Below are 72089 nucleotides of genomic sequence, written 5' to 3' on the forward strand. Positions count from 1 at the left end.
CCCCCAAGTCACTTACTAACATCCCCTAAGGCGTCAAGGTCTGCTTGAGCCTCTCAGTTTCATAATTTCCATGACATTCGCCTTGGTCAGGATCTTCTTCACTCAAGGACTGCTCACTCATCATCTGTGAGCCTTCTTTTCCCCAACAAAGCCTAAGGTCTCATACCTTAGCACCCTCTTTTCATCTCCATATTAACTATTAACTTTATTATATAACTCCCTAACAATTTTCCCCTTCCCCTATAAAAATCATCTATATAAAACTCCCCTATGTAAATACCCCTCCCAGGCAATATAGCCATATTCCCTATAAGTCTGGGAAATCACAGTCCATCTGGGGCTGTTTTTAGCCCATCCGAGTCATTAAGGAGCTAGTCTGACATCGGGTCAGCTAGTAACCGCTTCCCTAGCACTAAAACCCCTCTAAAACCCTCCAAACTCCCTATTTCATCCCCAAACCAAAGTTTTGTGCATAAAATCCTAAACCCGCGCACTTTTAACCCATATTTTACCCCTTACCCTAAGTCCCAACTGTAAATATTGATCGCGCCCATTTTAAAAAAAACCCCAAACCCGCTTTCCCTAAGTCATAACCCACCACGCGCATTATTAAAAAAGGAATATGCTTGGAATATTCCCCCGCCATATCTCCCCGCCGTATTTCTTTTACCACTAGCCGTCTGATCCACAGCCCCGCAGATCTACGACTGGCGGGCCGTCCCATCTCCAAAGCACCAGAGCTTTAGCATCCGGGAGATGGGCGGTATTCCCGCCGTACTCCCGCCACGCGTCAAGCGTTGGGCTATGGCGGAGCCCCCTCCCCCGAGACCGCCCTTGCCCATAAGCGGTGCGCCACAATACCGCTTACCACCCGTGACGTCACATCCCATGTCACCCCCCTCCACAGTCCCTGCTTACGTCACCCCTTTGTCCAGTCACCCGATGAGTCACCTGCCTGCGTGGCCTTCCTGCCACATCACTGCCACGTGTCCCTACCACCGTACCTGCCACGTCATCATCCGTACGTGATGACGTCATGCTGACGTCATCCCACCACGTCGCCCTGCTGACATCATGCTGACGTCACCCTCCGTACAGTGTCACATCATGCTAACGTCATCAGCACTTTTTGGGCGCAAAGGCGCGAAAGTCGCACTTCGGAGCCCCGAAATCCAATTCTGAGGCAGTTTTTGATGAGTCATTTGAACCTAAATGGAGAATCTTCAGGGAATCTTTAGGGAATATTCTCATCATGCGGCCCTAGGAAGCCCGAAAAGGCGCAAATATGATCCGTTTTCTTCACAGAGCATACCAAAAGGAGCAGAAGACAATTCCAGATTATACAGAGGCCAAACAATGACCATTTACTGGTGATTAGACCCGAAGCACATCATATCAGTAGTCCAGATTTTGTCAAAGAGTATCAGTGGAAGAAAAGACGCTAAAGAGTATCAGCAAAGATTTGTTTAGGGGCTCGAGGTACCTGAACATTGATGAAGCCCCCAGAAAGTCAAATCAATAAGCACCAACCCATCCTTGTCTTCAAATCACCATTAAGGAATTCAAAGCTCCAGGACAGCAAGGAAGAAGAAACCCATGCATATTTATTTCAGAAGACATTGCACCAAGGCACCCAGGACTACATCATTTATTCATTTTTTTTACGGACGCCCCCAGCGGAGCCTGAGAATTTTCATGCATTTATTTCAGATAGGAGTAGGTCAATAAATTATTTTTTATGACCTGATTAGGTCAGGATGTAATAAAAGCAGTGGATAGAAAGTTTTTCCCTATATATACCACCCTCTGTATAATTTTAAGGGTTGGTAAATTGAGAATTCTTCACTAGAGACTCGTTGTGTATACCTGAATTTTTCTGTAATCAAAGATTGCCGAAAGCTTGGAGAGCGAACTATCTATTGTTGATAAATTCTTTGGAGACTGAAGATGGAATTCTTGTGTTTCGGCCTAAAGCAATAAGTGCCTCTTATCTCTGTTTATGTGTTTGCCATTATCTAAATAGCAGGAAAAAAGAATAGCCTAGAATTAGTTTAAATACTCCCTATGCTCAATTTATGTTGTTCTTGATGTTTTCCTCTAAATGAATTGGTTATGAATATTGAATTCCTTCTGGCTCATGTTTACCCCAATTCACCTGTGTTGGCCAATTATCTAGGGATTCTTAACTGCCCCTAGGTAGCGCCCTGTTACTTTCTCTGCTAATCTGTTGAATAGATTCTTAAATGCCTCTCTTTCTTTAGCATTCATTCCATCCTTTAAACCTGAAAATTGCTTGAAGCTCAGCTATCTTGCTCCATGTTCCCTCACTGTTATTAAAGAAATGCACCAGCAGTTCCCCTCCTCGACTCCACGCCCAGTGGTTTGAAACATTCAGACTATACTCTGCCTCTCTACCTGAAGGTGTCAATTTTCCCACCAAAACAAAACAAAAAACCCTCTAGACCCAAGACCTAACCTAAAATCCTTTCAAACAAAGCTAAATCTAAAAGAGAGAGCCGTCTCTGATTGCAGGTTGGCTAGAACCTGCAGTCCAAAGTTGGCATGTGGTTACCTCGGCCGCATCCCTTTCTTAACCTCCAGGGACAACCTGAGTGATGACATAATGGCGACTCCACTAGGTGTTGTAGGGAAAAGTATCCGACTCGGATGACCCTATCCCACTCTAAGGGTGACAGTTCCTTAGCAACAACTGTAAAACAAACTACTTAAGGTTTACTTCTTTATGAAAGCAAAAGAGAATGGAGAAATGCACTAACCGTTGCCTTGCGCTTAATGTCGAATCCAAACTCTTCTCTTTGGCCGCTTGCTCCTAGCTCTTTGTTCTTCTGCTCACCCAGCTACAATGAGATCCTGCAAAATAACAAAGAAGGAAACTACAAGAGGCATGCAATCATAACTGGTTCATGGATTAGTGTAAACCAAACATGCAATCATCACAATATATAATTGAAACAAGAGCACATAGAAGAACCTCAATAGCTTTTATTAATGAAGAAATAAAGGTTCTGAGAGTATTACAACCATTGAAGGCTCCAACCCAGCAACACCTCCCAGCAGAAAGAATTGCTCTTCTTCACCTCTCTCAAACAATCACCCAATAACTCAATAGTGAAACCAACAGCATATCATTACTTTGCACAAAATTCCAGCCTTCTGAGCTCATAGGAGAGAGCTCAATATATAGATGAATTGAGAAAGGATGAGTCAGCTTGCAACTGATGTGTAGCTGCCTTGTGTCCTCTCTCTCTTTAGTTAATCCTTAGTTGATCTTCAGTTCTTGAGTCCACTTGGAGAACTTTGCTTCCACTTGGAGAAACAGAGCCTCTGACTCATCACAAGGCGAAATACCTGATCCAAGTGTCATTTTGGGAAGATTCCAAAGCAATGACTCACTGTGCCACTTGTCCCTTCTCGCTCAGCGCAGGTGGCCTTTGTCCCACTTGCTTTGCAACGCAGGTACACCATGGAGCAACTGAGTTTCAGCGCAGAAACCTAGTGGAGCACCTGCTTTGATTTCAGGATTGCTTGTTTTTGAGTGTTTTCAGGTGCAGAACTGATCTGAGAGCTGTTGGTTTGCTGACCTTGTTCCTCTAGGGGTAGGAACATCATGTTTAGGGAACTTTGGATCCCTTGGATTATTGACAATTCATGCTTGTTGCTGTAAGGCACAAAATTGTCTATAGCAGATGCCCCCTAAAGTATGAGGTTGTTTATCGGGTGAAATGCTTTATTGAGAGGATCCGAAGTTCATTCAATCTGCTGAGAAGTGTCCTGTAATAAGATACAATACAATACATTATTTTTCATACATTTTTCATGATCTAGCTGAGGCGGGCATTCCCATGCTCAGCTTTATAAATACATTTTGGTACATAGAACAGACGATCGTCTGATTGTAGACTGATAATTCTCTGCTGAAATTATCATCCTTTGAGAAGGATGATCATCTGCTGTAATGGTGTACATATCAAATGTCTTTATGTCCTAAATATATATCGCAGCCCGGATGGATGAAACTAGATCCGGGGTCTTCAATCTCTTCCGATCTTCACTCGATGTACAAGTCGATCCATGTGAGAATTTCTTGAAGTCGAACATGGAAAGACATCGCTTGATTACCGGTCAATGATGTAAACCGTTAACAAGCGCGAGAGGAGTCACCGATAAGGATGATGACCCTCAAGGTACGGCAGTACAATCCACATGGTGGGAATAAAGGACTTGGCGTCGACCACCATGCAAAATCTTCTGGTCGAAGGTCATTGATGTATACCTGTCGTCGGAAGTGAGAAACTTGCCATTGAGGCATGCAAGCTTCAAAGTACTGAGGGGGGTGTTCCTAGATCAACTCCTTGGACAATGAGCTGATGTCGACAAGGAGCGATCCGCCAAAGGAGGGCCTTAATGAATCCCACATCAGTGACACGGAACGGAGCTAGTGATTGTGATGATGTGAAAACAAACTGTGATGTATGATTCAGGGTGGCGGTCATGAAGTGGATGAAGGATAATGTATGGCAGTGGGTGGAACACGGTTGACTCTTTACAGAACCACATCTCTTGAACATATAACGACACTGATGTGATGGATTGGTAGCATTACCCCAATTTTGGATGGTGTGGCGAAGACCATGGTTATGAGACCGATGAATGAAACAACCCAACCCGATGTGATACGGAGGACAAAGTGTCATGTTCAAGAGCGACTTGCTACCATTAATGCTGTGAGGTTCTCCCAATTTTTCCCCAGTCATTGCTGACCAGTACCTCTTTATTTTTGTCAAGCTTGAGGAGGATAACATATGCTTGTTCTATAACCTGCCCTTCGGGCAAGCCCATCGCTATGATTTAACGAGCCTAGCGATAGGGAAACTCGTTCTCGTCTAAAGACAAGTTTGTCGCTATTTAATCATTTTAACGAGTCTAACGACAAAGAAAACTCGGTCCTTTTCATTTTTAGAGAGTCTGAAAAGGTACGAAAAGTTAACTCCAAAATTCCTTTTTCGTCTTCTAATCCCTTAAGTCCGAAAAAGTATAAAACAATACAGAAGGGATGAGTTTTCGATTTCTTTAACGAGCCGAACAAAACAAGCGCTCGATCTTTTTGTGTAATAATCCCTCAGGTCCAAAAAGATTAAAATCTAGAGGAGGGATAGCTCTTCTTGTCCTTTAACGAGCTGGAAGGCCAAAACTCGGCAAACTTTTCATATTTTACGAGTCAGTGAAAAGAGCTCAAAGAAGACTCGTCTTTTGAGGAACGAGTGATGAACAGGGATAGCAGCAGATTCCAGGTACAGGTTGGAATTCTCTAATCATGGCAGTGTCACAAGGATGGCTAAGTGAAATCACTCTTCGCAGCTGTTCCTCAAAATGGGTAAACAAACATATGGAGGTGAACGATTGGCCAAATGAACGGATGGAGGTGATGGCATATAAACACGACCAAGGGCTTTTAATATGGCTTTCAAAGGTTACATTTCTTGAGGTTGTTTACCGGTTCATTTTTTCTGGATGAGCTTGAACTGTAGGGAAAGATTGCTCACAACTTGTGTTTATTTTTTAACGAGCATGAACTCTGTACAAAACTGCTCGATTCTTGCGTTTATTTTTTAACGAGCATGAACATTGCTAAAACTACTCGATTATACCAGTCTTAATACAAGGAATGCTTTAGGTGAGGTAATCTTATTTAAGGAGCGATACCTCACTAATTACTCCAATTTGGCAGGTTTTAACTTTTGCCCTTCATCCTTTCTTTATGCAAGCTGGAAACGGCTAATCCTACGAGTTTAACGGGTTAGACCTACAGGTTTAAAGGGAGGACCTAAAAATTTACAAAAAATAAATAGTCGTCCCGTGCTTGCACTCCAAAAGGTTTGCATGCCCCCAAGTATAAAGTATAATTTCAAGGCTCTTCTTCTCCTCTGTCCCACCTTTGTTTTTCTACTTGTCGTCTTGCTATATTTTTAACGATACTTGTCTTCTCGTTATTTTTCGGTGCCGATGGTACTTGTCTTCCCATCAGTTCACTTTTTTATTTTTGCAAGATCGCAACAGATAAAACATTGGTGTTACGGGGGAGAGGTCCTCTTACTTATTATCCGAAAAATGGTTTTGTTTGCTGCCGCAAACTAAACTCTCTTTTCGGCGATGTCTATCATTAGGTTGCTAAGGATGGTGACTACTTGTTGCAGCAATTTCCTCTCTTTCTTTGAAGACTGCCCCTACTTCTCTTTTAAAACATATTGTTTTAATGGGTGAGGCTTGACATTCAAAGATGGTGCCTTCTTGCTGCCACAAATAGATCCCCTCCTTAGGAGAGCCCACTTCTTTAGACAAAGGGAGCGATTCTTCCGCTTCAACATAAATTTGACAAAAGAATTTTATCCTAGAACAACCCTCTCTTCCTTTTTTGGACGGGGTACGGACTAGCCCATTCTTCTGCGGAAATTAACTTTATACCTAAGGTTTTCTCTGCCCGAGGCAGGCCAGGGTGCATGCCCCCTGGGTCCCCATTCTTTTCTTCTCGAATTACTCACATTCATCGGGAAGTAGAACCGGAGGCGGTGGCATTCCTTGAGTGAATAAACCGTTAAGGGATGGTATTTGACTATTTGCAATGCGTGATCCTGGAAATGAAAGTTGGTCTACGAGCTTGACCATTCTTCCTTCGTGCGGAAAACACATGACTCTAAAGAGCGAGGACACTATTGCCTCCATGCAATATATATAGTCTCGTCCAAGGAGTAAGTTATATGCCAAGGGTCCCTGGACGACCATGATGTTCATATGAACTGTCTTCCCTTTCAATGTAACTGGAACATTGGGGAGAATCCCTAACGGGTGACTGGTTCCTTTATCAAAACCTGATAGATTTCTCATCTCAGGTAAAAGCGCCGAACAACCCAGTGCTTTCCAAGCAACAGAGGAAAGGATACTCACAGATGCCCCTTCATCAATGATAGTTCCAGCCATCACCATTCTATAGATTTGGACTATGATTCTGAATGGGATACTGGCTGGTAACTGGGGTCTGCCTAGTTGATTCCAATCAAAGGATACAACTAGGTTGCTTGGTGGTGGGACCGAATATACGGCCGGATACGACCCTGACGATGTTCCTTCCTGCGATAAAGGAATGGGCGCATTGCCCTGATGCTCATCAGAGTCTGTGTTGATGAAAAGAATATGGACGGTGTCATCCTTATCCTCTTCAGTGAGAGTGTCATTTGAAGATGGGTCTTCAATGACGGGGTCATTGGAGGATGAAACCTCTGAAGGAAGAACGGGGTCGACTGCCGTTTCGACCTTTAGACTTTCATCTGTTCTGGATTCAGTAGGTTCATTTTCAATGACCGACACTTCAGCTGACCACTTGAGCGGGTCAGCTGGATTTTCAACTACCGAGGGATTAGGCGCGAGTTTTTGGTATCCAGGAGGAAGTCGTAACGGTGAAACCGGACGATCTTCCAAAACTCTCTTTGCCTCATCTAAGAATGGACATTTGTGGATGGCGTGATCGCCTTCACACAATATACAGGGTGATCTTGGTCTCCCTCTTCGTCCTTCACCCTCGCTAGTTGACGGACTGCAATCAACATGACTACCAGAGGTTGATGCTACCGGATTGTGCAACCTTGGGGACCAGTCCCTTAGTATCCAGGGAATACAGGGACAATCACGATGGAAGTGGGCCCCTTTGCAAATGACACATGGCGATTTAGGCCCGGTTGGTGCAGTGTGTGGGTTTTTGTCAGCTGTCTTTTGCTTGCCCCCAGTCGCCTTCGCCATAGGCCCCTTCTGCTTCTTTTCTCTCTTCTTCTTTTCCTTCTTCTCCATGGGAGGCTGACTTTTGCCGGCTCTTCCTTGTGAAGATGAAGGATCAAAGGAAGAATTGTAAGAAGTGGAAGGCTGGTGGGTAGCTCTAGACTGTTCTGACTGTTGATTCGACTGCTCAGGATTAGTGGCGATCTGGACTACATTAGTTGAAAAGAGCCATACAGGTAGGCCAATTGTCGATCCTGGAAGTGACAATGTTGCCATATGAGGCGCACCAACATCTCCCCAAGAGGAGAAGGGATTTGGACTTCCACCAAGGTTGTTTCCTTGGTTGGTGGGCTCCATACTTTTCAACTGAAAGATCAACGTGGGAATAATAGGTGATTATGTTCCGCTTAAAATAAATTTTATTAACGACGCTTTTAGACACAAACTTGCTTTTTCATGTTTTAAGAGTCGAGAAAAAGCTAAAGATGACTCTAGTCACCTTCGATGTTTTAACGAGCCCGAAGTGACAAATGCTCGGATGGAATTTTTCAGTTATAGAGTTTGAAAAAAGCCAAAAGAAACTTCTCTGGAGATCTAGGCAGAGGGTGTGCCAAACTTTTCGCGAAACCACAGAATACGTTTTACGGTACGGGTGGTCGATCTTTGTGAATGCTGTGTTCACTGCATCGCGATCAGTAGGGCGGTCGACACGGCTTCCTATGGATAAAGGATAATTGCCTATAGGGGTCTCCCAATATATACGCGACGGTACGTGGGAGCACAAGTCCGTATTAGTGCCACCGACTCTCAGGAGGAATCACCTACCTTCGTAGAGATCGACAGTCACTATGTTTAACGACGCCGGAACATGTCTCTACCTAGACCTCTATGTGTTTGCGTTATGTTACAAAGCGTTGTTATGTAAATTGGATTTATTTTAATGTTGATCTTGCTTATCAGTTTGCTTTTAAGGATCACCACGAGATGTATATAACAAATTCCTGAATGCAGTCTAAGATGAGAAGCAAACTTTTCAATCTTTCAACTTTGAAAACCTTAACTACTGAGGGAAAAGAAAGGAAAATCTTTTCACACAGATCATAGAGCACGCACTAAAATGCAAATCTTTCCTAAATCGTCAAGCACACAGTCAAATGCAAAATGCACAATGCATGTATTTTCTTTTCCCTTTCTTAATGTGGATGGATTACAAAAAGAAAGTGGTTATATAATTTTGATTTCGATTTAAAGCGAAAGTAAACAAGTTTGTCCAAAATCAAAAGACACCTTAAGATTCACTTGCTTAATCACTGGAAATACATGAAATCAAACCATACTAATGAAAGTAAAATGACTAATCAGCTATGGACAGCAAACAAGCTAACTCTTTAGACCAGCAAAATGCCTAACACAGGTTCAGATCTAAAAGGCCAAAAGCATGACTAGTTTACTTTTCGTTATGGGAAATTGTAAATGAGTAAGAAATACAAAGAACAAGTACAATTTCGTTATATAACAGAGGCAGAATGATGGCAAGTAATATTGGTTTCAAAACAGGCACAAGACTGACACCTAGCAGCAAAACTAAGTGAAAACAGGCAAGAGAAAGGAGGAAACCCCAAATGCACTAGGCAAATTTGGGCCAACGCAGGCTCTGCACAGCCAAACTGGCTCTCAGCGCAGGTAGCCCCTTCGGGACCTGCGTTGCAAAGCAGGTAGCCTGTGTACTACCTGCTTTGGAAAACGAGAATTGCGTTTTCACAGTTTCCGGGTCATAATTTTCTCAAAAATGCACGGTTTTTGCTCAAATCAGAAGCAATCAGTCAAGCACACTCAAAGGGATGATTAGGAAGGTGGAAAGCTATCACTAAGAGCTTACAAGGATCCTTGTAGATCAGCTCTTCAAATCATGAATTTGCTCAGAAAATGAGCAAGAGTAGCTGCCCTCTACTTCGCTTTTGATATAGTCAAAAGCTTTTCGATTTGGTACTCTTTTGTTCAGGAAATGAATAGCAAAATACTACAAACACAATCAAACGGATACGATCCCCAGTGGAGTCGCCAGTTTGTTGTAGGGAAAAGTATCCGACACGGATGACCCTATCCCACTCTAAGGGTGACAGTTCCTTAGCAACAACTGTAAAACAAACTACTTAAGGTTTACTTCTTTATGAAAGCAAAAGAGAATGGAGAAATGCACTAACCGTTGCCTTGCGCTTAATGTCGAATCCAAACTCTTCTCTTTGGCCGCTTTCTCCTACCTCTTTGTTCTTCTGCTCGCCCAGCTACAATGAGATCCTGCAAAATAACAAAGAAGGAAACTACAAGAGGCATGCAATCATAACTGGTTCATGGATTAGTGTAAACCAAACATGCAATCATCACAATATATAATTGAAACAAGAGCACATAGAAGAACCTCAATAGCTTTTATTAATGAAGAAATAAAGGTTCTGAGAGTATTACAACCATTGAAGGCTCCAACCCAGCAACACCTCCCAGCAGAAAGAATTGCTCTTCTTCACCTCTCTCAAACAATCACCCAATAACTCAATAGTGAAACCAACAGCATATCATTACTTTGCACAAAATTCCAGCCTTCTGAGCTCATAGGAGAGAGCTCAATATATAGATGAATTGAGAAAGGATGAGTCAGCTTGCAACTGATGTGTAGCTGCCTTGTGTCCTCTCTCTCTTCAGTTGATCTTTAGTTGATCTTCAGTTCTTGAGTCCACTTGGAGAACTTTGCTTCCACTTGGAGAAACAGAGCCTCTGACTCATCACAAGGTGAAATACCTGATCCAGGTGTCATTTTTGGAAGATTCCAAAGCAATGACTCACTGTGCCACTTGTCCCTTCTCACTCAGTGCAGGTGGCCTTTGTCCCACTTGCTTTGCAACGCAGGTACACCATGGAGCAACTGAGTTTCAGTGCAGAAACCTAGTGGAGCACCTGCTTTGATTTCAGGATTGCTTGTTTTTGAGTGTTTTCAGGTGGAGAACTGATCTGAGAGCTGTTGGTTTGCTGACCTTGTTCCTCTAGGGGTAGGAACATCATGTTTAGGGAACTTTGGATCCCTTGGATTATTGACAATTCATGCTTGTTGCTGTAAGGCACAAAATTGTCTATAACACTAGGGACTTTCCTCAGTTAGTTTTACAAAATTTCATGAAGAAGGTTAAAAATCCCCTGTAGAAATCGATTTTCTAATTGCTGTATATTTCCTAAAACTACATATGAAGCCTGAATGTCAGCCAGGAAGCCTTTGAAACTGTTTTTTTTTGCATTAACAGGTTTAGATAAAAGCTGCTTCAGTCAATCTTCATGCTAGTTTTAAGATATACACAGCCATTCCAAAATCTTATCTGGCCCTTGTGAATACCACAAATATTCAAAAAAAAAAAACAAGTGCAGAAGCTGGCTCCCGAGAAAAGTTGACGATATACAAGGTCAAACCCAAACCCAGATCCTCCAGCTGTTTTTGAAAACCCTAACATAATCCCTAAAATCCTTAGGAAGCAACAAAGACAGGAAAATTTTGCTGATAAAACCCCTGAAACAGCTTACCCTAGCTTTGTTCCAACCCTTGTCAAGGTTTTATTTCGGTCTACCCCTGCTTCCCCTTGTTCGTCATCCACGTCTCATAGCACTCCTTCCACACCTTCATTCACTGCACATATTCCCATTACCACTACTGTTATCCCTATTATCCCCGTTGTTCCACTTATACCGGCCAATATGGCTAATAGATATGCACCCCTGCAATTACCTGCTAATGCTGCGGCTTTACCCCAAGATTACCAATCGAAAATTTCATATTTTGATTCCACTGGTTCTTTCACAGCCATTCAACATGCCAAAAAGATGCAAGACTATTTTGAGAACTATGAAATAGATGATGACAGCGTGAGAATGAGAATTTTTGTTCAGAGACTAACAGGTGATGTGAGAACTTGGTTCGGATCACTCGCTGCAAATTCCATAACCACTCCCGATGAGCTTTACCTATCCTTTACCAATAGATGGGAGAAAAAGAAAGATCCCTTGCACATACTAGCTGAATATGATACCATTAAACGAGGTCCTCAAGAGACCGTTTTAGAATACTGTGCAAGATTCAACAATGTATATAATGCGATACCACAGAATTTAAGGCCTCCACCCGACCTTGCCTTGTACAAATTTCCTGATGGTTTTGACCCTGATATGGCATATCAGTTGAAAGAAAGAGCTCCTAAAACCCTTGAAGACGCGCAAAAGGTTTCTGTCACGGTAGAAGGAAACTTAATTGCCAAAAGAAATAGAGCCCGAATGGAAAAGAGAACCACCTTTAAGGAAGAACCCTTAGCCTTCGACCAAAAGCTTGATGCTATCATCAATGGCCTGCAAAGACTAGGAGAGAGGGTAGAAAATGTGGAGAGAAAGGCATCATGGGAAGGATAGCAGTCTAATCCCATAAAAAATCCCAATTTTAGGAGAACGCAGAACATAAATGCTAGTAGGTCTAACCAAGACCATGATATAAGACCCCCTTTTCAAGATAACTATGTAGAAGGATCTACTTCTAGTCAACCCATAGAAAACGATCATATGAATTTAATGGATCTAAAGGGTGAACATGAAACTTTCCTGACATAAGAAGACCAAAATCAGCATGACTACAATCAATTTTAGACTAAATCTGGTGAGTCTTTTGATTTTAAACAAGGGTATGATACTGCTGTGTATGAAGTACACAAACAGTATAAGCTTAGAACTAGGAACATTAACATCTCTGAGCCTAGCAAGACAAAGGAAAGTAAACAGCCCAACAAGATTGAAAACAAAGCTGTTGTAACAGAACCAGCTGATATGACTGTCCCAAACCCACATCAAGTGACTGTAGAAGATATAACAGAAATACATCCTTCCAAAGATCAGCCTTTGCCTCCTCGTTTCTCAAAAGAAAATTCAAACATCATCCCAAAAAGTACTCCTGAAGTTGCCAAACCGCAAGCAAATACTTCCCATAGCACTGATAAACAAGAGCAAGTCGCTGAAAATTCAAATGAAAAGGAAGAACTGCCAATGCCAATACTAAGAATCCATTGGAGAAGCCTTTTAGTTTAGAAACAAAGATTGGAAAACTCAAGATAGCCATTCCTCTTTCAGAATTGGCTAAATACGATGTATATAGGAAACAAATTCAAAGGTCACTTCAACTCCCAGAAAACAAAGATGATGTAAATGTTTTGGATGATTCCCCTAAACTATTGTTTGGACCAGAAGTTAATGGAAAGTCAACACAAGGACCTATCCCACCCTTTTATGTCAATCTACATATACATGACAAAGTTTTACACAACGCTATGTTTGACTCAGGGGCATCGCACAATCTTATGCCCAAAGCAGTTATGAAAAAACTAAATCTCAACATCACAAGACCTTACAAAGATTTATACTCATTTGACTCAAGTCAAGTGAAATGTTTAGGTCTCATTAAAGATCTATGTGTCTCCTTAGTCGAATATCCCAACAAGACCATCCTCATGGATGTAGAAGTGGCTGACATCCCACCAAAGTATGGTATGCTCCTCTCGAGATCATGGGGAGCAAAGCTCCAAGGATCCCTTCAATTAGACCTTTCCTACGCTACCATTTCAGTCTTTGGGCAACCAAAGAGACTGTACAGAGAAATGCTGATGAAATATGTAGTAAGTAGTGAAAGCAAGCCTGAAAATTTTCCCATTTATTCAATTCATTCCGATATGGATTCTTTCATTTTATTCAATGATGATTCAAATATGCTCACTAATAAGGAGCCTTTGGCCCTAGATCAACAAGTTCACATCAATGAAGGAACGGTTGCCCACAATAGAGAAATTTTCAAAACAGTAAATGCAACCAGCATGTTACAAGAACCTCCCCAAATAGAAATTTCAAATGTGCCCAACCCTGACGGATGACACTCCTAGCATTGTCAACAAGCAAGAAATCACATGGTTCTTAGAGTTTGATGGTTCTGTCAACAAGTTAGGAGCAGGGGCAGGTGTCTGGATTCACGATACACATGATAATCATGCAGAAGGACATGCCTATAGACTGAATTTCAAATGCACAAATAACATGGCAGAGTATGAGGCTCTGCTATTAGGCCTGAAACTGATGAAAACTCTAGGTGCTGTAAAAGTGTCTATCTTAGGTGACTCTGATCTAGTTATAGAACAGATGAAAGGTAATTTTGTTACCAATGACAATAGAATGAGAGCCTACAGAGCTGCTGCTACTAACATACTACAGGCATTCATCGAATTCAAGCTTGAAAAGATTTCCAGAAATCACAACATTCATGCACACAACCTAACCACCTTCGCGAGTACATGCAAGCTCCCTTTTGACCCGAATCATCACTTCACAACCGAAATAAAACATAGGCCCACCGTCCCAAATAATGTCACAAATTGGCAAGTATTCGAGAATCATGCCTAGATTAATAATTTCCTTACCCTCGAGCATGAATTTTCAAATATTCACATTGACATGGATGCCATGACAGATTCTGAACAGGAGAGAAATGAAAGTCAGCAAGTTCTAACCGCGGCAACAGCCAAACAGATTCTGAAGCCAACCATTTTTGACAATGAAAACATTGAACAGCTGAAACAAACACAGGCAAAAGAAGTAGATAGAACAGAGGCAGAGGTCATTGAATTGAAAGATAATTTTTTGCCTGCTGGACTAACTCCACTAGAAGACATGTTTGACTCTAATGACGTTCCTAGAAAACCAAAATTGCAACCAATAAACACCGAAATTGAAGAACACAACATTGGGACACCAGAGAACCCAAAAATGATCAAATTGTCCAAAAATTTGCCACCTGATCAAAAGCCCAAGTACATTGACTTATTCAAAGAATTTCAAGATGTATTTGCTCGGAGCTATGAGGATTTGAAATCCTATGATACATCAGTGATTCAGCACACGATCCCATTGAAGCCCAATCAGAAGCCCTTCAAATAGAAATTGAGAAGAATCAACCCTGTGCTGCTTCCCCCGATTGAAAAAGAAGTAAAAAGGATGTGGGAAGCAGGCATTATAGCCCCTATCAGATTCTCTGAGTGGGTGTCCAACCTAGTGCCTACAAGAAAAAAGACAGGTGAAATCAGACTTTGTGTAGATCTCAGAAATTTAAATCAAGTCTCCTTAAAAGACCACTATCCCCTGCCCAAAATGGACCACATATTGCAGAGAGTAGTGGGAGCATCTAGAATTTCCCTGCTAGATGGTTTTTCAGGTTTTAACGAGATACTTGTTCACCCAGACGACGAATACAAAACTGCCTTTACCACACCCTGGGGAACATTTAAATATGTAGAGATGCCATTTGGACTTAAAAACGCTGGTGCTACCTTTCAATGAGAAATGGACATTGCATTCGCCAAAGAATTACACGACTTCCTAGTTGTGTACCTTGATGATTTAACACCATTTTCCAAATCCGATGAAGAACATCTCAAGCATCTCAGACAAATTTTCATGACATGTAGGAAATATGGCATTTCCTTGAATCCAAAGAAGTCCTTATTTGGCCTGGAAGAAGGAAAATTACTTGTCCACATTATATCAAAGGATGGGATCAGAATTGATCTTGAAAGAATTCAGGCCATCCTCCAAATTCCACATCTGAGAAACATAAAAGAGCTACAAGCATTCCTTGGTAAAATTAACTTTTTGAGAAGATTTATTCCAAATTTAGCTGAAGTAATAAGACTGTTAAGCAACATGTTAAAGAAGGATGCCAAGGTAAGATGGTCCCTTGAGGCCAAGCAGGCATTCGAGAGTATCAAGACTGCATTAACCCAAACTCCTGTTCTAACCAGTCCACAGTTTGACAAGGATTTTATCATATTTTCGTTCACATCAGACCACACAATCGCTGCTGTCCTGTTGCAAAAGGATGAGCAGGGAGCTGAAAAGCCAATTGCTTTTTTCAGGCGAGCCTTAAGAGACTCCCCTCTGAAGTACCCAATAATGGAAAAGCAGGCCTACGCACTTGTTAAGGCCATCAAGGATTTCAGAGTGTACATTTTATATTCACACGTGACTGCCTATGTCCCACACACTGCTGTTAAAGATATATTGAATCAAGAAGGATTAGAAGGCAAAAGAGGTAAGTGGATTGCAAGTATCCTCCAATATGACATTGAAATAAAACCAACCAAGCTGATAAAGGGACAAGGTTTATCCAAGCTGATGTCCGAAACAAACTTTCAGGCCTTAGACATTAACCAGCTGGACAATGAACCAGAGCTGGCGGCTCCATAGATCAGTGAAATATTTCTGCAATGCCCCTGGTACACTGATATTTGCTTTGTATTGTTAAACCTATGTGCTCCCCCAGGATTGTGCAGAACAAAGAAAAGATTTTTAAAAATGAAGGCTTTGAGATTTTGTCTTATAGATGGTGCATTATTTTGTAGAAATCATGAAGATATATTGTTAAATTGTTTAACCATGAATGAAACTAACAATGTCATGAAAGAATTCCATGCAGGTGATTGTGGAGGACATCTCTACTGGAAGTCCACAGCAGACAAAATCCTGAGGGCTGGTTTCTACTGGCCCACTCTTTTTGCAGATGTAAAAAAGTTTTCCACGACATGTCACAAGTGCCAAATTTTTGAAGGCAAGAGAAAATTGTTGCCCCTGCCCCTTAAACCCATCTCCACCGAAAAACCTTTTCAATAATGGGGTCTTGACTTCATTGGAGAAATTCATCCCTCTTCCTCAGGCCAGCACAAATGGATCCTAATAGCCACCGATTATTTCACCAAGTGGGTTGAATCCATTCCCTGTAGACAAGCCAATGATACCATCATTATCCAATTCCTTGAATGCAACATCCTTTCCAGATTTGGCTGCCCTGCGAAAATCATCACTGACAATGTCGATGCCTTTAAGTCAAAAAGGATGATCAGTTTCTGCCATAAGTTTCATATCACCCTGGGCCAGTCTACAACATATTACCCTCAAGGTAATGGATTGGCCGAATCATCTAACAAGAGCCTCGTCAACATCGTAAAGAAAATGTTAGAAGAAAACAAGAAAAACTGGCACAAAAAGCTGGTGAACGCCCTATGGCAGACAGACTTTCAAGCAAAAGATCAATTGGAATGAGCCCTTATGAGGTGGTATATGGCATGGAGGCTAGATTTCCTTCATCCCTCGACATTCCTACTATCAAGCCGTTACAGGAAATTCAGGTTGAACTAAATGACATTCAAAGAAGAATTAATCAGACAATTCACCTTCAGCAAACCAGAGAACAAGTCTATGACAGAGCACAAATATTACAAGAAAAGCTCAAAAAGATGTTTGATAGGAGAGATAAAGCTGAAGATTTCAGTATTGGTGAAAAAGTTTTCAAGTGGGACTCAAGAAGGGAAGACAAGGGCAAACATGCCAAGTTTGACATTCTATGGAAAGGTCCATTTGTAATTTCTGTTGTTCAAGGAAACAACACCTATTTTCTGAGATCTATGGAGGACAGCATTGTTGAACAATTCCCTATGAATTGCAGGATGTTGAAACATTATCACGATCCCTGTTGATGAAACAATGCAAGTTCTGTAAATATCTTTGCACAATATTATTTGTATATATCAGCACTCAGTTTAAATTTTTGTAAACAGGCCGATTGTTAGGGAATAACAGTAAATTTGGAAAGGACGCAGCCGATGCAAACTCTTCAATCTCAAAGGCATCAAAACAGAGCAAGAAATTTTAGTTTATATCAGCATAGTTTCTCAAGCATTGTACATAAATATCAAGCGCGCAAAAGAAAGCAGGCGTTGCTGTACATCTCACAGAAAGCTCTGTTGGCGAGGAGTGGTTCATAGTTCAAAGTTTCATACCTAAAACAATCAGAACAAAGAAGAAATTCATAGTTAACAGCAACAAACAAAAGATCAAGGCAGTCTGACCTGCTGTTCTTGACTTTTCACAAGGAAAAGCCATCCCCAAGTGGAGCCATTGTTAGTCTCCTGTTGCAACAGGGTATCATCTTCATGATTGACATTTTTACATGCCAAATATGTCATACTTTGCAAGCTGTAGTGTTCCATATTTCCAGAAGAGACCAAAGAAGAAGCCATGAAGTGTGCTGATCCAAATGCCACTGCTGCATTCCATTTTGATTAGTTGTTCCAATTTTGAAGAACTTCCTAAATGGAGGTCCAAACAGTCTAATCCTGGTCTCCCTAGGTTTCAATTTCCTGTTGTAGAATATAGAGAATGATGTATGTCCAAACAATCTAAGCTTGGCAGATTTGTAGATAGGTAGAGAAACTAAGGGACCCAACTGTTTAATCTGGGCCCTGGCAGAAATTAATGTAGATTTAGATAGAAAAAAGAAAAAAAAATTGCAAACATGGGTCTGAAAGTCTAAGTGCACCCAAAACAAAAAGAAGAAAAAATGTTAGGACAGTAGGCTGGGTAGGTAGCTGTTTGGTGGCAGAATGATAATTGATGATCAGTTTTGCATCTCACAATTCCTTGTCCTTTCAGATCATAGTTATCAGGCAATTTTGCATTCAAAGGAGGTAGTCAAGATAGAACTCACTAACCTCCCCTTCTTCTCATTTCCCCCAAGTCAATTACTAACATCCCCCAAGGGGTCAAGGTCTGCTTGAGCCTCTCAGTTTCATCATTTTCATGACATTCGCCTTGGTGAGGATCTACTTCACTCAAGGACTGCTCACTCATCATCTATGAGCCTTCTTTTCCCCAACAAAGCCTAAGGTCTCATACCTTAGTGCCCTCTTTTCATCTCCATATTAACTATTAACTTTATTATATAACTCCCTAACAATTTTCCCCTTCCCCTATAAAAATCATGTATATAAAACTCCCCTATGTAAATCCCCTCCCTGGAAATATAGCCATATTTCCTATAAGTCCGGGAAATCACAGTCCATCTGGGGCTATCTTTAGCCCATCTGAGTCATTAAGGAGCTAGTTTGACATCCAGTCAGCTAGTAACCGCTTCCCTAGCCCTAAAACCCCTCTAAGACCGTCAAAACTCCCTATTTCGTTCCCAAACCAAAGTTTTGTACATAAAATCCTAAACCCACACACTTTTAAACCATATTTTACCCCTTACCCTAAGTCCCAACTGTAAATATTGATCGCGCCTATTTAAAAAAAAAACCTAAACCCGCTTTCCCTAAGTCATAACCCACCGCGCGCATTATTAAAAAACGAATATGCTTGGAATATTCTGCCACCATATTTCCCCGCCGTATTTCCTTTACCGCCAGCCGTCCGATCCATAGCCCCATAGATCTACGACTGGCGGGTCATCACATCTCCAAAGCGGCCGAGCTTTAGCATCTGGGAGATGGGCGGTATTCCCGTCATACTCCCACCACGCATCAAGCGTTGAGCTGTGGCAGAACCCCCTCCCCCGAGACCGCCTTTGCCCATAAGAGGTGCGCCATAATACCGCTTACCACCCGTGACGTCACATCCCACGTCACCCCCCTGCACAGTCCCTGCTTACATCACCCCTTTGTCCAATCACCCGATGAGTCACCTGCCTGCGTGGCCTTCCTGCCATGTCACTGCCACGTGTCCCTACCACCGTACCTGCCACATCATCGTACGTACGTGATGATGTCATCTCGCCACATCGCCTTGCTGACGTCACCCTCTGTACAATGTCACATCATGCTGACGTCATCAGCACATTTTGGGCGCAAAGGCATGAAAGTCGCACTTTGGAGCCCCGAAATCCAATTCTGAGGCAGTTTTTGATGAGCAATTTGCGCCTAAATGTTGAATCTTCAGGGAATCTTTACGGAATCTTCTCATCATGCGGCCCCAGGAAGCCCGAAAAGGCGCAAAAATGATCCATTTTCTTCACAGAGCATACCGAAAGGAGCAGAAGACAATTCGAGATGATACAAAGGCCGAACAGCGACCATTTACTAGTGATTAGACCCGCAGCACATCAGATCAGCAGTCCAGATTTTGTCAAAGAGTATCAGTGGAAGAAAAGATGCCAAAGAGTACCAGAAAAGATTTGTTTAGGGGTTCGAGGCACCTGAACATTGATGAAGCCCCCAGAAAGTCAAATCAATAAGCATCAGCCCATTCTTGCCTTCAAATCACCATTAAGGCATTGAAAGCACCAGGACAGCAAGGAAGCAGAAACCCATGCATATTTATTTCAGAAGACATTGCACCAAGGCACCCAGGACTACATCATTTATTCATTTTTTCTTACGGCCGCCCCAACGCAGCCTGAGAATTTTCATGCATTTATTTTAGATAGGAGTAGGTCAATAAATTATTTTTTATGATGTGATTAGGTCAGGATGTAATAAAAGTAGTAGATAGAAAGTTTTTCCCTATATATACCACCCTCTGTATAGTTTTAAGGGTTGGTAAATTGAGAATTCTTCACTAGAGACTCCTTGTGTATACCTGAATTTTTTATGTAATCAAAGATAGACGAAAGCTTGGAGAGTGAATTGTCTGTTGTTGGTAAATGCTTTGGAGACTGAAGATGGAATTCTTGTGCTGCGGCCTAAAGCAATAAGTGCCTCTTATCTCTGTTTATGTGTTTTCCATTATCTAAATAGCAGGAAAAAAGAATAGCCTAGAATTAGTTTAAATACTCTCTATGCTCAATTTCTGTTGTTCTTGATGTTTTCCTCTGAATGAATTGGTTATGAATATTGAATTCCTTCTGGCTCATGTTTACCCCAATTCACCTGTGTTGGCCAATTATCTAGGGATTCTTAACTGCCCCTAGGTAGCGCCCTGTTACTTTCTCTACTAATCTGTTGGAGAGATTCTTAACTGCCTCTCTTTCTTTAGCATTCATTCCATCCTTTAAACCTGAAAATTGCTTCAAGCTCAGCTATCTTGCTCCATGTTCCCTCACTGTTATTAAAGAAATGCACCAGCAGTTCCCCTCCTCGACTCCACGCCCAATGGTTTGAAACATTCAGACTATACTCTGCCTCTCTACTTGAAGGTGTCAATTTTCCCACCAAAACAAAACAAAAAACCCTCTGGACCCAAGACTCAGCCTAAAATCCTTTCAAACAAAGATAAATCTAAAAGAGAGAGCCCTCTCTGATTGCAGGTTGGCTAGAACCTGCAGTCCAAAGTTGGTTTGTGGTTACCTCGGCCGTATCCCTTTCTTAACGTTCAGGGACAACCTGAGTGATAACACCATCCAAGCCTTCGAGCCCAATTCTCTTCATATTCATCCTGAGATGCAACAGATCTTAAACAACCATCTACCAGTCTTTGACAAGCCTCATGGGCTTCAACCCTCGAGAGTCGAACATGATCATAACATTAATTTGGTCCTAGGGGCTCAACCACCAAATGTGCACCCATATAGATATCTTTTTGCCCAAAGAATGAAATAGAAAAAATAATCAAGGAACTCTTGGAAGAAGGCGTCATTCATCCCAACGTTAGTTTTTATTCATTGTTCATGGTCATGGTGCTCAAAAAAGATGGGGAATGGTGTATGTGTCTAGACTTTAGGACCTTCAATAAGTTGACAACCAAAGATAAATTTCCCATCTCGGTTGTCGATGATTTGCTGGATGAACTAAATGGGGCTCAATTCTTTACGAAGCCCAACCTTCACTCAGGGTACCACCAAATTCGCATGAAAGAAGTAGACATTCAAAAGACTTCTATCCAAACTCATGGAGGCCATTATGAGTTCTTGGTCATGCCATTTAGTCTTTTTAATTCCCCATCCACTTTTGAGAGCCTTATGAACAACCTATTCAAACCATATCTCAGAAAATTTGTCCTGGTTTTCTTTGATGACATCCTCATCTACAGTTGCACCTGGGTTGCACATCTTCACTGTGTAGATCTGCTCTTGCAACTGCTCCGCAAGCATAAATTATTTGTCAAGATGTCCAAGTTTTCCTTTGGCATGGAATAAGTTGAGTATTTGGGCCACATTGTGGGGTGTGAAGGTGTCAGGGTGGAGCCCAAAAAGATCAAGGCAATGCAGGAGTGGCCTCAACCTAAGACCTTCAAGAACCTGAGAGGAGTTTTGGGTCTCACAGGCTACTATCACAAATTTTTCCGCAATTATGGTCGCATTGCCAGGCCCCTCACTCAACTCAAGAAAAAATCATTCCTCTAGAATGATGAAGCACAATAGGCTTTTATAGCTCTTAAACGTTCCATGTGTTCCACTCCAGTCTTAGCACTACCCAACTTCACCAAATATTTTGTGATAGAATGTGATGCTTTGGGTACAGGTATTGGGGTGGTCATAATGCAGGAAAGTCAAACCTTGGCCTTCACGAGCCAACAACTAAGTGGGAAGAATCTGGGACAATCTACCTATGAGAAGGGGATGATGGCCATCTTACATGCAATAGATACCTAGTGACCATACTTATTGGGGCATCATTTCCAAATCCGCACAGACCATCAAAACCTTAAATATTTTTTAGAGCAACGCCTATCCTCACCACAACAAAATAAATGGCTTGCCAAAATGTTGGGATATGATTATGAGATAATTTACAAGAAAGGGCACCAAAATATGTAGCAGATGCGTTATCCCACCAATTTGAGGAGGAAAGTACCTTGCTCACAATTTCCCTTCCCATTCCATAATGGATTGAAGAGGCTTGCAGGGAATGGTTTTCACATCCCTAGCTCTCTCAACTCATTAATCGATTGTAGGCATATCCAAATTCCACAGCAGACCACTTATGGTAGGATGAGATCCTTCGCTACAAGGACAAAGTCGTAGTATCACCAACATCCACCCTCAAAAGCCACATTTTTGTGGAGTTTCACTCATCGCCCACTGCAAGACATTTAGGCTTTCAGAAGACGTATTCTTGCACTCAAAGATAATTTTTTTAGACATGCATGAAAAATGATATTCTTACTTTTGTAGCTGAATGTGACGTCTGTCAGCACCGCAAAGGAGAAACAGTCAAATCCCCAGACAGATTAGAGCCATTGCCCATCCTAGCCTCAATCTGAACAAAGGTTTCTATGGATTTCATTACGGGTCTTCCAAAGTCAGGAAACAAGTCAGTCATCATGGCGGTTGTGGACAGACTTTCTAAGTATGCTCATTTTTGTGCCCTACCCCACCTTTTTACACTGACTATGGTCGCTCAATCTTTCATGGATCAGATCTTCAAATTGCATGGCATGCCCACTTCCATTGTGTCTGATCATGACTCGGTCTTCACCAATAACTTTTGGCAGGATCTATTCCTGCTACAAGCTGCCGAACTACAACTCAGCAATTCCTATCATCCACAAACTGGTGGTCAAACTAAAGTAGTCAACAAATGTCTGGAAAGCTACCTTAGTTGTTTCACTTTAGAAAGATAACATCTCTGGGTACAGTGGCTACCTCTAGCTGAATGGTGGTATAACACCAACTATCATGCCACCACCAAAATGACTCCATATGGAGCAGTTTATGGTCAACTCCCTCCTTCCCCTACTTCTTATATCAAGGAATGCTCGGAGGTACAAGCAGTGGATCGGCTCCTATAGAACTGCACAACCATGCTAGCCCACCTTAGAGAGAATCTTCATCAAGCACAAAACCGCATGAAGCTACAGGTAGATCAATATCACCCAGAATTCCAATTTCAAGAAGGAGATCAGGTATTTTTGAGGTTGTAAACATATAAGAAAACATCACTCAAAGACAAGGGTTTTCAAAAACTCCAAAAATCCACTGTAAAAATCCATCCAATTTTCCATGTCTCATGCCTCAAGAAAGTGATCAAGAACAATTGCAGAATTCAAACCAGTCTACTTGAACTAGATGGAGAAGGGTCAATCTGGCTCGAACCTGAACAAGTCCTTGATACATGTGAAAGGCAGCTGCGTGGCCGCATGATCAAGGAAGTCCTAGTCAAGTGGAAAGAAACCTCTCCGGAAGATGCAACCTGGGAACCAGCCACTATTCTTCAGCAGTTTCAATAGCTTCAGCCTTGAGGACAAGGCTATTCTTATGGGCGAGGACATGTTAGGGTCCCTCCCTAACCCCCTTATTTATGTAATAGGATCGAGTCATAGTTATAGTTAGGTAAAGATTCAATAAAACCCATATTAATAATTGTAAGTGGTTAACCTACATTTAATGAAGTGACCACAGTTACTTTCAAATGGGCCATGGTATTAAATAGATGGTATTAATAAGAACCATGGTATTGCCCCATGGTATTGCATGTATGAATCCTATATGAAGGATAGAGACTCCCCTCGAGGATCATCGTGTCTTATTTTGTAATCGAGCTCTACTCGAGGCTACCCCCTCGAAGAGGTAAGTGAACATTGCTTTTTGAATAATAAAATACTTGTTGTTATTTCTCATTATTCTATGTTCTGGGTATATTTCTTCGCATATTTGGTATTCTAGTATCGTCTTGCAAGTTAAGATCATAACACTCCAAACCCTAAGTTCAACAAACCCTAAAACTCAAAGTTTGACCAAAAGACAAACAAATACACATATCTAGCCTAAAATTATCCTTTAAAGACATATCACGAATAAAATACTTAGAGAGATCCCTCTCATGCTCAATAGAGCTAGCTATTGAGCTGAAGTGGTTTGAGGTTACCCTTCTCGATTTGCTTTTCAACCTAGGAGATTGTAAGGACTAACATTCTTGGCACCGCTGCTGGGGGACGACTCTTAATCCATTTCCAGGAAAATATGTAAGAGCTTTCAAAGAACTCGTTTTATAGTTCAAAATTCCCAATATTCAAAGATACGATGGATTCATAAATTTCATCAGCTTAGGGTGTATACATTCTGGCTTCCAAAAGGCATACCAAGTTAAACCCTGTTAGGACCTTATACTACTAGTGTAACCCCTTATTTTTATTAGTACAACCCCCTTATTATATTTTTGTACCCATGTAGTCCCCATATTGTTACTATTGTGCCACATAGAAGCCCACTATTGTTATTATTGTTCCCTTACATTATTATTGTTATGTCGGCTCTGATTCCATTATGACCCCTTAGACTTCTATATATAGAAAGGAGGTATTTTCATTTGTATCATCCAAGAATTGTTCATTTATGTAATGTAGAGGAGGTTTCCCCCTCGAAGAGGCTAAATTCTAAGGCGCTGATCTTTCTTTTCTATCTTTTTGTGTGCTAGTTTCATAACATTTGGTATCACAGCTTTGGATTCTAGGGTTTCTCTGCTCCAAATAGGTCATCATGGCAATTTTTCTATATCCATTTTTCTGCGACGTTTCAGAAGTGAAAAGAGAAAACCCATTTGAGATGAACTTGTGTTGAACCACAGGTCCGAATTTAGAGCTTTTTGTGCTATATTTGCGGAGATATGATCTGAGGAAGTTGGTCTTTTTTGGAGACTCCTGAATTACATTCCACACAGGTGACCTTGGGAAAATCATCATAACTTTTGTTTTGAGCATCAGATTGCAATTTGGTAAGAATTTACAGAAAGAACACAGACTGTAGCTTCCTGTTTATGTTTTTTAGACCCGAAGATCAAAACAGTGACATGTGGCACCTCATACAAGTTCACTCTTTTGAAAATGTATATAATCAGGTCACCTTGGGAGATTGTGAATAGCATTTTCTTGGAGAATCTAAATTTGATCAGACTGGTGGCATTGGAAAGATGATGCAGAGGGCTACTGCAGGTCGCAATTTCAGAACTTAAAGATCCCAAAGTATAGAGTTATAGTCGTTTCAAGATCAAGCTCCTAAAATCAAGAGAAAGCGAGATGAGGAAGTTTGATGGCAAGGATCTGGTAAATTGGATACTTCAGATGGAGCAATATTTTGATCTACATGGTGTACCAATGTTACAAAAGGTATGTATTTCATCTTCATATTTAGAACCAGATCAATTTTTATGGTATAAAGGGCTTGTTTCTCATAAACAACTTGTTACGTGGTCACGTTTCATGGAGAAAATGATAGCACATTATGAGGATACAAAGAGAAACACCTTCTTTAGAGAAACACCATAACAATTGGAAAGAATAAAAGGGACTTGTTACATAGTGTAAAGTAAAATTATGGCAACAAGAAAGTCTACCCGTCACAACTATAATAATGGAAGTGTTTCTTCTCCTAGCCTTCCACAACCTACAAGGGTTACACCACAACAATTGGAAGAGAAAAGAAAAGAAGGACTTTGTTACAATTGTGATAGCAAATGCACTAAATCTCATAAGTCTGCTGAGAAGAGATTATTTTACATAGAGTATGAAGAGGAGGAAGAAAAGAATCAAGAAACATCAAACGAAGATGATATGTTCTAGGACCAAACCCTAGAGAAGGAAGAAATGAATCCAACCATATCTTGTAAAGCATTGGCAAGAATTACCACTCCTCAAACTCTCAAGATAGAAGGACATATCAAGAAGAAAAAGGTCCAAGAAGTGATATATCACATCAATAAAGAAGAAATGAATCCAACCATATCTTGTAATGCATTGGCCAGAATTACCACTCCTCAAACTATCAATATAGAAGGACATATCAAGAATAAAAATGTTGGAGAAGTGAAAGATCACATCAACCATCAAGAATTGAATCTGACAATAGCTTGCAAAGCATTGGAAGAAATTACCACTCCCCAAACTCTCAAGATAGAAGGACATATCAAGAAGAAGAAGGTGCAAACAATGAAATATCATGAAGAAAAGTATCAAGAAACATCAAAAGAAAAGGATACTCCCCTGGAACCAACCCCAGAGAAAGAAGAAATGAATCAAACCATATCTTGTAATGCATTCTTCAGAATTACCACTCCTCAAACGGTAAAGATAAAAGGACATATCAAGAAGAAAATGGTAATAGTGTTGATTCATTCAGGTAGTACCCATAATTTTATTAATTCTAAGATAGCCAAGGACCTGAATTGCTTCCTAGATCGAAAACCAGAGTGTCAGGTGATGGTTTTATGTGGAGGAACCATAAATTTCTCTGGAAAGTGCCATAATATCCAACTATCCATGGGAGAATATCTACTGAATAGCACAATGTTTTCCATTCCAATGGGTGGTGTTGATGTTGTACTAGGAGTCCAATGGCTATAGTCCTTGCGTACAATAGCTTTTAATTTTCAAGAACTTTTTATGAAATTTTCTTCAAAAGGAAAGGAAGTTGAATTAAAGGGTATCACAGGGAAACCGGGAAACATAATCAACTATGACGGAATGACAAAGCTTATAAAGAAAGAACAATGAGGTGTATTGCACAATTATATTCACTAACTGTTCACACATCGAAATCATGTATTTCTCAAGATCTCAAAGAAGTCTTGGATAATAATCCCAAGGTATTTGAGACTCCCAATGGTCTCCCACGTATTTTTGATCATAAGCATGCTATTCATTTTATTCCAAGATTTGTTCCTCCAAACATCAAGCCTTATAGATATCCATATGCCCAAAGGAGTGAAATTGAACATATGATTGCATAAATGGTAGAGGTTGGTAAAATTGTGCAACCAAATTTGATAAACAAAGGAAGGTATAAATGGAAGAATGGCAAAGCAGGGAGGGAACTCATTCAAAAGTTGCCGAATATCCCAGTTCCAACAATATTTCCAGAACTTGACAAGGAAGGAAAAATAATATTGGAACCTGGAGCAGTCACAGAAACAAGAACCTGATAGCTACGAAATCGATTAATGTCAGAGTATCTCATCAAGTGGAAGAACTTACCAGCTGAAGATTCCACATGTGAGGAGAAGAATTTTATACAGAAGCATCAAGAACTACTCAAGCATTGAAGACAACACTTTTTGAGGGAGAGGGGCATGTTAGGCCGCTATACTACTAGTGTAACCCCTTATTGTTATTAGTACAACCCCCTTATTATATTGTTGTACCGATGTAGTCCCCATATTGTTTCTATTGTGCCCCATAGAAGCCCACTATTGTTATTATTGTTCCCTTACATTATTATTGTTATGTTGGCTCTGATTACATTATGACCCCTTCGACTCCTATATATAGAAAGGAGGTATTTTCATTTGTATCATCGAAGAATTGTTCATTTATTTAATGTAAAGGAGGTTGCCACCTCGAAGAGGCTGAATTCTAAGGCGTTGATCTATCTTCTCTATCGTTTTGTGAGTTGGTTTCATAACAAATCGTAACCCAAATCCACCCTTCATTGTTGAAGATCCAGAAAGACTCCTCAGAAAAGTTAGACTTCCCATCACCTAAAAGCGCAGTTCAAAAAATTAAAAGAACAACCTCTCTTCCTAGAAATCTATCTTCCTTTCAGCAAATTCCTTTTGATGAGAAAATAGAATTATCTCTTTCTAGGTTGAAGTATGTGTCCAGTATTTTTGAAGTTACATTAGGGCCTTTAAGGTTTGAAACTAAATCTATTTCTTCAAAATCTTTCTTTGCTAAAACTCATCATGAAATATGGCTGGATTTTGATAAGCTTCAAAGCCTTGCTGACCAACTCCAGATCACTACTAAAAAATCTTTTGTCCAATATCAACTTGAATACCTAGCCACTGCTTCATATTATGTTTCACTTGCAAGCACATCTACTACATCTCCCAAAGCTTTAGATTCATCATCTTTCATACCACCTCCATTTTTTCCATCTTTTCCTTTATAACCAATTGTACTAGTTCCACCACCCCCATCAGTATCATCATCCTTTCTTACACAGTCCATTGTAGCACCTCCACTATCTCCAATAGTCATGGTGAGATTCTCACCTCTCTTACTGCTTGCTCAACTTACTAGTTTGCCTCAGAATTATGGTAAAAGACACCCTTTGTTTGATGGAAGTGCAGATATTACAACTCAGCAGCATGTTGACAAGTTAATAGATTTCATTGATTTAGAAGAAATTGATGAAGAGAATGCCAAGATGAGGATTATATAGATCAAAGTTTCTCAGGAGATGTTAAGAAATTGTTTCAAAGTATCGCCTCCAATTCTATTACTAGTTCTCAAATATTGATTGAATTATTCTTAGCTCGTTGGCAAGAGAAGAAAAATTTGTTACAAATATTGGCTAAGTATAATTCAATGAAAAGGAACCCAAATGAAACAACTCAAGAATTTACTATGAGATTCAACACAGTATACAATTTCATACCTTATGATATGAAGCCTCCTCTAGGTCTCTCTCTTCTTCATTATCCTAATGATTTCGATCTGGACATGGCATACTAGCTGAGAGAGAGAGATCCTACTACTCTTGAAGAGATGCAGAGGAATTCGGTCAATGTCAAGGCCAATTTGCTCATCAAGAAGTCAAAATCAAAGCTGGAGAGTGTTAGAGCCTAGATTTACCTCAGGCTGAAAGGGTAGGATCCAGGGCCAGCATCAAACCACGCTCAGCCTGGTAGCTAGCCCTACCAGGTCAGGAGAGGGCTCTCTCTGGGTCAATCTCAGCAAATGATGATCTATGGGGCTTTAGGTGACTGAAATAACTTTTGATTTTAGGCTAGATATATGTGCAAGAGATTTTGATTGAATGAAATAGTGTTTTGTTGGCTCAGTGGGAAAGGGACATTTTGGGGTGCAGGGATTGAGGCTCAGTTCTGCAGAGATCTTGATGGGGCAAGGTAGGCAATCGTTTTGGCACTTAAATTTTAATGAGATGGAGGGAAAATACCAGTGATGTGTTGAAGAAGGCAAGGGCAATCATGAATCCTCCCCAAACAGCTAAAAACATCAAACAACTAAAGCAAACCTCAAGTAGAGCATTGCACTTTCAATTAATTCTACTTACACTCTTGCTTGTTTAGTTCAGAAGAAATAAGATAGATGATGCAATCACATAAAAAAATTCATAATCAAAAAGAGAAGCACTGTACCAAGACAAATTTCCACATGAATCCCAAAGAGTGCTGCAAATCCTGGTCTCAATTCCTTAGCCAAAATAACAAAAATGAATGTACAATGAAGCTCAAGGCTTTCTCAAGAGTCCAACCATGATAATGACTAAAAAATAACATAATATAGAAAAACATATCTCATCCTTACCTCTAGTGATCGAGCTCACACGTTTAGGAGCTGATCAAACTGATTCTAAATTGAGAACTAGAAAATAGGCAACATCACAACATGCCTCTAGAAACAAGGGAACTGATTCATTCAGTTTCAAACAGCCATTAAATTGATGAATCTACCTCTACAAGTGAAAATTTAACATATTTACATCATGATCCATCAATATACATCAAATTACATCACAAATTTGTCATTGGGAAAGTAAAAAAGTCAAACTAGGCAAAGCTGGGCGAAAAACAGAGAAAAACTTGGTCAAACTGGCAATTTTTCCTCTATGCGCCATGCGTGATTCTCTATGCGTAGTGCCTGTTTGGAACCACTTTTGGAGGCCTTCCCGATGTCAAAATGAGCTCTAGGTGTACTTGCTAGAAAGGTATACCTATCTAATTTCCAACTCAAGTGGAATTTTTGAATTTGGCCTCCATTTTACCCTACAAAAGTTCATTCTCCCAACACTGCTTCCTGTGTGTCAAAATAGGGGTAGTGAGGTCATTGTTTGAGTGTTTTTTAACATTTTAAGGGCTCAAAACCTGCCCAAATTTCTTGGCCATAGGTAGAAATGTGTAATTTTTCATGAAGAATGCAAAAATGCTGAGTTTTTGATATTTGGAGCCCTCTAGCAAAAGCGAGCGCCATGTGGTGTGGCGCATAGGGCAGAAAAACCTGTTTTTTGTGCCAAAAAATTGCAAAAATGCAAAAATTGCTCCAAATTTCTTCAAATTTGGGTTGAGTCTTCTCTACCAAGTGCTGTGATGGGCCAAGGAAGCCTCAGCCAATATCTGAAGTCCTTCATCCTATTTTTTCCTCCTTGATGTTCTCTTCAACTTTTCTTTCAAATGCCTGAATCTTGCTCAGCACACCATGTTCCGTGACAACTAATGATATGAAAAATTTCTAAGCATATTCTTCTCATTTATTGCCTTCTCTAGCTTCCTCTCCAAGTGGATATTGACTCTTTTGAGCCATGACTCCCTATCGGCATTGATCTCTTGCTCGAAGGAAGTGAACTCCACCCACGTCCTTCAGGCAGCATGGCAGTTTTGCCGAATGTTTTTTAACTCCATAACCACCTATTGATCCTCAAGCTGCTTGTTCCTCTGCTCCAAATACTATATAGTCCATTGGGATCTATCCAAGTTGGTGGAAAAGGCATTAATGTCCACCTGTTGCTCCTTGATGATCTCTCTAAGGTTTGCACTCTGTGGGCCCATGTCAGTATCATCACCCTCAATGAGGATGAAATCAATCTCTCGTTCACTTGATGGTCCTTCCTCCTATAGTGGCCTATTGCCTCGGTCCCGAGCCTACTGTGCTGATGGAGGAAGCGAGACCCCTTCCACCCCGGGTGGAGATAACACTCGCTTCACTGCTGCAAACAATCGTTCTAGTGCCTCTCTGATAAGAGATGAACACCGGCACACTAGCGGTTTCAGGGCCCTCATGCTGATAAGAAGGTCCACCTATCTCATGCCCAGCCTCTGAAGGTCCCTGTGAAGCTCTGAAAAACTCACGAGAGATGAAGTGATCCCAAGTGATGCCCTGTAACCAAGCTGATGAACGACCACAATTTTGATGAGAGAAAAATGATAAATACTATTGAACTACTGCTGAGGGGTCTTGTGCTACACAAGAGTGGTCATCTTCTCCATGTTTCAGCATATGAAATAAGGAATGTTCATCATCCGCACCAGAGTAAAATGCATCAGCAGCATGATGTGATAAGCATACAAGCAAGAGAACCGGCCCTCACAGGTGAAATACTTCATGATGAGTTTCGTTAAAGGAGCATACTCATCCTTGAGGAATCGAAAAGGAAACACTCTCTTGAGTTGTCTCAAAAAACCAGGTTTGGTGTATGGTTGATAGTGCTGCCGGTCAATTTTGTGCCTCTTGTTCCATGGTCCTCCAATGTTTGGTATGCCAGTTGCCAATGAAATGGTTTCTGGTGTTAATGTGAAAGTGACACCAGAAAGAGTGGCTTGATGACCATGCAAATGCAACACAAATAAGTGGGCCAACTCATGATGAAATTGAATGCTAGCAACCTTCTCTCAAAATTCATAACATGACTGACATTGGAAACAAGAGATGACAAGAGGGCAGGCCTACAACTCGGAAAGAGTAGTTGGTTCTTCTTTGATATGTCTGCCACCTCTATGAGGCCTTCAGGGTGCATGTCCCTCCGTGGATGAGTCATTTTGGGTCTCCTCTTCAAAATCATATGAAGGATCAGATGCCATAGCTGCTGATAGACAAATTTCCTTAGAGAAATAGGTGCTAATGTGTCAAACTATGTTGGACTGCCTTTGATCATTGTTTGACCTCTGCTACCAAGGGAAAATAGTGAAACAAGGGACTGTTAGGGGAGGGAAAAATAATGGGAATTTAGGAACTATTGGGATAGAGTTAGCTAGGGAAAAAAAATGGGATGTTATGGGAGTTTTGTATAGGGTTAGGGTTTCGGGTTTGTATTTGGGTTTTAGGAAATAGGAATAGGGGTATATGATTAGTGAATAAAGGGGTATGTAAAATTGGGAAATACAGGAAGAAAGGGGAGTATGGAACTAGGGAGTGATGAGGTGGGGGGATACTTGTTAGTAAAATGACTAACAAAAAACCCTAGCAGCAATCTCCTTTGACAACTTTGAAGGGATGGGGTTTGCTTTCCTTAGCACACTTCACCATTCATAAAACACCATCAACAACCATTAATCTTGGATGAAAAACCATGAAAGAAGTTCAACCTACTTGTATCGATGCGTGTTGGGTGATTTTGGAGTGAATTTGGCAATTTTCAGGCTTCCTAGTTGTATGCGTCGTGCCCCACCTATGCGCCGCGCCATTTTTATTTTACACTGTGCAATCCGGCCCAATGCGCCTTGCCTGGTGAGTGCACTGCGCTGGCAATCTTACAGCAATTTTTGATCAATTTCTCTTTTGCTCACCAAAATTTCTCTGCCTTGCTTCTCTTTTGCAAATGAACTTATCAAATGAAGGAATAGCTTATAAACAAAGAGCTTTTGAAATTTTGGTTCATGAAACTTTTGGATTTGACTTTATTTCTAAACATTGTTTTTTGGGATTTTTACTTCTTTTTAGCTTTACGATGAACTTAATGACCTGAGATTTGCTTGTTTTTCAGGTGTTGGAGCTTTTGGGCGAAGGAAAGAAACCAGGGTGCAGATGATAGAATTTACAATGAAGATAACAAAATTTTCATGATTTTTCAACAATGAAATCTAGATACACATTTTCAAACACTTGGCGATGCAATTTATTGATGTTGCAACCTCCTCATGGCCTGTTGGAAATTATTGGACACTTTGACACATTTTTTTATGAAACCCTAAAGAAACCTTATACCTAATTGACCATGAAACCCTAAAGACAATCTTTTCAATTTTCAGGATAAAAATGAGACTGTATATTTTTTTTATGAGGAAATATGTGCCAGCAGGTAGATAACAAGAGGGAAACTGGAGGAATGCCACTACCATCAGATGATATATGCACCTAATGGAATGAAAATGACTAGGCAGGACACCTCATATGAAATGCAACAAGAGGATTTGATATTTGACGGAGGGATGAAAATACCGACTCTAACACAGTGTACAATTCCACACATGATGATATGAAGCCTCCTCCATGTCTGTCTCTTCTTCATTATCCTAATTCTTTTGATCTAGACATGGCATACTAGCTGACAGAGAGAGATCCTACTACTCTTGAAGAGATGCAGAGGAATGCACTCAATGTCGAGGCCAATTTGCTCATTAAGAAGTCAAAATCAAAGCTGGAGAGGGCTAAGAAGAAAGTTTTCTTTAAAAAAGAACCTGCATCATCTTATGATGCAAATCTTGACAATCTAATTAAATATATGGAGAGGATTATGGATAGGATATCCATAACTGATCCACAAGCAGAACCTTCAACGAGGAATCCTAACTTTCACGGACAACAACAACAATAGTTCATAAATTGACAGAAAGAGTAGTGGAACCAAGATCCTCAAGGTCAAGTAAGAACTACATTTCAAGAAAATTATATTGAAGAATGGGAAGAAGACGAAGAAGAGATTGTAGAAGCAAATAACTTCTTTCAAGAAGATGAACTGCCTACTTTCCTAATAGAAGAAGATTAGCTTTTTGAATATTCTCTCATACCAAGTGATCAACAATTTGTGCTTGCAATTGAGGATATGTGGGCTATTTAAACTAAATAGTACCAAAGAGGATATTAGAATTTCCTCAGTCATCTTTGGAAGGAGTACAATTTTAGGAATGGAAATGTACCTATTACTCTAACTCAGTAAAGACAAAATGTACAAAAGGACACACCAAGCAAGGAAAATACTCTTGCATGTTAGAATAAATAGAAGGACATTGTCATACTGAATCGGGATAGTACAAATGAAGCCTCTATTAGCAATGTGAGGGAAGACGGAGAATTGAAAATTGAAAGCCAAAAGAAGGAATCTCAAACTAAAGGCCAAAAAAAAAGGAAGGACGTCGCTGTAAAAGAGGTAGAAAAAAATCTAATCTTTTTGGTTTGGAAAATGAAATTTCAAAATTGAAGATTGCTATTCCCCTCACTAAATTAGTGAGGAATGAAAAATATAAATTTTAGATTGCAAAGATTCTTAAGGTTGACCAGACGTCTCATACTGTAGTCGATGATGAGCCAACAATCCTTTTTGGTCTAGCTTTAGAAGGAGCTCCTAAAGATAGTGAAATCCCTCCTTTTTATCTGAGTCTTAAACTTCATGATTTCATCCTTCATAATGCCATGCTAGATTCTGGTGCCTCACATAATATTATGCCTAAAGCCATCATGGATAAACTAGTACTGAGTATCACATGAGATTTTGGCAAGTTTTTAGGGATGATAAACAAATAGATAGTTTTCTGCAATTGGAAGGAGAATTTCAGAATTCTCACATTGATGACACATACAATTTGAATGATCTAGACACCCACTCAGCTGAGATTGAAGTATTACAGCTCAAGGAAAACAACATTCTAAGAGGCTTGGTGCCTTTGGAATAGTTTTTCGACCGTGATGATGTCGCCAAGAAGCCCACCATGGTCCCTACAGAAAAAGAAGTTGAAGATGCAAACATTGACACAACTGATAATCCTAAAATGTTCAAGTTATCAAAGTCCTTATCTACTGAAACAAAAAGTAAGTACATGTATTTAATGAAAGAATTCATTGATGTATTCGCTAGGGACTAATCAGATCTGAAAGTTTATGACAAAAATATCATTGAGCACAACATTCCTATTAAGCCCGATCAGAATCTATTTTGCTAGAAATTGAGGAGGATCAATCCCAAGTTATTTCCATTGATTGAGAAAGAGGTAAATAGGCTTTATAAGTCTGGAATTATAGTCCCAATTTGATTTTCTGGATGGATGTCTAATTTAGTGCCTATAAGAAAGAATGAGGAAATTCGTCTATGTATTGATTTTAGAAATCTGAACAAGGTGTCCTTGAAAGAAAATTATCCCCTGCCGAAGATGGATCACATACTACAGATGATGGTTGGTTCCTCTAGGTTGTCATTTCTAAACGGATACTCTGGATACAACCAAATTGTGGTACACAATAATGATCAGCTCAAGATAGCCTTCATAACCCCATGGGGTACATTCATGTATTCCAAGATGCCTTTTGGGTTGAAGAATGTAGGAGCTACTTTTAGCGGGTTATGGACATAGCTTTTGAAAACGAAAAAGATGTGTTTCTGGTTATCTATCTGCATGATCTTATAGTATTTTCAAAATCTGATCAAGCTCATTTGCTTCATTTGAGAATTGTTTTTAATAAATGCAGAAAATTTGGCATGTCACTTAACCCAAAGAAGCATTTGTTTTTCATGGAAGAAGGTAATCTATTGGGACACATCATCTATAAAGATGGCATCCAAATTGTTCCTGCAAGAGTGGAGGCCATTCAACAACTAGACTTCCCAAGAAACAAGAAAGAGATTCGGTCTTTTAATGGGAAAATAAATTTTCTGAGAATATCCATTCCTAATCCAGCTGAGCACTTGAAATAAATGAAAAATGTGTTGAATAAGGATAGTGAATTAAGGAGGTCTTTAGAGGCTAAAAAATTGTTTCACATAGTAAATTTTTCATTATCTACTGCTCCTATTTTTATTAGCCCATATTACACTTCAGATTTCATCATCTTTTCTTTTGCCTTTGAGAATATGTTAGCAATCGTCCTAATGTAGAAGAAAGATCAGAAAAATGAGCAGCCCATAGCATTTTTCAATGACACTATAATAGAGGTAGCACTAAGATACAATATCATTGAAAAGCAGGCATTAGCATTGATGAAATCCCTTAAGAATTTTTGAGTTTATACTTTGCATTCTCACACTGTTGCTTATGTTCCTACTGCAACAGTTAAGGAAATTCTTGTGCAGATAGATCCTAAAGGTAGAAGAGGAATGTGGATTGTAGCCATGCTATAGCATGACTTGAAGATAAAGCCTACTTATTTCATCAAAGGATAAAATTTAGCCAAACTCATGGTTGAATCAAATCTACATGCGCTAGACATCAATTTGATTGTTGCACTTTCTAAAGAACAAGAAGAAGAGGATCCTGCAAGTGTCAGATATTTTCATGTCCTCACCTTGGTATTCTAACATTGTCTATGTCTTGCAGCACTTGATTCCCCGACTAGAAGTCCCCAAAGTTAAAACTAGATCACTGAAACTAAAGGCTTCAAAATATTGTATCCAAGATGTTTTTTTATTTTCGAAAGATCTTAGTGGTGTGTTGCTGAATTGTTTGTTAGAAAATGAAGCTAAATATGTCATGAAGTATTTCCATAAAGGAGACTGTGGTGGTCATCACTTTTGGAAAACTACAACAAATAAGATCTTAAGAGTTGGCTTCTACTGGCCTACCCTCTTTTTTTATGCATACAAAACAGTCATGAGCTACCATGCATGTCGAATTTTTCAAGGGAAGAGAAATCTTTTGCCATTACCACTACAACCCATTTTAATTTCAACTCCTTTCCAATAGTGGGGTCTTGATTTCATTGGCAAAATCCATCCTTCATCTTCAGCACAACATCAATGGATATTGACAGCCACCAACTACTTCACAAAGTGGATTGAAGCAATCCCAACTGGGAAAGCTATTGATTATGTCATCATTCAGTTCCTTGAGTCCATATTTTGTCTAGATTTGGCTACACACAGAAAGTAATTACTGACAATGCTATTTCTTTCAAGTAAAAAATAATGGTGGACTTCTCTGCCAAATATCATATTGTGCTAGGACATTCTACTGCTTATCATCCACAAGGGAATGGTCTTGCCCAATCTTCCAATAAATCCTTCGTTAATTTCATCAAGGAGGTTCTAGAGGTGAACAAGAAGAAGTGGCATAAAAATCATGTCAATGCTTTGTTGGCGGACATGGCAGCACTAGAAAATCAATAGGTATGTCCCCTTTTTAGCTGGTGTATGTAGTTGATACAATGTTTCCTTCATCTCTAGTTATCCTAGTTATGAGAATTCTAAAGGAATTGGATAGTGAGACTAATGACATAGAAAGGAGGATAAATCAGATGATTCATTTACAATAGACAAGGGAAGAGGTTCTTCAGAACATATTCAAACTCTAGGAAAAGATTAAAAATATTTATGATCACAAGACAAAGGAAGAAAATTTCAATCTAGGAGATGTCATTCTTCGGTGAGATGCTAGAAATGAAGTAAAGGGAAAACATGGAAGGTTTGAAAATTTATGAAAGGGTTGTTACAAAATTTCTACTTTTAGAGGAAAATATGCTTTCTTGTTGGAAGAAATTGATGGAAGAGATTATTCAGGAGGGGAAACCAATGGTAAGATTCTCAAGCACTATTGTGTCTGAAAAAGGTCCTGAAAATTCATCACCATTCTACATACCAGTGTGTATTTTATTTCCAGCAACTTAGGTGGTTGTAATAGGAGTTTGAAGCCCAAAGTGAAGGCCCTAAGGCTTCTTAGGCCAACCACTGTTTTGGTTTTTATTTCACTTCTCAGTTTTTCTCATGTAAGAAGTTTAGTCATTTTTAAGTCAAAAGTATGTTTTGATGCATGTTGACTCCATTGCTTAATGGATAAGGCTACTCGGTCTACAGTTTTCTTGACACCTCCAAGGAGCTACCATCCCCAATTGGAGCTAATGTTTGTGTTAGTTTTGTTAGCCTGTCACCTCGATCAAATGTGCTTTTACTATTCTTGTCAAAACTATCAAAATCATTTTTTTTTATGTCGCGAGGTTTACACAACAAAATTTGGTCATTGTTTGGTCAATCAAGGGATGAGGTAAACAATTTGGAAATTCACTCATGCTGGTCAGCTATCACACTTTTATGGAGCTGTCACAATAAAAACTATGAGTCATCATCATCATTCAATTTAGTCTCAGGTCATTCATTAGGTCGCTAGGGTTTCCAAGGTCCATCATTTTCATGAATAAAACCAACAATGAATAGAGCATGACAAAGAGCTCTTGGGAATTTATTTATGAATTTTAACACATTCATCATGTTCTCATGTTCAAAAGGCTCTAGAAGAAGGAGTTCGAGCACTCAAGAAAGTAAAAGGTAACTCAAGTTTTCAATGGTAAAGGTAACCTTGTTTTCATAAGTTAAAATTGAATTTTTTGTTGGCTGTGGAGCCTGATTATCTTCTGTATTCAAAGGTCTCAGTCGGATGTATACTCTAGGAAGGCTGTACACCCCTCCACGTGGGGAGGGGGGGACTTGTACCCCCTATGGGGGTTCGGGGGGCTGATCCTCGCCATCTGGGGGGTCTGGGAGCCAGCGGTGCCTCGGCGGGGGTTTGGGGGAAGCACCTTTGAAGCTAAAAATAGATGTAAAAATGCCTTGTAAAAGTCTAGTAATTTTTAGTCAATCTGGGCCGTTCATTAGGCAGATGATATGATGGTAGAAGTTAGGTTTAATTTAGGGTTTTTTTCCCTGGAAGGCAACCCCTCACTATAAATGAGGGAATTGTATTGTGTCTATGTATATCTATATTTTGAGTGAGGAAGAGAGAGGAGATTGAGAGTGAAGAGGGTGTTATAGCGAATCTGTTCTAGGTGGTATCTCTTCAGTTTGTTGGATAATATAATAAAAGAAGGACTAGCTATTTCTCCGTGGATGTATCCCAAACTGGGTGAACCACGTATATCTGTGCCTCTCTTGTTTTATGTGTTTTCTGTGTTTATATTTCTGCATTATTTTATGTGATCCATTGCTCTGTAATATATAATTTTCTAACATTTTTAAAGGATGGTGTGTCCCATTTATTTTTGAAAAAAGAGAAATATCTTTCCCTATATAAACTCAAAAGCCCCCAAACTTGTTTATTTACCTCTTATTCACTCCTTAATATCGAGTTATCTCATATAAGAGAGAAAAAAGTTGACTTCCCAGGAAAATTTGGCAAAATTATTGAGGCATTGCACTTAGGAAAAAAGCATTGTGCTCAGAAGAACTATGCCTCGCTCATGACAGAGTGCCGAGAATTCACCGAAAACTCTCTAAAATTTTATTTTTTGGCTTGAAAGCTTAATTTTATTTTCTTCTAAACCAAGAGACAAGTAAGTACACCATCACTGTCCCTCATTTTCTTTTCCAAATTGGTCTCATGTCAATGATTCTTCAAATTAGGGTTTGTAGTGAAATTTTGTATGGGAAATGATAGGGTAAAAATGGCCAATTTTATTTTTGGTTTCTGAAACTTGTGAAATGTTGTCCTACACATGCATACATGTTTAATAACCATTTTAACCATTTAACCCACCTCAAAAAAAAATTTACCACTCAAAAACAAAAACCCTAGCTAATTCCTAGAGGTTTTTGGGCATGTTTCATTACAAACCATCTCTTACCTCCTTCAAAATAGATCCCTCTTCCACTGTTTCATCACACATTTTCATTAGTTTCCAAATTTCATATCCATATTTTTCAAACCTCCTCTATGATTATGTCAAAATTCACCTTCAGATCACCTCATTTCCATTCATAGCTCACATATTATTTTTCGTTCCCTGCTGCTAGCACTTTTTGTCATCATGGAGGTAGAATCTTCACTAGAGAGAAAAGGACATCATAAGGGAGGGAAGGTCCTCATTTATGAGCCATTAGACTACAATGCAATAAACTTCTATCCTTTCATCAAATGGTGCTTCGAGGATGTACATTGCTTAGAGTTTTGCAGAAGAGTGAGTGAAGTGGGGTTTCATGAAAAATTAACAGATTTGGTGGCAACTCAGTTGAAAGGTGAAACTGTTGTCAACACTAGTGTTGAGTTTATTTTTTTAGTGGCCTCCATCTCACTTGTAACAGGGTTACCAGATAATGGGGAATATTGGTTCAAAGGGATAAGCCTAGATCTTGAAATATATAAGCCTTTCCTAAAGATGTCATACAGAGAAAAACATGCTCATGTTATGCCTTTCATATATTTATTGGAGAAATATGCCCCTTTGATGAAGAGTGTCATGAAGTTCTTTATACATTAAGGGAGATTCTCCAGGTTTTATGCTTCCCATATTCGCCTCCTAATGCATTTCTCCTCTCAAAAGCCACTCAACATGTGTAACTACCTATCTAGGAGGATTTCCAAAATGTTGGAAATAATACAATTGAAGGAAAAAGAGCACTCCCCAAGCTTGTTTCATCATATTCTAATCAAAGCTATTGTCCATCACCAGCTTGTAGAGAATGGTGTGGCTTGGGAAGCCTTTTTGGAAACAATCCTGAAGTGGCATGAAGCCAATGTAGCAACTCAGTCTCCTAGTGTGCCTAAATAGTAAATAGAGGTGGGATCCTCTAGCAAATCGGTGGAGAAAACTCAACTACCTAAGCTTGAGGTGACTAAAGTGTACAAGAGAGGATAGAGGCTTGTGTTTTCTTCTCATGGAGAGAAAGGGGGCAAGCATTCTTCATCGACAAAGCAGGGACCAACAGCAAAAGAGAAAGAGATAGTTGAGAATGAGTTTGAGTTGGTTGATTCAGAGGTAGAGAATTAGAATTGAAGCACCCAATAGACAATGAAACAAAAGTATTATCAAATCAAGGAGCTAACAATCAATACGGAAAGAGAAAAAGATGTCATATCATTCCTTGAATAGTCAGCTCAAAACAAAGGAATTGATCATGGAAAAATAACAAGCCAAGTTTTTGTAGCAGGATGGCAAAGTCAAGGAGATCATAGAATCAGGCGAACTTGAAGCATCAAAAGGTAAAGGAAAGAGGAAAAGGCCAAGAACATAGGGCCTAAAGAAGGCATTGCAAGAAGAGCAAGAGCACATTCTATTGAATGAAGACCTTGACCTAGAGGATAGGGTTACCCTTGAGGTCCATCAAGGCAAGAAATATTGGCTCAATACGGTAAATGAACACTTGGAGAAGCTCCTTGGGAAGGCAAACAGGGATAATCAGTTGCTCAGATATATGGCACACCACCACCAAGCTCAAAACATGATCACCAATGTCAAGGTAAAGCAGCTTGAAAACAAGCTCAAGGAAGACAAAAAAGAACAGAAGGATAAGGGAGACTTGGAGATGCCTTCTGAAGCATCTATGAAGGTTTCAAAAAAATATTTTTATACCTTCCATCCAATTTTGACCAAATTATGAGAACTTTAAGTTTTTTAAGAATTTTTGTTCTAAATTCAGAAAATCAGCTCCTCGAGAAGAGCATTTCCTTGGCACTGTGCTTTTTCCTCAGGCCTCCATTTGATGAAAGTTCTACATTTTTTGAAAGCTCTTGCCATCCTCTAATATCCCTTGGAAATAAACTAGCATTATGGACCCTTTTTTGGCACGCACTGCGCTCTTGGAGCGACCTTGGGAGAATAGATTTTTGAAGGCCTTCCCATAGTCCAAATTTAGAAATGAAAATTGTTCTAGGAACTAGAATTGAATGGATATATGACTGTTCTCTCAATGTTTCATTTTGACCCTTGGAAGGGACCTGAAAATAAGCTCGAAGATGGCATTGCACTTCTGCACTTTTATGTGTTTTAACTTGTAAATTTCACTATGTATTATTTCTAGTTTCTAGTTTGACTTAGTCAAAGTCAAAATTCTCTATGTAATGGTACTATTTTAGAGGATAGGTGATGTAGGAATGAATAAACTTACATCATAGGTTTTTTTAATGTTTATTAGGCCTCGTAAAAGAAGAAAACTCCTAAACAAACTCTCCATGAAGTCTTTGAGTTTCACCTTCTCACTCTCACCTGTTGGTTGAGAGAATCTTGGAGTCAGTTCCTCAAGCAAGAAATTTGACTCTTGATGGTGGGAAAGTGATCTAGGAGAGTCTATTTGTATCATTTCTCTTGAGGAGAAGGGGGTTAAACTTTTCTTGAATGAAGCTTGCATGTATTCATCTTTTCAGCAAATGCAAAGACATGTTGCAGCTATTTTCATGGAACTCTATCCAAATGAGTTCATGGTTCTTGTACTTCATTCTAATTTTTTTTATAATGGATTAAACATATTTATCTACATTATATCTCTTTCTTATATGGATGCCTTGCAATGAAATATATATAATTCTTGTTTTTCAACATCTGTTATCTGGTTTTCATAGTTATGTTTATGTCTTCCTAAGCTAACGAAATCATGTTTACTTACGGTCATCATTTTCTTCTACACTTTCGCCTCTATACTACTCACAATATTCAAAATACACCATGGCTTTTGATATCTAGCTCCTTCTCATATTTTCTCCTGCACTCCTACAACCTAGACCTATTTGTGGTTACAAACCCTAAGTTCAACAAACCGTAAAACTGAAATTTTCACAAACAAATACACATATCTAGCCCAAAATTTATTTTCCTTAAATTCACATCACTGATAAGAGACTTAAAGAGATCCCTCTCATGCTCAGCAGGGTTAGCTACTGAGCTGAAGTGGTTTGAGGTTACCCTTCTTGATTTCCTTTTCAGCCTAGGATATTGTAAGGACTAACAAAAAGAAAAACAAAAAATATGATTGGTAAATGATATTAGGATAATTATTTCATGATAAGGATTATAGATAATGTTCTAGATAAGTTTTAATTGATAGGAGAGAAAATCCATTAAATTTCTTAGCTCGGGAAAGATGGGAATATTTGATAAGCATAAAGCACCACGGGAGAGAAAGGTGGGATTTTATGGCTAGGGAATTGAATAAAAAGGACCAAAAAATGAGACATCGCTGAAGGAAATTAATAATGAAATAAAGGTATTAAATACCTATTGAAGGGATGAATAGAAGGGATTTATATCATGGCATGTACTTATCAGCTCCGGGGTGAACTGGAGGAATACAATTCTAGGTTGGGTGGAAAAAGGTGTGAAATTTCCAAGTACCCCTAATGGTGAATCTATTATTATTAGTTATTAATCTATTCTCTTATGAGAAGTAGTATTGTATAGATACTGTATTCCAGAATTATTAGTAGCATAAACTGAGTTCTACAAAATTTTAGCTATCCTAGAGATGTAGGTATTTGGTAATCTAAAAATGTGAATCTGTGTAACAATATGTGAATCAACATAGAGACTGAATTTATTGTTGTTCTTAAATTCATGTACCTTAGTATATTAAAATTTAGTTATATGAATTAGAACCTTGCTAGTATAATGCACATAGCTATAATCAGTGGGTTCAATTGTACTTCAGTGGAAATAGTTTGATATTATAATTGTCTTGATTATGTATGCTAACATATAAAAAGAGAGGAACTATGGACATATCTAGCACGTTAAGCATAGTATTTTGCACCTATAGAATTGAATTTTTTTTACTTACAAATTATATACTTAATCAATTATTATTATAAGTTTGAAAGGTAGATATTTGATAGTTGTTCAAGAAGAAAGTGAACACGATTGGGAATAAATAAGGAATAAAAAACAATTAACAATAAAATAATTAGTGGAATTATGTAGTATAAATTTCATAGTCATGTTGCTAATAAAGTGTTAAAAATTAAAATATAATTAACACTTACTTTCATATAGCTCTAATCTCTTGTAATCAAGTCTTAGGCTAGAAATGAAACATAGTTAACCTCTTAGATTAATAGTTAGGTTTATTTTTAATTATTTAATATTTACTTATGAGATTATGATGTCTCCCATGTTTTAATATGACTCTCAACCATTTTTTTAGACGAAAAAGAATAATAGAGACAAATATTTCCAATAGGAGATGAATCAACTAATAGCATCTAAGAACACCAACATGAACAAATAGTTTATTCGCTGTTATAAATAGAACATAGTTCATTAATAAAATTCATGGTTACTAACAAATAATAAAGGAGAAAATTGTTCCTATTCCAGATTACATAAGATTCATTTTATGAGAAACATGCTGGATAATACAACAAACAAGGTTACACCCGAGGTCATGGGGAATCCCCTGATTTGAGCCTAGAAACAATATAAGAAGCCAAGATAGATATGTTGGAATAGTAAAATAACCTAGTAAGTTGTTATGTGTATACTTCTTATAAAAGGAATGCATTGGAGGGATGCGTACTCTACCATCACCACTTAGAAAGGTCAAGGTGCACTGTAGCATTTTGAACCTCAGGGAAGATAGGAGTACAAAACTAGAACCCTTAGAGGCTATCTATAATGGTGACAACATCTTCTTAGCTCAACACGAAGGAAACTGTCGTAATGGGATGTACGAATTTGGAAAAATGTTTAGACATTACATTTCATAATTAAATCTCTAATTCTATAGAACTATTTTAGGATAGAAAATAAGAACAAAATAAAACAAGGGTATACACTAAACCCTTGCATGTTTATGATTAACACAAAGTAGAAGAAGGTGCGACTTTCAGGTACGCCTGTCATAGTGACAACCTTCCAAATAAACATTCGCAGAGGTGAGTGCTAGTGTTGATAAAAGTTATTAAAATGATGGGTAAGAAAAGAAACTATTTAATCAGAGAAATAAAATTCCAAAAAATGATGAAATATGTGGACAATCCCCAAGCAGTGAAAGAAAAATATTGAAAGGGTAAGCGCAAGTAGTTGTGATTAACAGAAAAGGGGAGAAACAATACAATTTTGACCATAGAAACTATGAAGTAAGTTACGTAATGAAACCAAAATATAAAATTTATATTACATGTGTAGGTGACAGTAAAAGAAAAAAAACCCTCAAATCCTTACTTGGTCAAGGTTGTCAACTATAGATATTGTGGGTCACTAGGGGATTTTTTTGTTCTTTAGCCAAAACAAGAAAACCTTGAACGATATAAGGATGTCACAGAATCTTGTTGCTTGGTAGAATTTGCATTATGTAAGTAGCAAGGTTCAAGGACAATGATAACAATAGGAGGGTTATTAATATGTTAATTGTTTACCAACGTAGCCAAAAAAACAGAAGAAAATAATTAAGTTAGATCGATTAATTGGAATAAAGGTCTAAATAGTCGTGCCAATAGAAGTTACCTCAAGAGAATGGTTCAGATGACACATAGAAAATGATTAAGTTGTAGTAGTTATCCACTTGGTCACGCTCAACACTAGCTGGTGTGCCTAATGAGTCCACGACAAAACTAGGAAAAAAATTAACAAATGGGAAACATGCCAAGCAAAAAAAATACGATAGGGTTTGATGAACTTCTAGGGGGCATTAGACATAGAAGATATATCCATGTCATTCATTTGAGTGTGGCTGAAAAACCTATGGGAATGTCGCATGTACCAGTTAATATGGTGAAAAGCTAGTGCTTTGCGTAACTCAAAAGATTTCAATATACCTCGAGATTGCAAAAGCTTAGAAAAGTGTTCGAATGAAAACATTTGTGTTGAGATAATATTAATATGCCATGGTTGACACATATACACCACCAAATACCTTGGACTGGAAAAAAGTGGTCACATTGATATAATGACAATAGGGTTGTTGGTGGTAATGGAAATCGAAACATCTGAACAATAAACATAGGGTAATATGGATCACAATTTAGAGAAACAAATTAATGAAGGTGAATTAAGTAGTTATGATGATTGTGCCTATAATGAAGGAAAGAAAATGAAGGACCTTCTTTACTACATTCATTTAGAGTAGTGCTCTCAAACACAAGGTAAAACTCCCTTTTCTTAGCAAATTGATAATGAGATATAACTCAACAAGTATTCGATATAGTTCCAAGTATATAAAATGAAATAAATCATACAATTGCGACCCTATAACATATAGTTTTGATGTGGGAAAGGGGGTATACCCCTCATATATGTGCATTATTTATGATAAATATAAAATTAAGACATACCTTATATGATTCTCATGGAACAGAAGTATATATATATATATATATATATATAAATATAATAAGAACTAGTGCAGGAAGTTGATGATTATATATATATATATAAGAATATATATAAGAACTAGTGCAGGAAGTTGATGATTATAGTACATTTCATTGTAGGAATACTAGACAATATAAGAGAAAATTAGTATTGATGCTATAGACAATCCATCAAAAAAATAAAAATAAAAACTGACTATAAACAAGAGTTGTGGCAAATGGTATTGGACCTCTAGGTTCAACTCTCAAACCCAGTGGACTCTAAGTAGGATTTCATATAATTTGTGTTATGATATCGCAACAACATCTACATGACTTTGTATGAGAACATCATATTACATAGAAGCTAAATAAACTGCTAGATATTTGTATATTCATATTAGCAACTGAAGAGATATAGTTGTTGCTAAACTTTATTGTGCTCTAAAACATTATTACCTGCTGAGGAATAAGTTTCTCAGTCACTTTATGTATACGGTTCCTCCAATGCTAGGGAAGTATTTCTAGACCAGTAGACATATGTCATGAAAAATCTCCTCTTAGCTGGAAAAGCTACACAAAAGAGCTGATGAATGAACCATAGTTCCTATTCACAAATCCATGATTCTATGGATGTGCAAAAGACCGGAAAAAATGATTCTATGGGTGTGCGAAAGACCGGAAAAATAAAGGTTGAAGGAGTGCAAATCCTTCAATTGTTTTATATCCACTTTGGAAATGCCTGACCAAGTTAATTCGGGTGATCTCAACCTATTCTAAATGTGGTATGGGAGAATATGCATGAAGGAGCAAAGATCGTGTTCCTTTGTTGCGTAACACACCTGAAAGGTTCTGCTCCACTTTTATTTAAGTTGTGCCTCAAATCGGTAGCAATGTTTGGATTTTAAATTACCATTTTCATAGATCATAATGTGGGTGTGATTTAGTGGAGATTTAAGCTATTTTTCCACTAGAGAAACATGTTACTTACATTCTTCTACTATATCAATTTAGCTTTAGAATTTAATATTTGATATGAAAGCAATGTATTTGGGAAAATGTCAAAGTTATATCTAGCTAAGATCTCGGCATTCCCTAGAAAAATAAAATTGGCACTAATTATCAAGCTAGTCACCCTTATGCACCAATTATAATAGTCACAAAGTGATCCTCACTTCCTTAGGGATGGGAAACTTAGTACCCTACAAGTCTAACATAAAGAATGGCTGACACTAAATCTGATACAGAAACCATAGGTTTGAATGTGAATTATTATAAATACAAGTAATCTGAGTTAATGGAATGTTATCTCTAAGAATTGTCCCTTATGTCCATTATGAAACAAGTGGTAGGAGTAAGATATATTACAACAATTGTAATAAACATAGTTAGTCAGTATTAGTGGAATGTGAGAATTGTGCAATGGTTTGTTACATAAAAGGACTACCTGATTGTGCAAAAATGGGAGATGGGAAAATAATATTGGCAATCAACAAAAGTGCCCATCATTGATGCTACTTACATTTTATTCCCTACTTATGTGATAAAATAATCTAGTCTTATGATTCAGGAAAAGCAATGAAGATGGAATTATGATAGTAATTTGTTGCTCTCAATAAAACATTGAGTTGCAACTCAAATACGATAGAATAGGATAAATGCATATTTGTTCCTCATCTACTTAAATGCATTTATTCAAGGTTTGAATTTATTTTGACAATTTCTCTTATAATAGAGTTGAATTACACAACTTAGAGAATGTATTATAATGAATCTTCTTTGATTAAATTAAAGGTTGTCTACAATGTTTTTCATTAGTAATGTCTTGAAGTAGCAAGCAACTCAGTTCCTTAAATTAATGCACACATACAAACATGGGAAACTGCATGTAGTGTATAAGGAATTTGATCTTTACTTAATAATGTTTGAAACTGTGTTTTCAAAACAAAAGATACGCAATTTCAGTTGGGAAACAAAAATAGGTTGGTTATGAGAGAAATTTTTGCACCTCAACATGCTCTAGATGATAGATTATTTATAGTGATATTAATGACATCATAGATTGTAATACCATAAAATTAAGTTAAAAAAAGAAACCCAATGAGGAACTCTATAAATAATATATCGATGATCATACCCTAAAATACATTTAAGAGAAACAAGAATTAAATAGAGAATGAAAAGCAACATATCTACGAGTTTCCTTCAACTTGAGTGTACCAACTTATTTTGAAGACTGGTTGGCCAATATTTAAGCTCATGCAACTAGTAACAAAAACAACATGAATAGTTGAATAAGGAAATAATGGTTGTCTTATTGTTGTAGGAAAAGACAGAAGCACCATCTAACAAAATAAGTCCATGATGTTATAATGGAAAAACTTAAATAGAAATCTGAGATTGAAACCTGCCTGATAAAGAATTATTGTGAGGCTCTTCAAAAAATTATACATGGAAAATAATACCAAGAATTTATAACCAAGAAAAATGGTTAGCGAGAAGAGACTTTGGGAGCATGGTTTATTTGATCCTAAGAAATGCAGAGTTCTTGTATCGAAGGTGCACTATACACTAGGTATGGAAAGAATCAGTATGAAAAAACACATACATGAAGGATCTAACAAACCAATGCTATATATGTCAGAAATGATATAATATCACCGAAAATTGTGGTTATTGGATAAACTAATCACAAAAAAATAAATTATATAGACCAATCAAAGATTGTCAAGTTGAGAATAGTTGTAATTTTGATATTTTACAATCCCAAGAATGTAGAAAAACATGAGGGAACTAGAAGAGAGTGCCAAAATGATGAATAAACATCAACCTTACATAGAAACAGATAATGTGTTAGGGACAAAAAGCTAAAACTCAGGACTAAAAACATCATGTTTCTTAGCCGAAATGGAATAGAATATGAAAAGAGTGAACTAATTTGGAATCAATCTTAACTATAAAAACTTTGTGGAATTAGAGATGAGTGTTGTTGTTCATTAGAAACTAAAAACGAAATGTCTATTAAACTAAAAATGAAAATTTCTAAATGTTGTATGCCAAATTATACAACTCAATGGAGTGAGCTAAATGAAAAGGAGTGATATAAGTTGAGAAATTACATTTTCCTCTTAAACCATGAAACTTATGTATATTAAAACGATTTTTAATTATCTATGTTGATGTCTTTATTTCTTCATATATGCCCTTCTACTTTTATTAGTTACCAAAGGATATGGAAATAAGTGGCAAAACCACAAGAATGGACTTGACAAGGTCCACTTTAGAATGAAACCGAAAAAAAAAAAAATTAAAAAAAAAGTAAAAAAAAAAAAATATCTATATATATATATATGTATATGTATATGTATATGTATATGTATATGTATATGTATATGTATATGTATATGTATATGTATATATATATATATATATATATATATATATATATATATATATATATATATATATATATATATATATATTATCATGGAAGTGGATAAGGTAATATGTTGTTTTAAACTAAAATATGCATGATAGATGCATATTTGATACAATAGTATCAAAATAACCAAATAAGATAAAATGATGCAAGTCATTCAGTAATTATTATTTCTTTTTTGAAAGTAATAGGAAAGGAAAAGGGCTATTCTATATATTGAATGTTGCATTCAATAATGACCATGTAACTTGGTATAACTACGAATAAAAGTACAAAAAGCATCTGTGGTTTCTAAACTTGGCTGGATGCATGTGGATAGTTTGTTGAGTGTTGGTGGAATGCATGAAGTAACATGCACAACAAGTATGAAAACGTGCTAGAAAATGAATATGAAATAAAATGAAGTGGTAACACTTGGTACTGAAGTGACAGTTATAGTATTGAAAGACATGAGGCATCTCTATTCTATCTTTAAAGAAAACAATTGAATGTCTTTGATAGTATGAATGCTTTAGTAGAATATTAAAATCGCATGAGATCGATAGAAAATCTATGCAGATAAAAAGAGAACACACAAAATTTGGGGATCATGTTTGGTTGAAGGTAAAACCAAGGAAAAGTACCTTAAGAACAAGAACCTCTCCAAATTTAGCACCACTATTTTGACGTCCATTCCAAATGTTTGACAAAATTGGACCTGTAGTTTATCGATTAGCATTAGTCAAGCATATTAAAGTTCATAATGTTCTCTATCTATCATTTCACAAGCAATATGTGCAATATAGTTCTCACAAAATTGATTGGAAAATGTTGCAAGTGGAAGCTGAAGCAGACTTATCACAAAACATCTCTGTATGCTATGCCAAAAGGAGAGCTAGCTCTAGAATCGAGTAGTCATTTGAGTTATATTGCAATGGAATCGTTTTAATCTTGCAAAGGATACATGGGAGTGGGAATATGGGATGCAAAAGAATTAACCAAAACCATTCCCTAGGGAAGTAACTGGAAAATAAAAACTGAGAATGGTGTGAATTAAAAAGGGGCACAAAATGTAATATCTCTCCATTGTTGTAATGTGGTCCCTTTATCTAGACTTAATGATGTTAATAGGTATTGTGATAAATCCATGAAGAACATTGAAAGTTTTATGTAAATAAATAAATAATTAATAGATATATAAATGGAATGGAAGTACTTTGGAATGGATCACTTGAATATGAGACTCTTGCCAAAGAAAGAAAAACAAAAATCTGATTCATAAATGAGATTAGGATAACTATTTCATGATAAGGATTCTAGATAGATTTTAATGGACAGGAGGTAATATAAATTAAATCTCTTTGGCTGGAAAATATGCTAAGCTTTGATATGCATAAAGTGTCACGTGAGAGAAAGACTCACTTTTATGAAAATCCTAGGAAAGTGAATAAAAATGACCACAAAAGTGGGATGCCACTGAACGAAATTAATCATGAAAGAAAGGTATTAAACACATATTGAAGGGATCAATAAAATTGGTTGATACCCTAGAAAGAACTTCTCAACTCAGCGAGAACTGGAGGAATACAGTTCTAGGTTCGGTGGAAAAAGGTGTGAAATTTACACGTACCCCTATTGGTTAATCTATTTTTTTTCCAAAGAAAAAATCGAACTTTTTATTAAAATAAAAAGTTACATAGTATATGCAATTAAGAATTCAATTTGGGTGTATGAAAGCAGATGATAAAGCCCATAGGATACAATCCTGCCTAAAAGAAGAAAGCAAAATGAGTTGTTCCTGATATCAGGAAAGCGAGAAAAAAGAACCAAATAGTCGAGCTAGCCTGAGCTTTCCTACCTTTCTTCTTCTCCACTTTTCGCCAACCATTAGTGTTGGGAGTGAAGTCAATAATGGCAAGCTAATTTTCCATTGTGTTTGTTGTTTGTTCCTTGTCTGAATCTGATTCTTCGAGGTTGTGAGTTCATTTGGTGCACTTATTTCCAATTGGAGTTCTTGTTCCTATTCGAAGTGGTTCTCTTTTTCCTTATTATCCTAAATTTTATCTTCTACTACATTGTGTTCTTCTTTCTTTGTTGTAGCTTCCTTCATTACCAGATTTTCTATATTCTTCCATCCTTTCGGCTTCCTTTATTGCTGATTACTCCTATTGGGGCCAATACGTGGACACGTATTGTACAGGTGACCTGTTTGTTGACATCCATGGCATCAGAATGTTGTGTTATCATAGTCCAAGGGTTGTGTCCACTGTGTATTATTGAAATTCAAGATTATACTTTCTGGTAAGCCTTGGCACAGACCTACTTCGACACATATTCTAGCAAACATAAATATTGCTTTTAGGTGTCTCTCTGCATCGATCTTTAAGAGTTTCCCCAAGGTATTTCCAATAGCGATTAGAGCCTTTTGATGCCAAAAATGTAAAGGGAGGTTATGCAACCTAGCTCATACTAGCATCCTTGATACCACCATAGTATTGGCATCAAAATCGGGAAACCATGGGGTGATGAATAGTCTAGCACTTCCCCAAAACCATGGCCCTTGGTTGAGGATTATTTCCTTTTCCTCTTCTATGTGAAATCTTACTATAAAAGCCCCCTTAGGGTATAAGTAGATTTCACATTCTTTTGTCCAGATTGTATGGATCCATTGATGCAATACGTCAGCTCTGGACCGAAAACCATTAAATCCGCAAATAAATGTGTATTTGTGTATATCCGAGTATATGGCATTTACCTCTAGTATATCGATGGAGGCAGATGGGCTCTCTAGAGTTTGATCTACAATGTAAGGTCGGGTTCAGTGGAAACTTTGGGGTTTTTTTTCCCTTTGCCCCTGACTACGTCCTTGAAAGACCCTCTATTTTGTGAGCTAGTTCAAGAGCTTTCGGCACCTCCTCATAGTCTCATATTGAGAACGATTGTAGATCATGGCTTGATATTGTAGTCTTGCATGGTTCTGTAGTCCTACAGTGATCTACCCCGATGTAGTAGGTGTTGTTTCCTTGTCGGGTAGCCAGTCTAATTGGTAATGTTATTCTTCAAATCTGTAACACTATCATTATGATAAGTCCAGATCACTATCGTTTTCCCCTTGGGAATTTTAACAAAGATTTGAAATCGATTGGAATTTGTCCCATGAGAACCAGTACTAGCAATCTGGGGCATTTGGAGGTTTTTCCTTGCCACATTAGAGGCTTCGATTGTATTTTCTCCCATGGTCTTGCAGTAAATGGGTATGGTCATAAATATTTTCTTCCGAAGAGCATTTTCAGCTGTTAGCCAGAGGTCCACTGCCTTGATTGCTTTTTAGTTTTCACCTTGCTTCAATCCATCTGCCATATTCCTAACTCGTTCTCCAAATCTGTAATGTCATTCCCCTCGATCCTACAAGGCATCTTCTTGATTGATTCTGCACCTTTCCTATTGATTAGATCCGAGCAAAACACCTTTGCTTCATATCTAAGGAATAAGAGCCGTCCTCGGCTCCATACCCTAGCTGACAACAGCTCTCCCTCATACCCTGTGTCATTGGATCCTTTCACTTCTGCTCTGATAGTCCCCTTGATCCAAAAAAGAGTTTTCACAATTAATCCTGTGTCTACCTCGTTTGTTAGATCTAAGCAACACACCACAACGTCAGATCTGTGGAAACAATGCTGATCTTGGCTCCAATCTCCCTCCTGTGAAAATAATGCAGAAATAGATTTAGTTATGAAGCAGTTGAACAAAATTAGTTATGAGCAGTTAGTTGTGAGTGGTTAAGAATTGGTTGCATAAGTTTTCCTATATAAGTGTGATGTAATTAAGCAATTGAGTTGATGAAGTTGTGTGAGGTTTGTCTCACTTTTGCTGGTGTTTCTGCCGGTGTCTTTGTTATAGTTTGTGTTGTAATTGTTTTAGTTTGGTATCAGAGCACAGAGCTCTTTTGTTTGTGCCTCTCTTCTCTTCGTAGGCAGTGAATGATTCTGCCATTAGAGTGTGTGCAGTGACAGTATGTTGTGTGGATCGGTCTTGTTGGTTTATGACCAAGAAGCCCACGATTGATCGCCAAGCCAATTTGATTGCAAGTTTCCGTCGGTTCCGCTGTGCTAGGCGTCATTTTGTCTGGTTTTTCAAGGCACTCTTGTTCCGGTCAGGCCTTGTCATGTCCGGTACCTTACCTGCAGAACACTTTTCATTTTGTTTTTATTCGCCGATTTTCGCAGAGCTAGTATGCTGCCGTGCCCGATAGTTTTGGGTCTTTTTGCAGTTAAAACCGTCGTGTGCAGATTCTTTGATTTTCTTGAAACCTGTGTGTTTTTGTTGAGTCAGTAATTCTAATTGGGTATTCTTTGATTTCCCTGAAACTGACGCTTAATTAGTCGCTGCTCCATGAGACCACGGCTTGTGTGGTGAAGAATTCGAATCCGTGTGCCACGAGATTGCCGTGGAGGCCGCAGGAGGCCTTACGAGAACGCAGTCCCAGTCAGCAGCGAACGTGATAGGCTTACGGTTTGCAGATATCGGATTTGGTTCTTGTAATTGAAGTGTATACTTATGGTTTGCAGATATCGGATTTGGTTCTTGTAATTGAAGTGTATACGCAAAGTTTTCTATGAAGTGTATATGCAGAGTTTTCTGCTCAGCCAATTGAAGAGTATTTGCAGAGTTGTATTTATTAAATTTCTCAGGCAGTGAGGCCTGCGATATTCTCATAATTTGCAGAGTTTTTGTTATTAACCAGTTTTCAACTTTAAGAAGCTTGCGGTTTTTTGTTTGAATTTGGTCATTGGTGGAGAGATGGCTAATCCTCTTGCAGATTCATATTTAAATGAGTCTTCAAGACTTGATGGCGAAAATTATGTCAATTGGAAATTTAAGATCACAACGGTATTGGAGGCATACAATCTCTGGGCGATTGTCAAAGGTGACGAGACCAAGCCTCAACCTCCTACTAATACTCAAGATTGGGAGAAGCGTGAAATGAAAGCACGGGTGCTGCTACGCATGTCAGTGAAGGACAATATTATTCCTCACATTCGGGACTGTGAAACATCAAAGGCGACATGGGACACTCTCAAAGGTTTGTATGAGACTACTAATGCAAACCGTATTTTATTTTTAAAAACAAAGCTGCTATCTATCAAAATGGATGCCAATGATAGTATTAGCAACTTTGTTTCCCGAATTAAAGATTTCAGTGATAAGCTTGGTGATATTGGTGAAAAGGTTTCTAGTACAGAATTGGTAACTGTTACTTTAAAGGGGTTAGTCCCAGACTATAAAGTCTTTATTTCAGCTCTCTCCGCTAGACCGACACCTCCTACATTTGAAGAATTGGCTGGAATTCTTCTTAAAGAAGAAGAGCGCATGAAAACTTTTGAACTGGAGTCAAATGGTTCTGATTTGGCTTTGACTGCAAGAGGCCAAAAACCATTCCGACGGAGACCATGGGACAGAAACAGAGGCCGTTTTCAAGCAAAGCAGAAAGGTATGGCACCTCCTGATTCTTATGTTAAAAGGAACATTGTATGTCATTATTGTGGAAAACCTAGACATCTGGCAAAAGATTGCTATAGGAGAAAGAATAATGAATCAAATCAAAGACATAGCAGGCATAATGGAAATTACACAAACAAAGACACCTCAGTGAATGATGGATTTAAAAATCTTAAGTTATTTCTTTCTGATGCTGCATTGTCTGCTGAAACTGATGATGAGAATACTTGGTTTATAGATTCTGGTGCCTCGGCACACATGACTTGTAATAAAGAATGGTATGATAAATATTATGAGAAATCTGATGGTACACACATTTACCTAGGAGATGATAGGTCACTTAAAGTTCAAGGTTATGGCATAGTAAATGTGTACTTACCTAATGGTCAAATGCGACAGATTCATAATGTGATGTATGTCCCTGCTCTTAAAAAGAATTTGCTATCTGTTTCCACTATCACTGATAATCATTTAAAAGTAGAATTTGGTAAATTGGGGTGTATAGTGAAAGATGTTCAGGACCACTACAAGGTTGTTTCAACAGGTACCAGGGTTGGAGGATTATATAGATTGGATGTGACAGTCAAGCGCCATGTTGCATTGACATCCCAAGAAACATCGACAGCAGAATTATGGCATCACAGGTATGGGCACCTCAATTACAATGATTTATCGTTGTTACAAAGGAAATCAATGGTTGAAGGTCTTCCTGTTATGAAGTGTGAACATTTACCATGTGAAGCTTGTGCACTTGGTAAGCAGAATAGAGAAGAGTTTCCTGTTCATACTGAGAAACGAAAGTATGATATTCTTGAATTAATTCACACTAATGTATGCGGACCTATGCAAACTAGGTCTCTTGGTGGTGCTACATACTTTGTTATTTTTATTGATGATAGATCTAGATATACCTGGGTCTATTTCATTAGAAGGAAAAGTGACATATTTGAGTATTTTAAAGAGTTTTGAAATATGGTTGAAAAACAAACAGGAAAGTGCATTAAAATACTCAGATCTGATCAAGGGGGTGAATATAAATCAAAAGCCTTTAACACCTATTGTAAATCTAATGGAATTCAACAACAGTTCACAGTGCCACATACCCCTCAGCAAAATGGTGTTGCAGAGCGATGGAATAGAACCTTGGTGGAATCTGCTCGTAGTATGCTGAAAGGTAAGAATATCTCTAATGGTTTCTGGGCAGAAGCCATTAACACTGCTGTTTATCTGAAGAATCGATGTCCCACTAAGAAATTAGTTTTTCAAACTCCTTTTGAGGTTCTTTATGGTTATAAACCTGATGTGAGTCATTTCAAAGTCTTTGGATGTACTGCTTTTGCTCATATTCCTGAAGCTAACAGAAGAAAACTTGATGCCAAGTCCATCAAGTGTATTTTCATTGAATATTGTATGGATCAGAAAGCCTATAAATTGTTTGATCCAAGTTCCCATAAACTATTTGCAAGTCGTGATGTATTGTTTCATGAGCAGACTGATAAAAATAATACAAAGAATGATACATGGCATATTTCTAATGATGCGCATATCAAGCTTGATACTTTGATTAAGTAGGAACAGGAACAGGTCCAGGTACAGGTACAGGATCAAGGTGATAGCAGCAGTACGAGCACATCTAGCAGCAGTGGGTCATCACAAGGGGGTGATACACCTCAAAGCCGACGAATCATGGATGAAACACCCAAACCAAGAAGGTCGTCCCGACAGACTCGGCCTCCTGCAAGGTATAGAGACTATGCCTTAATGTCTAATATAATTAATGTTGAAGAACCAATTGATTATGAGCAGGCTAAACAACATGAACCATGGATTAATGCTATGAATGATGAGTATGCTTCTATTATGAAAAATCAAACATGGGAATTAGTGGAACTTCCTGAAAATAAAGTTCCAATTGGAAGCAAATGGTTGTATAAAACAAAATTTAAAGCAGATGGTACAATTGATAAATTTAAGGCAAGATTAGTAGCAAAAGGATATGCTCAATAGGAGGGCATTGATTATGAAGACACTTTTGCACCAGTCGCTAAGTTGAATACAATTAGATTACTGATTGCCTTAGCCACAAAACATAATTGGAATATACATCAAATGGATGTCAAATCTGCTTTTCTAAATGGTGATTTACAGGAAGAAGTTTATTTGGTTCAACCTGAAGGGTTTGTCAAACAGGGACAGGAGCATCTGGTTTGCAGGTTAAGAAAGGCATTGAATGGTTTGAAACAGGCACCAAGATCATGGTATGTAAAGATTGCTACTTTCTTTCTTCAGAATGGGTTTGTGAAAAGCAAAAATGATCCTAACTTGTATGTTAAGAAAGATGAAAAAGGACATGTTGCTTTAATATCTTTATATGTGGATGATCTCATTATAACGGGCAGTGCTCACAAGTTAATTGAAGAAATTAAAGTTCAGTTGTCACAGGATTTTGAAATGAAAGATTTGGGTGAAATGCATTACTATTTAGGCATTGAGGTATGGAGAGAAACTGGTAAAACTTTAATCACTCAAAGCAAATATACAAAGGAGATTCTTAAAAAGTTCAATATGACAGATTGCAAAGCTATGTCAACTCCCTTAGAACAGAATGCAAAGTTGTACAAAGAAGATGGATCGAAAGAGGCAGATGGAACATTATATCGTCAGTTAGTGGGAAGTTTGAACTATCTCACCACTACCAGACCAGACATTGCATACTCAGTCAGTATCCTTAGTCAATTCATGGCTAAGCCTTTAGGAAATCACTGGATTGCTGCAAAGAAAGTTCTCCGATACTTAAAGGGAACAGTGAATCTTGGTATTATGTATACTAATGTATCTGATGTTGCACTGACAGGTTTTTCTAATTCAGATTGGGCAGGAAATCCAGATGACAGGCGATCTACCTCTGGCTATGCATTTCATATTGGATCAGGGGTCGTATCTTGGAGTAGTAAGAAACAGCCAACTGTTTCTTTATCATCAACGGAATCAGAGTACAAAGCTTTGACCAATGCCACCTGTGAAGCTATTTGGTTGCGGAGAATTCTTGCAGATCTTGAAGAAGCGCAAAGTGGTGCAACATGTATCAATTGTGATAATCAGAGTGCTATCAAATTAGCACATAATCCAGTTTACCATGCTAGAACAAAACACGTTGAGTTACAGTACCACTTTGTACGTGAGAAAATTGAGTCAAAAGAAATTGGATTGATATTTTGTAACACCAAGGATAATGTGGCTGATATATTTACTAACCCCCTTGGTAAAATCAAATTTGAAGTTTTTAGAAGTCAGTTAGGTATTGTAGAATATCCATTTCTCCATTAAGGGAGGATGTGAAAATAATGCAGAAATAGATTTAGTTATGAAGCAGTTGAACAGAATTAGTTATGAGCAGTTAGTTGTGAGTGGTTAGGAATTGGTTGCATAAGTTTTCCTATATAAGTGTGATGTAATTAAGCAATTGAGTTGATGAAGTTGTGTGAGGTTTGTCTCACTTTTGCTGGTGTTTCTGCCTGTGTCTTTGTTATAGTTTGTGTTGTATTTGTTTTAGTTCCTCCGTTCTCATAGCATTATTCACTGCCTTCTTGTCTATCTCCGGGCCCTTGTGGTTACTCCTGGAAATCAATGGCAGACCCTCAAACCCTTCTCCGTTACCACCTAAGTTTGCCTTGGTCACAAGATCGAATCTGTGGGAAGGTCGTGCCATGACGAAGCTTGTCGCGGCTGACTTGTGGTAGATTCGATTTGTTGCAAAAAAATCATATCTAGTGCCATGTCCATTCCTTAACATTTCAAGTGGATCTGGATCAGCTCTCCCATCTGCAAGAGGCCTTCGATCTAGTTCCGGGGAGCTCCCTCCATTTATTTCTAGTGAGGCAACAACAATGAAGTCATTTCCAAAAACCTTGGCCATGGTTTCTCTATCGTTTCTCTCCCTGGGATTTAGCCAAACTTGAGAAGGCCTTATTGGTGAATCTATTGGTATTAGTTATTATTTTATTATCTTATGAGAAGTAGTCTTGTGTAGATATTGTGTTTCAGAATTATTAGTATCGTAAACTTAGCTCTATGAAATTTGAATTAGCCTAGAGATATATGTATGGAAATCTGAAAATGGGATTTTTGTATCGAAATGTGAATTAGCTTAGAGACTGACTTTATTGTTGTTCTGAAAATCATGTAGCTTACTCTATTAAAATTTAGCTATATGAATTAGAACCCTACTGCTATAAGGCACATAGCTTTAATCAGTGCCTATTTAATTGTACTTCACTAGAAAAAGGTTGATATTAGAAGTGTTTTCATTATGTATGATAACATAGAAAAAGATAAGAAGTAAGGACATATCTAGTGCATTAAGTGTAGTATTTGACATCTATAAAATATAATTTTTTCTACTTACGCTTAAGAAATTATTATTATAACTTTGAAAGGTAGTTATTTTCTTGCCATTCACGAAGAAAGTGAACACTATTGGGGATAACTAAGGAATTGGAAATAATTAACCATAAACTAATAAATGGAATTTTGTAGTGTAAACTCCACAGCATGTTGCTAATAGATTTCCATAAAGTAAAATATCATTGACAATTATTTTCTATAGAGTTAAGCTCTAGTAACCAAGTTTGAAGCTAGAAATGAAACACAATGAACCCCGTAGATTAATATTTAGATTTGTTTTTAATTACATAATAGTTACTTAGATGAAGATGTTGGTCGTGTTTCAATATGACTCCTAACAAATTATTTAAAGGAAAGATAATAATACAGATAAAGATTTCCAATAGGAGACAAATCAATGAATAGTCTATAAGAAAACCAACAAGATCACATAAAATGGGAATTTCACTCCCCTTTATATAAATGGAACCACAAGTGGTATTGAAACATTGAGAAAAGTTATGCATGTAATAAATAAGACATAACATAATTGAATTGATATGAATAGCCAAATGAAAATATAAAATTTTTAATATGGATACTAGACTAACAAATCAATAAAGAAAATAAATTTACTATGAAACATAAATTGGAGTGGTAATTCTACTAATATAGTTGATAGTGATATAAATACAGATATGGAAATGTCATTTACTTGACAAAGGAAAATAGAATTAAACTACTTAAATACACAAATATCCCTATAAATCTTGAGAAGAAAGAATTAAATTTCAAAGCCACTTGAAGTAGGCTATAAACAGAATATAGTTTATTAATGCAATTCATGTTTACTAAGAAATACTAAACGATCTAGTTGTTCATATACCCGATTACATAAGAGTCATTTCATGAGAACCATGCTGTATAATACAACAAATAATATTATGCCGAGCGTCATGAGTAACTACGTCGATTGAGCCTGGAAACAATATTAAAAGCCAGGATAAATATGATGGACTAGTAAACATTCGCTAAAGAGAGACATAATACAACCACTTTGATAACCCAGACAGTTCTTATATGTATAGCTCTTATAAAAGGAATGCACCAGAGGGATGCGTACTCTAACATCACTGCTCAGAAAGGCGAAGGTGATTTCTAGTGTTTTGAGCCTCAGAGAAGATAGGAGTACCATGCTAGAATCCATGGAGACTATATGTAATGGTGACAACATCCTCATACTCGAACATAAAGGAGACTATCATAAAGGGTTGTATGCACTTGAAAAAATATTGGACATTACATTTCATAATTAAATATCTAATTCTATAGAATGATTTTACGATAGAAAATAAGAACAAAAGAAAATAGCGGCGTACACTAAACCCTTACATGTTTATGATTGATAGACCATAAAAGGTGTGTACTTTCAGGTACACTTCTCATGGTCACACCCTCGCAAACCAACAGGCACAGACGTGAGCGCTAGGGTCAATCCAAGTTATTCAAACGATGGGTCATCAAACAAAACATTTAATAATTAAAAAAAAAATCGAGAAACCCACAAATATGTGGACAATCCTTAACCAATGAAAGAAAATAATTGAAAACGTAAGCTCCAGTAGTCTTGTTTAACAGGAAAGGGTAGAAGCAATACAAATTTTACCCTAGAAATTCTAAAGCAAGTTATGTAATGAAACAAAAGAAAAAACCTGAAATCCTTACCTAGTCATGATCGTCCACTTTAGTCATTGTGAGTCACTACGGGATTTTGTTGTTCTTCACCCAAAACGCAAAAAAATAAACTATATCAAGATGTCGCAAAATCTCTACACTTGGTACAATTGCGAGATGTAATTAGCAATAATCAAGACATAAGATAACAATAGGATGGTTATCAGTATGCTAAGGTTTTATTGGCATAGCGAGAAAAACACATGAAAATTATTAAGCTAGGGTGATAAACTAGAACAAAGTTCTAAATAGTTGTGCCAATAGATATTAACTCAAGATAACAAGTCGAATGATATATTGAAAATGAAGAAGTTACAATAGCTATCCACCTGGTCATGCTCAGCACTAGCTGACATACCCAACTAGTCTATTGAAAAACCAGGAAAAATAAAATAAAATTGGAAACTTACCAAGCCAAAATGAAATGATAGGGTTTGATGAACCTCTAGTGGCCATCAGATCTAGAATATCGATCTATGTAGTTCATTTGAGTAGGGCTGAAAAATCCATGGGAATTTGACATGGCCTAGTTAATGTGGTGAAAAACGAGTGGTTCATGTACTTCAAATGATCAAGGATGGATTTTGTTTAAGTCTAGTTGAAGTTTTCTATGTAATGTTTTTATACCAACATGGCCGTAGATAGAAACAATTCATGACATGCCTAGAATTTTACAGTCTGAAATTCTCACAAAATCAGCGCCAAGTCGAACAGCTCTTCGTGCTTATTATAGTGGCATATTTGGTTTCAAAAATGGCCTTTGTATGAGGAAGGAAATGTGTTTTGAAGTTTTCCTCAATAGGAAAAAGAAGTCAAAGTCAACATAGGTGATAGTCAAAGTCAAAAGCTCAACAATTAACTCATGGTTCCACTAGTCAAATATCAAAGTTCTAAAACCAATGGTAATTTGACAAGTGTCTTCTTCTGGTTGGTTGAATTTCACAAGACCTCTAGAGAGATTTGGACTCATGACCAACACCAAGAAACTTTAGCTCTAAGCCACCAACCCACCACATGTTCCTTGGAATACATGGGTGTGAGTATGTATTTGAAGGGTGGTATTGAGCATGGTTAGGGAAGGGTTGGGGGAATCCAACACATTTGATGGCCCCACCAAACCCATGGCGAATCACTATAACAATATGATGATGCCTCCAAATATGGAGTAGAGAATCCATTCCAAAATTGGCACACTGTCAAATAGAAGCCGAGTTATTGTAATGTTTGAAAACTTTTTTTATAAAATTATATACCATATCATATATGGCACGTTAATAAATATATTATTTGTGATATGCCACACAAGAACATTATAAATGCGATAGAACCATTTATTGTTGCAATTGCTCTGATGTGGACATGCCGCAAGGCACTTCAAAGTCAGATGTGGCACCATATTTGGCGCGACACAGAATTGATTTCTAAAACCATATGGGCCATGATGTATTTTCACCATAGGATTTGGTTCGTTAGTTGTGGCATATGGTTGTGCCAACTTGAATGTCGAAGTGCCATGAGGATCCATCACACCTCCCATAGATTAATAGACCAACCATATTTTATATGTGATATGTCATTATACATGGGGTTAGGTAGCCATCAGTCCAATGATAGGCCACAACTATGGTATGTATTAAAACCTTGGATATTACCCAATACTGCACGTCTAACGTCAAGCCATGCAATAATTACATCTGTCACAATACAAATTCTATGTTAATACTTTGGTAACATATATACGTTTATAACATATATGTTATAAAGCTGTTAAAGTAGAACCATATGATATGGTTGCTAATTCGATTTAATTAAAATAACTAAAATTTCAATGTTTTTATAACATACTACTAATATTTTCTATGTTGTTTCAACAAAACTCTAAATGTAGAGTTCCAAAACCTTTTAAAAGGTTGTCAATACACCAAACAAAGGACAAGAAAATTGAAGGCAAATGAAAGTGAAGCTCCAAGGTGGTGTTGAGAGCCATTCTAGAGTAGCATTAGCTATCTGGCATTCCCCATTCATGCAAAAGCCAATTTGGGTGAATGAAGAACTGAAACAGGGGTTTTGGTGCACTCCAAACTCATCGGCAAAGTTTGTTCGACAATTGTAGCAAATGACTCTTCAGAAGTCAATACATGAACTTGTGTATCTCCAAGCCAAGCTGAAATAGTTAATGAATGGTGTTTTGTTGATTTATGATTGCTCAATTTCAGTTGAGGTTTACAGTCCTTGCAGGAGACTCTTTGTTTCGTTGTATATGACTGATTAATTATAGATTGTCAAGTGATATTGAATGAGTTCTCTATAGCATAACATTTCTTTGTAGGGGAAATAGCCACAATTGTAAATACCAAGTTTATGTACCTCATTTTAAAATACTGAAATATGAGTGGCCTAGCCTTTTGCGCAGGGTCCTAAGATGTATCCTAGAAGGGTTGAACTCCGTCATCATTCTTTGTGTCATTGTTCCTAATATTTGTGTGATTATTTATGTTATGTTCTTAATGGTTAACTTTCACATGTGAACTAATTTGTGATTGAGGGAACACTAAATTAACATGATTTTTTAAAACCCATTTTCGATCTTGTCAATTGTCAGAGAACGATCTTCTTCCACATTTTCAGATCCTCAAAAAAAATCAATGTACCTTGAGATTACAAAAGCTTAGATAGGTGTGCCAAGGAAACAATTTATGCTGCAATAATATTAATATGCCATGGTTGACACATACACACTGCCAAATACCTTCGACTGGCAAAACCTGGTTGTGCTGATTATATCTCCATGTTAAGAGCAATATGATATATTAACAATAGGGTTGTTAGTGGCAATGGAAATCGAAACATCTAAATAGTAAACATAGGGTAAGATTGATACTTATTTACAGAATAAACTTACTGGGGGTGCAATTGTTCAAGACTAAAATTGTTCCTTTTTGACACCTTGCTTAAACTCCATTCTCTTCCTTTTAAACCATAATATTTCCAATTACGTATCATCTTGCAATGCTATTGGAAAAAATGATTATTTAATCATATTTTATTCTTTTTTTTTCTCAGTAAAACTAGCTAATCGATTATATTATATACAGGTAGCATTACATGCAGAAAAACAGTTTTTCCAGGGCCAACTGTGGCACCTTGGAAGACCTTGCTTGACACAGAATTTGCCCATGCAGGGGCATCACCTCCATGATAAACCAAAACATCTGACACAGACTTGAACTTAGACAATAGTTTAGCAGCCCGCGCAGGGGCGTCCAGCAAAAAGACTCATAGTGGACCTTGCCATGACACATAACAGATGGACATAGAGTATGAAAAAGAACTAAAAGCATACAAACATAGCGAGAGAAGTAAACCAGAGAGTGCCTCTGAGGATTAGTCTTCAGGCTCTTCCTCAATGATATAGCACCATCCTTGGCCTTTAGGAACACCAGCCCACATTGCCCAGGGATCCTTCTCAGTGGCCGGCGGAATCTGCTCTAGAGGCTGAGGAGGGGCTTGCTGCGGCTCCTTCTCTGGATTTCCCTTTTCAATTGGAGGCTGCAGCACTGGACTATCCTCGCTATTGCCTTCAGGAGGCATCTCAGCCGAAATCGGTTGCTTTCCCTTGTCGTTCTCCTCCGGAACCTTCGTAAAGAGGACTGATATATGCGCATTGATGCGTGTGTTTCCCTGCGAGCTGCCCAATGTGAAAACAACTGAGCCGAAAGCTGGAACCACGGGCTCACCTTCACTGGAGCTGCCCACCTCCAAGAACTGATTGGCCGGAACTGGTAAGGCTCCCGCCCTCCTGTAGCAGTAGCAGCAGCAGTAGTGATGGTGTTCATCTGCTGCACGGGTGCGAGAAGATGTCCCGCGTCCAGGTCCCCTCCTGCTTGGCTGTCTCTCCCGCAGTCGCGCCATGATTTCCACGATTCCTTCAAATTGCTCCAAGAACGAACTTGTGGGTTTGAAATCCCAACTCTTTCTGCTGCCTGAGTGCCGTCCCCAACTCCGAACAAAGCCGAGTTCAATTGCCCAGGTACCACGCACAGGATGAGCCAGCAAGAAGCAAACGTCGCCCAAGTGAATGCCTTCACCTCCTGCCTCAGATGCGTTCCTTCTGCCCTCAGAACTCTGTGTTGCTGGCTTGGCTCTCTAAGCCCTGAGAAGCAACATTCTTTCCCATTTAACCTTGCATTCATTCTCTTGGGATTTGCAGGCATTGAATTCCCGCTGCGGGCTCTCCATCGTTCCCAGCGTCACCATAAAGATCTCTGCCGCGCCTCCCCCTTCTTAATGTTTCGGCGGCCCTGGACATTAACTCCCTTCGCTCTTCACATGGCTGCACATGCTGAGCATGTGGCACGCCATGCCCGGTGACACCCGCATCCGGGGAAAAGGTAGTGGGCTTGGCCCGGTTTAGACTAACTACTCGCACGACGAGCTACGACCTTGCTCGGGATCGAACACAAGACCGGTCCGTCATGACGAGGCCGACTTTACCACTACGCCGCCTCCACGACCTTCATATTTTATTCATAGTTTCATTGTTTTTTTATTATTTGATTTAGTATTTTCCCAAACAATTGAATTGCATCAATTTTGCAGCTCATAATAGATTTTGGAGCTCATTTCAAGAATCTACAGGTTTTGAAACACCTATTAATCAAAAAATCATATGAACAATAGCTAGCAACCAACACAATGGTACCCACCTATTCCTCTGATATGGAAAGGTGATAAGGAAGTTGTAATAGTTGGTCAATGTGGAATTCAACCCAATGGAAAAGACCGAAGATAAATTAGATGAGTGAGAAGATTGCGGATTGAAGTTAATATTTTTTATCATGATTTTCTTCTTCAATAGGAAATCATGAAGAATCATTATCTAATTTAGGCAATGTTATTTTAAGAATTGATTACTATTTTAATAACTCTTTTCAATGGATTAATTAAGATCTTCATTCCACTGTGTTTTGCATATAAATGTGTGGTTAATCGTTGTTGAACTCTCCATACCCACACTCACGGGAGGGACCTCTGGGAGATGTAAGGTTTCATTTTTATTTAAGTTGTCCTTTTCATAGGATTAATTTATCACAATTATTATAATTTTGATTTCTAGAGAAGTGTTAGTCAGAATCAAGATAGAATTTTCTATAGATTTCATAATAGAATTTTATATACAATTTATTTCATATATTTAATTTTGTTATTTGCAAGATGAAGAAAATAATAAAAAGATTTATTATGCACATGTAAATTGATCATTTGATTTGGAATTTGTAATTAGCTCAAGGTTTTATTACAAATAAGTGTGAATAAGATTTTGATTTTGCTGATGTTATATTTATTTCTGCAATTTAATATTAGATTTCTTTTCTACAAGTGTAAACAGGATTTAGATTTAATTTTTCTATTTATTTATGTGTTTCATTTTAAGATTTATTTATGTCAGTGAGCTACTTTCCTTTCCTACAAGAGTCACAATCTTTTTACTTTGATTGATTGTTAAATAAAACATGTCCATGGAAAAATCCTAACTTAATTTGAAAATTACTCACATAATAAAGAATCCTGGCACAAATGGTGCATATAGACTTCATCAGTTTACAAACCCTCGCTAATAGCTTATGAAGTAATTTAAGATCAACTAAATTACAAAACATAAAGTTATTATGTATGTGTCTATAATGAAGGCAATAAAATGAAGGGCCTTCTTCACTACATTAATTTAGAGTAGTGCTCTCAAACACAAGGTAAGACCCCCATTTCTAAGCAAATTGATAATGAGATATTACTCAACAACTAGCTGATATAATTCCAAGTATATCAAATTAAATAAATGATATCATTGTGACCTGATAGCATATATTTTTGATGTATAAAATAGGGTATTCCCCTCATACATATGTGTTATTTATGATAAATCTAAAATCAAGACCCATTTCCTAAGAGCAGAGTGAGAATAAGAAATTTCTCAAGGGAAATATGAAACCATGGGTACCTTGTATTCTACTCATGGAATAGAAGTGTGTGTCTATATATATATATATATATATATATATCTTGAGTTAGTTCCTCAACTTCATGATCATAGTATAGTTCATTGTAGGAATACCAGAAAATATAAGAGGAAAATAGTAGTGATGTTATAGACAATCAATACAAAAAATGACTATAAACAAGAGTTGTGAGATGGGAGCTCACATATGAGAAGACTATAATGGTGATGATGATAATGATCATGGTGAATAATGAATGAAAACCCCTCTTGTTTACAACAAAGTATTGGGTTGATCTCGAAAATGGAAAATAATAAAATAATATTGACCAATTAAAGATCTAACCATTATGAATGCTTTGTTATATTTTTTGGAGACGGAAAGTATATTCAAAATGGTCAAATAACTTTATTTAGAAATAATTAACAAAGAAAATGATTTATTAATTATTTCGCGAGGATTAAGAATGGTGCGAAATTTAAATAATTATTAAATAATGATTTAACAATAATTCCAAAAAACGAATTGAGGAATAATAAATAAATAGTGATTTATTTAATTATTCCTAGATGATTTAGTCAAATCTGATAGAGAATAATTATCAAAAAATGATTTAATAATTATTCCTAGAGAAAATAAAATAAACTAATTTATTCAATTATTCTCATAAAGTTTTTTAATTTTAATCAGAAATAAATTAATAGAAATGGTTTACTGAAAACTCTCCCATGGTAAAAGTGATTTTACTATGGAAAATTAATCCTACATGGTGTATTTCCATTAACCTAGTTAGAAATGACTAGGTGATCATTTTTTAGGTGATAAGAACACCTAACACGTACCGATAATTAGATTGAAAACTCATTTAAGAACAAGATGCATTACAAACAACATATGCATGACTATAAAGACATTAAGAGCTCGGAAATATAGTCTACCATTAAACATTGATTGTGAGTTAAACACTAATAGATTACTACTCTATACGTTTACTTACAACAACATCTTATTAAACATTTAAATATTCCTATATTACACATTACACTATGGTATAATCCATTCTTTTCATAACAAAATGCATTACATTATTAAACAAGATAGTGAGCCTTTCATTTCATAAGCATGCCATCTATTAAAGTACTAGAATTAGTAGTCGACTGCATGTGATCATGCAGGCAGTCACATTTGCTTATAAAATCAAGAAAAAATTATGTCATCTACATAATATTAGCTTTCCAATTTAGCCAAAAGAGCATACATATCAATTTTCCCATCGAGAGAACATAGTACATTTCAATGACCATTCAGGACTTAACATAGAGACATATATTAACCAATAACAAACCAATAAAGGCCAATCATTCACGTTCAAATATACATAAGGACTCATGAAACTTACCTAAATGGCTAGATATGGCTAGAAACTAAAGGTGGGACTTCAACTCTCCACCCAACCATAGATCAAATGCATCATTTTAGTTCTTACATTTGTCCTCCTCGGAGCAAGACCCACGATCAAGGGATTTCTTTCTTAGGCATTCCAACTAGGTTCAACTATGGTATTTCCTAGATTTCTAAGAGTATGGGTTTCCTTTATAGGTAACTTAACAGTTGTGTTCCAAGGGAAGGTCTATAGGAACTTGTAGCACATTGTTTGGGTGCTTTATTGACTTATTTTGTGGGCCTCAAGTGGTTTATTAGCTTTCATAGCAAGCACTTAACAGTTTATAATCCCTTTTCACCAATATCCCTAATGGATAACCACTGTACCTAGTGGTTTATCAACTTATTTGGAAAGCACTAAGTGATTCATCAACTTCCTTGAAAATTACTTAGTGTTTTATCAACCGTTTTGAGAAATAAGACGTCACCCAATTCTTCCTCTCAACCTCCCACTGATCTTTCAAGCTTGGACACAAACAGTCTAATGGATCCAATGGATTAGTACTTGGATTTACATATCATTAATATATTTGGTATTTATTGAGTGCGCATCAACATTTCTCTTATGGTCCATCCTTGTTTCCCTCTACAACAATGTCTCACTCTCTCTTTCCAATTTCCCATTGTATTAGTTCTTAGCTTTGCTTATCTTTCTTTTCTTTTCCTCTAGTATATTTTTCATTCCCCCATGGAAATTTTCACTTCACCTCCCATCATGTTATAGAACTAAGGAAGAATGTCGGAATATCCTCTACGCGATCATGTATTTGATAATTGTTTCATGGTGGTCATTCAACTGTGCCATCGAACACCACTTGCATGTCTCCCTTTGATCATGGACCTGTTTGTTAACACCTTAAACCAACCAATATATAATTATTTTAAAATAAAAGTCATCATTTATCGTTATAAAATTCGAGACTAGTACAATGGGTGTTACAAACTCCAACCATTAAAATAACACTATCCTCGATTTTTTTCTAGCTAGAAAGAAAAGAACAAAAGCTGAGTTGTATATGAAATCTCATACATCTATTGATTCATCAAACAAAAATGGTGGCAACACCCTCATTTGTTTGACCAATTCCTAGGAGAATTCATCAAGTCCAAAATGCTTCCATTGCACCTTTACTTACTATGTTAATCGATTATGGAATGTATCATGCTCTTATCCAAGATACATAATTATTGTAGTTGGAACTCTCCTTCAAATTCCACTTCTATCATAGATCAACCAACAACATGATGATCATCATCTAAAAAATTATTAAGCAAAGAAATCTGGAAAAAATTATGTGGATTCACTATGGCTCGCACAACCAATATATAGAGCACTAGCCCCACACTTTCGAAAACCTTAAAGGGTCCACAAAAATTGGGCTCCAACTTTTGATAGGACCCACCTTTCAGTGAGTTATTCCTTAGTCTAATGCAAAGATACACATGAGATCCTACTTGCAATTCCTTACAATTCCTCTATTGGTCTAAATAAATATTTTGTTATCCTATGCTACCTTTAATTTATGTTTGATCTTGCCCCTTCCTCCTTTGTTTCCTTTAGCACATCAGGTCCAAGCAATAATCTATATATTGTGTCATCCCATTTGATAGGATTGTTGCATTTCCATCCATATAGTTCCTCAAAAGCGCTCATCGCTAGTGATTCGTAATATATATTTTTGTATGCAAACTCCAGCAATGGTAGGAATTCTTCCTACTTCTTTGGTTGATGCATGAAATACATGCTGAACATATCCTCTAAAATTATGTTCATTATTTCTGCATAGCCATGTTTTGTGGATGGTAGGTTGTGTTAAAATCTAACTAGGCTCCAAAAACATTAAACACCACCTTCCAAAAGTTATAAGTTAATTGAGCATTCTCATATGATATAATATTCCTAGAAAACCCATGCTATTTTCATATTTAATTCACAAAAATTTGGGCTATTATTATCAATAGCTTTCTGGGTGGACTTGACAACAATGAAGCAATTTGTCTTACTCAAATTTTCCACTACCACCATAATGGCATCATTTTTTTAGATACCTTTGGAAATCCCATAAAGTGATTTGTCTTACTCAAAATTTCCACTACCACTATAATGGTATCATTTTTTTTATATAACATTGGAAATACCATATTGAAGTCGAAATATATGAATTCCCCCTTCCACTCAGGAAATTGGGATTGGTTACAATAATCCTAATGGATGCCTACTTTTTACTTATACATTTTGGCACTCTAGGCTACTAGAAATATATTTAGCGACATATGTCTTCAATCCTCGCCAACAATAAATTTTCCTTATGGTTGTTATCATCTTTTGATAACCAAGATTACCTGAGTAAGGTTTTTTATCAAACTCATCCATGAGGAGGCTCTTCATATTAACTACACTAGGAACATACTTTCAATTTTTGAATAGTAGCGTACCATCATCAGTGAGTTCTAGTTCTTGCTAAAAATTTCCTTATATTTCATTCTTCCAACATTTCTTTACATGTTGGTGGTGCACATCATCAAGCAATTTCTCTTTAATACTTTTATTGATTTCAAATGTGGAAGTTCTAAAGGTTTCATAGTGGGCCTCTTATATACTCAAACTAATTTTCCACCTTATTTTATTTTCCCTTCATGTGTTTTATCCCAAAATAAAATTCATTGATCAAAGCCAAACATCTAGCTCATTTGGAATTTAACATAGGGTAGTCAAACAAATATCTCAATCCCCCATGGTTTGTCATCAACACAAACTTTTTCCCCAATAAATAATGCCTCCACATTTTAAAGTGTGCACTATTTTCACAAGTTTTAAATCGTGTGTTAACATAATTTTTATTATGTTCATTTATATTTCTTGATTCATATTAGATAACATCTATTTTTTTCATTATAACTCATTTGAGACTTTCATTGTATTCATTGATTTAAACTACATAGTCCTTCTCTGCATCTGATATTCTTAAGATAGGTACACATGTGAATAGTTTCTTATGTTTCTCAAAGCTAGTAGCACAATATGGTGTTGGGAGGAAGTTTGAATGGATTTTATTGTTTGGAATCATGATTATCATTAGATGAAAATCAACAGGTCTTATTCAACAATCACATCACTAGAGATAAGGATCCACGAGAGGCGGATAGTCCATCTCACAAAACACAGAGGGAGTGATGTTTTATCTAATGTCCAACAATCTCCCCCTCAATGAGAGCTAGGTGTGTATCGAACTCGTGAACTACACTCCAATACCACTTGTTGGGAATCATGATTGTTGTTAGACAAAAACTTGCAGGCGTTAGTCAATGATCACATCACCAAAGACAAGGATCCACAAGAGGCGATTAGTCCATGTTGGGAAACACACGAGGAGCATTGGTTTATCCAATGTCCAAAATTTATTACAAGTTTTCCCAAAGGAA

The sequence above is a fragment of the Pinus tabuliformis genome, chromosome Q (genome assembly GCF_031772625.1).
Source record: "Pinus tabuliformis cultivar Carrire ecotype Pingquan chromosome Q, CPIR1, whole genome shotgun sequence".
Lineage (NCBI taxonomy): Eukaryota > Viridiplantae > Streptophyta > Pinopsida > Pinales > Pinaceae > Pinus > Pinus tabuliformis.